The sequence below is a fragment of the Gordionus sp. m RMFG-2023 genome, chromosome 5 (assembly GCF_954871325.1).
Source record: "Gordionus sp. m RMFG-2023 chromosome 5, tfGorSpeb1-WG-v2, whole genome shotgun sequence".
Lineage (NCBI taxonomy): Eukaryota > Metazoa > Nematomorpha > Gordioida > Chordodea > Parachordodidae > Gordionus > Gordionus sp. m RMFG-2023.
In genome coordinates this window covers 31,111,125-31,172,072 of record NC_088779.1, presented here as the reverse complement: position 1 = coordinate 31,172,072, position 60,948 = coordinate 31,111,125, and the positions used below count along the sequence as shown (strand labels likewise).

Here is a 60,948-nt window from a genome sequence, read left to right as displayed (position 1 = left end):
TTATTATTGTATTCATAAAAAAATTAATACGATATTTAATTTATTCAAATTTATGTTTCTATCCATAAAAATCAAAGGTAAAAGCTTATATTACCGATGACAAATAATAATAACTAAATTGACGATGCATTTATAATAATGTATTTGATGGAGTCGTTGAATGCAAATCAGCTGGGCCAGCCATTTTGGTAACCCATATATTAATTATTCTCGTGTTAAAAACGACTATTAAATTGATAACATTGCTTCCTTATTATCTCGGTGATCGGGCAAATTTTAAATAAAGTTTGCCACAGGTGTAAGAATAAATATGTTGTCTCGTTTAAAATTTTTAATAATGATATGGGTAACCAAAATGGCGTACACAGCTGTTTTTTCCTTGATGCCACTTTTAATGAATACATCGTCTGTCATTGGTTATTACTTAAAATTCTCTCGACATTTTTGACCCTTTTAGAGGCTAATATGCGCAAAATTAATTTTAATTTTGTGATTCGTAACTGTTTTTCGGTGCTTGGACAATTTTATTTATTGATTTTTTTTTTATATGAAATTATGTCATTTAAATTTATAGTTAATATATCTTGTTCAATTTTATTTAGAAAACTTCGGGCCAGACTTTGAGTAAATTTTATAGAAAACTTTGGACCGGGCCGGGCTGGGCAAATTGTTTTAAAAAATTAGGGCAAAATTTCTTAACGGGGCCGATACGGACAGGTCTTTGCAAATTTCTTACTGATATATCTCTCCTTAAACATATGTTCAACAAATTGGATCGTAGAATTCCAATCGCTAATTTTCATAAATTTGTTTGATATTTTTAAAAAGTATTGGCTGCACTTTTAGACCCCCGATTTTTTAGAAAGATGAATGTACCGATTACTTATCTTAAAGGAAAATATTTTACTTCTCTTTAATTTAATGTAATGAATACCACCACAGCATTCATTGCCTTATACATGGAGATGGATCGAATTTGTAAAATGTGGAAGTGGTATGAACAACTCGGCTTAAATTATTTATAGAATTTAAAAAATAAATAAAAGTCATTTTTGAAGTAACGAGTAATGTTTTGCGTTGCTGTCACTCAAAAAAAAAAGAAACGCGTTACCGTTACTCGGTACCTTTAGAAGAGTTACACCACTATATATTACATATTTATTAATTAAGAAGCAAAATAAGGATAAGGAAAGGAGAACTAATAATTCTGAATTAGAATTTACCTAAAGATGGATCTCAAAACTCTAAAGCAGAGTGGGAGGGGGCAAAGTTATTCTAAATAATATGGAAAAAAAAAATCTTAGCCGCATCATTGATTTAAATGATCTTTTCTATTCGAGGATTAAAAGATTAAATTAAATATCCTAATTATGAAAATTCCACTAAAAAAAAAATACTAAAAATTACAGGTTCAACATGAAGCATATACAAACAAAAACTGTTCAAAAAATTATTTATATGGCAATATGAATCATCCGTTTTGATTTTCTTTAACTTGGAACATGATTTCATTGTGACGATAAAAAATTTGTGAGGGTCTTCCCTATAATTAAATATTATAATATTAAAGGTATAAATTCATGATCACAAACAAGATAAAAATTTTGTAATACCCTTGTTATTTCCTCCGCGTGCATTTTGTTAAAGTTTGTAAATGCCTTCTAAGTAACATCCCCACTTTAAAATCGATCCTTTGGTGCTTGTCTTGATGACGTTCATGGCGGGGTTAGCGCCGAACTTCATCGTTTTTACATACTAAAGTAAAGTTTGGACATTCGTGATGACCACAAAAGCTTGGCTGGTATTTTCCGCTAGGCCCTTATTATATGATTAATAAAATGAAAAATAAATATATATACTACATATACAAATAATAAATATTATAATATGTCACAATAATTAAACTGCAAATCTTATTTAGATGAATTTCGTTTAATTTTTAAAAGGACCTTAAATTATATCACCAATTTGTCTTAAAAATACTTTCCTTTAAATACGATTAACCAAACTCTAAATTATTATAAAAATTCCTAGATTTAATTTTAAACGTCTAAATAGGTAATAATTTGTGACGTCAGTCGAACCACAAAACACCCATTTATATCATCATATAGTATAGGGGAGACGTCAAAATGATCAGTTCAAAAAATAATTGTTGTATTTAAATTTATAAAATACCATATGATAGCCCAGACACCTATCTAGCTCTCATTGATAAATATTTAAAATATTTTGATACTTTTTTTTCTCAAGATTGATTTTAGTAACAGTAAATTGACTTGTAATAAACCACAAAAGGATGAATGGTAACTTGAAATTTACATCTTGAACCACAAATGCATAATTTTCAGCGGAATCTGTGCCTGAACGATATACTCTTCTGCATCAAAATTAATTTTAAGAGAATTCATGGATATCGTTCGCAGCTTTGTTATGAATGAGTGTAATAGGGTAAAATATTTAACTTTTCTAAAAGAGTTTTCTAAAATATTGGAGGTTGATGAAGGGATAGTCAAAAGATCTGTACGATCTTTAGTTACCCATTGCTTCTAGGCGATACATTCGATATCACTTGCATATAATATTTCACTTATCGTGGCCTTTAAATTACAAGATCCAGGGCATTGAACCACAATCATCAAAAAAGCATTTTGGTAATGCTGGATTACAAATAATTTTTGGCAATATTTCCTTATATGTAATCCTCTAAATTTTCATTCATTTAAAGTAATTTAGCGTGTATTTTTGAGCATTCATTTTGTATGTTTTTTGGATGAATGGAATAATCATATTGAATGGCACAATTCTTAGGACGAAGATCACAAAATTTAAAGAATCCAAATTTATTATTTGAATGAATATCTTTAAATTTAAGATATAGCTCTGGTAAATTAATTAAAATTAATCAAATTTTTTTAGACTTTAATTTTTCACCATTTTTTTTATTATAGAAACAAAATCCCCTTATTCCGAGGCATTACTAAATTCATTCATTGCCACTTTTCTTTATTAAACCTTTTGATTTTAAAGCCATAATGATTAAGATTTTTCTTACTGTCCAATTAGATAGTAATAATGTTAAAATCTATATTTATTTGTAATCGACAGCTCTCGGAAATTGATTTTTAAGGTATCAAGAATTTCATCGCATTTTTCATCATCTGATGAAGATAACGCTATAATTTTAGTCGTTAAAACTTTTTCTTTAGCGTTTACTTTTTATGGGTGATTCCTCTATTGATTGTGTAGATATATGAATGTTATCAACAACCTCTTCATTAATTATATGTGGGATAATCAATGTCTACATTATCATTTGAAGTATAAGAATATTTGTTATTTGTCAGAATGAAGAGCTTATTAACATATCTAAATTGATTGGTAATTTTTTTTAGGTCATCCAGGGTAGAATCTTTCTTAGAGTCTTGCGATAATATAATAGGCGTGTCTTTGTAAGTTTAAATGGGTTGCAACTTTTCGATATTTAGCGCCATCTATTTTTTCAATTTTTGGTAAATAGGTGTATTTCGGAAGAGACGATAGCGTCGTCAAGGTTTTGACATTTTGACATCGTATACACATTTATAAAAGGTGCCCAATTAAAATCAAATAAAAATTTCGAAAATAAACTCACTTTTTAGCTAAAAAAATACAGGTAAAGCAATATAGGTAAACCGGAAATTAAAGGCTCAAATAGGCGCAAATTTTTTTTTTACCTACAATATGATATATTATATATTTTCTTTAAAATATTTTTTAAGATATAAGCATTTTAAAAATTTTTGCAATTTCCAAAGTGGCTCTTTGCTTTACTTATGAACCCCCATATCTCTGGAACCAAGTGTGCTAGCGAGCTAAAATAATAGGATTTCTCATTTATTTTCGACCTATCCAAATAATTACAGAAATATTTTTGTACAATTTCAAAAGGGGTCCGCCGAAAATGTGCCTTTTTTGACCAATTCGACTGGAATGAAAAATATCCAGAAGCAATTCATGATATTTAATCGGTCAAAGCTGATCATTAAATCATCCGTAAAAGAGTTAAAATATCGAAAGGTTCGGTCCGACTCACCCGTATTTTTAGAGGTTCGATTCAAACCCGACAGATGAAATTTTAGACGGCGGTTCGGGCTTGATAACTAATAACGGTGAATACCGTTTCGAATTGAATCCCAGAAGATAAATGCGAGAAAAAATACAATAGCATTGGTATAGAGAATTTATGGAAGGGTCAAAAATTTTTTATATAATATTCTCAATGATTCACTGACGATGCATTCATAATAATTGCATTCGAAAGTGTCGCTTGAATACAAATCAGCTGGAGCCGCCATTTTGGTTAATTTATATGGTAATTATTCTTATGTTAAAATACTACTATTAAGATTGATAACTTTGCTTCCTTATCATCTCGATGATCAGGGCGATTCTTTAAAAAAGTTCGCGTCAGGACATAGGAATAAATTGGCCCTCTCGTTTTAAATTTTTTCAATAATTGATACGGGTAATCAAAAAGGCTTGCCCAGCTGTTTTCATCGACGTACATTTTTAAATTTAAATATTGAGCCGTTAAGCTATACCTTCGCAGAAAAATTAAAAATTCGCGTTATTTCGCGTAATTAAATTTTCGCAGAATAATTTGATAAAAAAAAAATAAATAATATATAAACAAGACGTAAGTAGCTGAGTAAATATTTGCGCCATATTTTTTTTTTACGCGCTAAAAAAAAAGTATTTTTTTTTCCGCCAAAATTTATTACCATTTATGAGAATTCGTAAAATCAATAAACAAAATTCTCAGGAAATCAATTTTTATTTTACGAAATTCTTAGTATTTAAATTATTTTTTTTTTTAAAATTTCTTGGAAAATCAAATTATTACTTTATTTCAAAGAAGAGGCAATTAGTTATGTATAAATACGGGTACAAAGTTAACGATAGATTATTTAATCACTTTCTTCAGCCAAAACTTTATTTGTCACCGAAAATCACTATTCCACGAAGATGTCTCTGAAGTTTATAACCTTCGCTATTTTAGCATTCCTCGGATTGAAGATCGTAGAAGCTCAAAGTAAACATAATATATAGCGCATTTTGAAAGTCAAAATAATTCGTACATTTCATTTTTATACAGACGATAAATGCGTAATAAAAGAAGGGATAGGTGAATCAAATACATGGAGAACTATAGCAAGCAGTAACAAAAATTTATCATGAATAATTCGCGAAAAATTAACATATTATTTATATCGTAAAAATATTAAGTATATCGGTTTGGAGCGAAGGATATTTTAACTATCAGCAACTGCAAAGGGACTGTGGAAGCTTATATTGCCCGTAATCGTCCAATAAGTAATTATCGTGATATCTATTTTTTTTTCTCTCCTTCTTTCTTCTCATCAATTCAAAAATAATTGACTCGATATTATTTTTAATAGCTATGCATTCTGTAAATGGCAAATCCGTCGTTATAAATAGCGGCTTAAATGTAGGAGACATGTTGGATTTCGGACCTGCTCAAACTCAAGGTAAAATTACGGAGAAAGGTAAAATTGGTGCAACGGTATGGTTTAAGATTGCTATAGATAACAGGAATAAAGATCTAATTTCGTTCAGTGTAAGTATCATTGTTTTCTTTTAATTTTCGAATAAAATTTTCTTCCTTTTTTTTTGTGGGGAAAAGGGAAGGGGGGGGGGGAATTAAATATATTTTGTCATTAATTTTAAAAAAACTGAAACTCTCGAATAGAACGGTTTTTTAATAAAAAAAATTAGCGGTAGGTTATAGCGTATGTGATGCGCTAAAATAACGGATTGACGAAAAGAAGAAGTTGTTTTTTTTTTAAAAAATGATAGTGCTTTAAAGATTTTGTTTTAACGATAGTTGAACAAAATTACAACGGGGTCAGTTTGCTCCTTTTAATCCTCCATTAGATCCAGGCGATAAAAAAATAAATAACGGGAGACAAGGTGAGGCTGATACGAAACATTAAATACGCTACAATATTTCCGGTTTCAAATATATTTATAAAACCTTTTTAGATTTTATTCCAGATGTTGAATTCTGTATCGAATAAACCGAAGTTATAAAAATGTAAAAAAATTTAATTTCCAATTCGGGCCTTTAGGAATATGCCTAACTTTTGAATAACAAAAAAAAAAAAAAATTCCAAAATGCACAATTTTAAAATAATCATCTCAAAAAATTAAACTATAACCCATTAGCTCTACAATAGCACTTTAAATATGGCGCAAGAGTTTAAAATTTTGAAGGGGGGTAAAAGATCTCTGCAAAAAGGATGAAGATACATCTGCCCTTTTTACCAGCTTATTACCATAAACCGGAAATGGATATAGAAACAAAACTTCCTTTGGACAAAAAATGAGGGATGCGAGCCCGATATTTTTCAAAAAAAACCGATCCGATATTTTTCAAAAAAAACCGATCCGATATTTTTCAAAAAAAACCGATCCAATATTTTTCAAAAAAACCGATCCGATATTTTTCAAAAAAAACCGATCCGATATTTTTCAAAAATAACCGATCCGATATTTTCATATACCATACACGAATCGAACTGCGTCAGCTTCATTGGAAGCCCCCCCCCCAAGTAGCCACCGTTAATAATTAAAAAAAAATTCTTTTATTAACTTAATTCCTTTTATTAAAATGTAAATTGTTTGTTTTTTTTTCCCCAATTTTATTTATTTTATTTTTTTTTAAAAATTAATACTTTTTGTCTGTTTAAAATAATATGAAAACAACCCTATATAAAAATTGATACAAATAAGATTTAGTTTAAATGTTCACAGATGAATTATCCGAAATTCAAAATGAACCAAAAATAATTTTAGGTACATAAAACATTTTAAGACATTTTTTAAAACAATGCGGGAGTGCTTCAAAACCTCACGCGGACTTCTCGTGGGTTTAAGATACGAGGATCCCTTAGTACCCCCCACACCCCTCTACTATCGTGACGCTACTGGGTCGGCTAAGTCAAAGAAATTGCAAATGCATCTTCCGGTTTTGATAATTGACCTAAATATAAAACATTTTCCATTTTTATAAATATTGAGGTTTTTATATAATATTATTTATATTTATATAAAACTTATAGGTAGGAAAGTCACCCTTCGTTCTCAACCTCTCCTTCAAGAAAGACTAACGAACAGAAGAATCATATTATTATATGATATACCAAATTAACCAACAGCGATTTTTTGTTCTTACATTCATTAATAACACATTGGAATTAATGTAAGGGAAAATGGGTGCTTAATATTACTAAAAGGGGAATTCATTTTATATATTTATAATACCAAATTAACCACAATTATATTTTTTTTGTTCTTATATTCATTAATAACATATTGGAATTAATAAAAGGTTACAAAAAAAATAGTGCGGTCGATTTGACGATTTCTAAAGAGAAATTTGTTTAGCCGATTATATAGCTTAACCTCTAAGTAGAATATGAGAAGAAAGAGGCCATATTTGATTTTGGTAACACGCCCACTAGAAACGAAAAAACTGTTGTAAGTGAAGAATTGTAGAAAAAAAAATATAGGATTGCCAAATCAAGAATATGGAGTTTTCGAAGAAAGGAAGAATTTATGAGGGTTCTCACTGGCACGGCACCTTAAGCCCTTCACAAATGGTTTATATTTTAACTACTAAGGGATTAAAATAAGATTATTTTTTTAAAAAAATATAGCCTTAATGTCCTTTTTCTCTGTATTCAGGGCTAGGAGTTTCACTTCGTTTTTGAAAAAAATAAAATAAAAATAAATAAGAAGTCGCCATTATGTGTATGAAAAAAAAATGTAACAAAAGCTTCATATAGATATTTGAAAAATAATTATAATGAAGCGACTGAAGGTTTCAGAATCATTTTATAAAATGATCACTTTAAAGTGATATAGTACTGATTATAACAATCACGAGAAATGGAAGTACTTAAGGGGTTAAAAATTTATGATATTATTGTGGTATCCTAGTTTTATGGCGAAGTTAATAAAGAAATGTTGAAAAATTTTTGCGATCTTATTTTATTTAAAATATTCGGTTTATCTTGATTTTTAAAGGTGTAGTAGTTTAGAAACCGTCACGAATATCGGTCCGGGTTCAAATTAACGGTCTCTGCTTCATATTCGGATTCAAACCGGTTTCGAATCCCGCGTTTCGAGCGCAAATAATGTATTTTAAATGGCCTCTTACAATGTAGTAAAATTACCGTTTGGCCTTAGCAACCATTTAAAAAAACGCAAATAGTTGGTTTATCAATACTTTGTTTTATTCTTCGCTTTGTAATATTATATTAAAATGTAATAATTAAATAACTTACTTATAATCCTAAAAAAAGGAATATTTAGAAATTAGAGAAATAAGATGGCAGACAAAAATAATAATTATCAAAGACATGTAATATTATGGGCCTAGGAACGCGTCTGCAGGTCCCTAATAAATGTCTTAATTTGGCTTTAGAAAAGGTACTCCATATTGTAGGCCCTATTATAAGGATTATTTATGTCATTATTTGCGAAACTTTTTGCAAGAAAGAAAATTTGGTTAATAGATTTTGACAAATGTATTACCATGAAATATTATATTTTGCTGATAAAGCACAAAATAGTTATACAATATGCACCCCATTATAGGTGCAGACTACAGGGGGTCAAAAATTTCTCTTGGCAAATCCTTGTGATTGTTATAAAATTTATTCCAGCTACATTCCCCTTGCATAATTTTCTCCAAAAAATGAATACACTAGCAATGATGTTATTATTATTACTAATAAACAATCATTTAAAAAATAAAATAATTATTATAAAAGAGCATTATAAAAAGATGTGTATATACAACCATTAATTTTTTTAGAAATATATCCTAAGCAAAGATATGCACAAAGCTTATAAGAACATTTATAGGATGGGAGAGGGCAAAAGTTTTTACAAAAAAAGTCCTGATTATTACCTATTTCATTTTTTTCAAATATAATAAGCAAAGTAAATAAGAGTTAAACTTTATTAAATTAAGATCTTAATTTGTTTTTAAGGTTTGATGATTCAAATTTTGCTAAAATATAATACTGAAAGTGATTAATGTTAAATCAAATAACTTATATCAACATTAAATTAGTAATTTAATCATATATAAATTTCCACTCATAATATAATTTTAAAAAAAATCTAAAATATTATTAAAATAACCTAATGATATGAAAACAAAGGTCAAATCAAATATTTTTTTCTTAGAAAATTTGTCATTAAATTTCCAAAATCTCCGTCATAGTGGTTTAGAGGAATAAAATCCTTTGAAAAACTGAGTTTTTGTGTGGAATGTTTAAAGAATAAAATATATTATCTTCAATATCATCCTCTACTAAGGTATAAATCTCCTTTTGAAACGAATCACAAAATACACTTCTATTATATTGAATAGTTTGATCAGGAATGAAGAGTATTTGGATTTTGCATTATTTTCAGAATAATTACAAGACACAGTGAATAATTATTCTCAGATTTTTATAAGGAATATTTTCATGCAAGTGAAAGTTTATTAGTGTGAAAATAAAAATGATTTGATGGAATGAAAACTGGTTTGAATTTTTATGATAGGAGTGGCAGCTGGAAAATTATTATTTGTTGAATTACCTATAAAGTAAATATCACTTTCATTTTCATGCAGATTGTATGATGCATTCTCACCATCTCAAATAATTTTAATGCATTCACATTTCAGAATTTCGGTAAAATCATATTCTATACAAATAAAAAAAAATAAGAAAATTTAATTTTGATAAATATTAATCCATTGATTAGTTAATAGGCATTTCATGAATTTATTTGTTACATTCCCTGCACTGTGTGTGATTTAAAAATTTTCACCTGAATGAAGGCATGCTTATTCCAAATGTGAATATTTATGAATAATACATCATACATGCATAGCCCTTGAGTTTTGGTTTTCAAATGTGTTTAATGAAAATATTGGATAATATCATTATCCTATCAAAAAAACAAATAAAATTTTAATCTATTGTGTGTTATAAGAAAAAGTCAATAAAATTTATATTGTGGAAAAAAATAATGATAATTTGTAAGTATTAATGGAATATTATGTGTGGTAGATTTACAGTATATCTAATTTTATCTTATATCGTATGAAAATCAAATAATTTTTATCTAATACTTAGAATGATATCTAAATAATTTATCAAAACTTATAACATGAAATTATATTAAACGAACATGTACGAAGTTGGTTTTTTGAAAAAAATGACGAACTGTGTTCCTTTTTATTTTTGACGAACTTTGAATGAGAACCCGTTCCTTTTTGTTGACGAAAGCGTTCGAACTTAACGTTCGTTAATTTTAAAATACACTATTTATTTTTATTTATATGAAAAATTTAATATTAATCCGATTTTTTTAAGAAAAAAAAGTCTTATTTTTTTTAATCAGCTGTTTTTCTTTCACATTTCAATTTTTTTAACATGCCATTATTGTAGTTCATTAATTTGAATATTATTGTTTATATTTCTCAAAATTCAAAAAGATGAATTAACATTACCATGGCCTAAATATGATAAATATTTTTACAGTAACATCCTATATTGAAGTTACGTATATTTTATTTTTTTAAAAAGATTTTAACATATATGAAGATCAATATCTTCTTTCTGCAATTACAGGATTATAGCTTCAATGGCTATGGATAAAACTTCCCCAGAATGAACCTTTAAAAAATAAACTTATAGTGCTATTAAAATATACATTGAAAACCCTAGAACAATGCAGAAACTGTTAATTTTGAGATATCATTTTTTTGATGAGGTAGTAGATAATGGATTGGAGGATAACTAATCTCAATTAAGCAAAGGTTAAAACAATAAATGTTTTTAATAAATTCCTGGCGTTAGTTGTTTACTAAGTATAAAACTACAATCCCCTCTTCTGCCCCTATAGAGAGCATTTTTAATAAAGCTAATGCCGTATTAACTGCCAAGCATTCCTGTCCATCATATGAAAATTTTCAAAAACAATTATTATTAAAAATTTAATAAAAAATTTTTTTGTGTTAAAAAATATAAGACATTTATTTATATTAAATTAAAATTTAAAAAAAAACCAATATGTGCATTAAATTAAAAAATTTTTTTTTTAAAAAAGTAGGAACATGTCACCATAGAGAGGAGGGAATGGTTGAAAAAGTGGATCGGACAATTTCCGGGAGAAATTAGCTGACGAATCTAGTATCCTTCATTGGGATTATAATCTGTCTCCCTTTTTTGCCTACGGTTTTAATAAAATTGAGGGTATTTCTGAACATTCCTTAAGGTTTTGGTGACTATTGATATGAAGATTATTTGCAAGGCCAGCGTATTTTGTTTAAAGGACTTCTGCCATTTCTTTTGCAGAAAATAAGAGGTTGGTTAATATTATATTCATAAAAAATGATTATGGTAATTAATTAAATCAAATTTTTGTTTATATCCGAAAAGAATCAAAGAACAAAAGCGTTAAATTCTTTCGATATTTATGATCTACTCAGTAGCTTAATACGTGCTAAATAAATTTTAATTTGCAGCTATATTTTGGTGCTTGGGAAATTTCATTTATCAATTCTTTTTTATATGATATTATGTCATTTAAATTTAAAGTAATATGTCTTGTTCAATTTTTTTTAGAAAACCTAAGGCCAAACTTGGGATTTTATAGTAAGCTTTAAGCCGGGCCGGGTTTCGGGCAAATTATTTTAAAAACATTTGGTGAGCAATCCGCTAAATTTCTTAACGGGTCGTTACGGACCTGGCCTGGCCAATCTCTCATTGATATATCTCTCTTTAAACATATGTTATAAATTGGATCTTAGAATTCAATCACTGATCTAAAAGATATTTAATTTTTTTTTGTATAAATTGTTTTATTTTTTAGAAGTTATTGGTTGCATTTTTAGACCCCCAGATTTCAAAAGATGAACATAGTGAATACTTACTTATCTTTAGAAAATCTATTTTACTTTGGTACCTAAGCAATATTGCCTTGCATGGAGAAGAATCAAATAAAATGCGGACGAGATTTTTAATCAAGTTGTACAAATTAAATAATATCAGCTCCTCGATATATCAATTTATTTGACAAAATGAAATTTTTTTAAAAAAAATACGAACAAGTTAGATCATACCAACATAAATTATATCTACTTTACTAAAAAAATTTAGTATCAAATATTGATGGATCTAAAAAATTATTGCTTCCAATCTGACGGTCAATTTCTTGGGTCGTTGATAGATAGAATAGATTATATAATACTAGTGATATAAACGTTACTTCAAAAATGAAACGCGTAAGTTATTCGTTACATCTGAAAAAAAAAGAACGTATAGGCTATTAAAAAAATGTAACTGAGTACTCGTTACTTAAAAAAAATTAAATAAAATTATGCGAAAAAATAATATCTAATAAGATACTTTTTATAATAATTTATCTTTTTTATCAGATAAACGAGAGTGCTTAGTGCTAAGCTAAGCACAACACTCTTTCTCCATGCTAAATACCGACTGGCGCGAAGGATGGGAGGGTTGTATTATTAAAATTTCCAATTGGGATGAATTTAAAAAATCAAACAATAACCCTTATTTGAAAAAAAAGTTTAGTTTATCATCAAAAGTGTCTTCATTAGACCTTCATCTTATATTTTTTTTAAAAAAAATAAATATTTATTAGAAAATAATCTGCACGGGGGTATTGTTTTTAAAGGAACCAAGTCTGCCTTTTCTTTGTCAAGGTCTTTTCTCAGACAGGAAGTAAGATCAGCTTCATTCCCAAGAGAAAAGGACAAAATACTACACATGGTCGTTCTCGATCCGGAAAATGCTTTTGATAGAATCTCAAGAAAACATATCTGGTAAGCGTTACGCCACAAAAAGGTTCCCAAAAATATATAAGAATAATACAGGATGTGTATAAGGGCCATACAATGGACCGTAGCACAACTGGTACTTCAGGAGGCTTCACAATAGCCGAAAGAGTCATCAAGGGTTGGCTCTCAGCCCCCTTCACTTTATAACAGTGATAAATGTATTATCACAGTCTATACCGCAAACAGTCCTGTGGAATATGATATTTGCAGATGATATTGTGTTACTTGCCGAATTGCAAGAATGAAATGAAAGAAGATAAGTGAGTTGGATAAATATCCTAGAAAATCAGGGACTAAAAGTAAACAGAGATAAGACGGATTGTATGGTGATAGGAGATGAAACACAGAGCATTTATATAAATTGAATATCGGCAATTGAAAGCTGTAAATATTTGGGCTCCACTGTACAAACAAACGGCACAATAGAGAAAGAGATAAAGAGTAAAATTAATCAAGGGTGGTTAAAGTGGAGATCTCTATCTGGAGTGCTCTTTGACAAAATAATCCCACACATAAAGGAAAAATTTACAGTTCCATAGTACAACCGACTATTCTATATAGTTCGGGAAAATGGTCAACCAAAGAATCATACGAGAGAAGTCTACGAACTATGTAGATGAGAATGCTGAGAATCATCGCGGGGTAGAAAGGATAAGGTGCGAAGTACAAAAAATACTAAGAATCAAGGTAGTGCCTATTAAGACTAACATAATGGTGAACAGATTTAGATGGTATGATCACACATTGAGAAGGCCTATAAACTATGTGTGTTGATAAAAGGCAAATTATAGCCGTTTAAAAAAGGCTATATCGATATTTTATCCATATAAATATTGTGAAAGTCTAGAGATTTTTTTCATGGATGGCACATAGGATTGAACATCTATTGTCCAAATCTCGGCTTAGGCTTCTTCCTGGCTAAAATGTTGAGTTAGCCGTTTTTAAAAATCGGCTCAAACAGAGCCGTTCAACAACACTAAAACTTTACAGGAAACAAGGGTAAGAGTTTGGAAGTGATGGGCAAATGTAAAAGAGGAAGGCCAAAACTTCAATAGGGCCATAATGTTAGAGCCAATGTGAAGAAATAGTAATTAGATAAAAGAGATAGCATGAATAAGGTAAAGTGGAGAGAGATATTGAAGGAGCTTACCACCAGAAAAGAGTGAAAGGTAAAAAGGAGAAAATAATTAAATTAAGGAGAATGGCCGCAGATTTTACGAGTCTTGTGATAAATCCAAATTATAGAGATTTTCAGAATGTGACAAATCTTCATAGACCAAAATTGTATGGCTTGCTATATGATTTTACAAGTTATAGAAGCTGTTCCTACGGCTTTTCGATTTTAGAGAGAGAAGGAAAAATGCATTTGGGAAATCTCATTCCCACGCAAACATTTATAATATTTAAAAAAAATGGCTTTAAATAATTTCATTTAATGCAATTCTGTGAGGCAAAAATAAAAAGATATACAGTTGAAGTTATTGTTCATAATTTATATTTTGATAATATTTTATTTCAATTTTTGAATATTATATTATCAGGAATAATTCATTCGCTATTCTAAATCAAATTGGTCGTGGTAAAACTGGATGTACTCATTTACCTAATTGAGTGGATTGCATCAATCGTTTACCATTCTCCTTAATGAGACTATATTAATTTTATGGAGTCGTAGAAAGAGTACCATCTTATTATAATAAGATATGCAATTCTTTCCTTAAAAATGGTTGCACAATTTGGAGGATGCTAATGTTTATTCTATAATTAAGGTTAAAATATATAAGTTGGGAACACAAATTTACACTTAAAAAGTGTAAACTCATACTTTGTACCCTTAGTTTTCTTCATTTGGGTAAAAAATATTTCTTAAGCCAAGTGAAAAAGTATAATTGACAGAAAAATAACATCCTTTGATTGATTCAATGTTAATTAAATTGACAATCTTGACTGAAAATTTTTTAAAAAATGAATAACCTTTTGCGTTAACGTTACTTAAAAAAAGAAAGGCGTTATTTTTACTCGTCGTACCGTTACTTCAAAAAATGGAAAATGTAACGACGATAATTTTGACGTTACTTTAAAGCACTATATAATACTTGTTAATTTTTAAGACGCAAAATAAAAATAACTAAGGAAAAGATGGAACTTAATATTCTGAATTATAATTTTCTTATAGATGGATTCTGCTTAGGGCTCTAGAGTAGGGGGGGGGCGAAGTTACACTTAATAATAAAATAGTAATTCATTATATGAAAAAATATTCTAGCCGTTTTATTGATTTAAATGTTCTTTTCTATCAAGGATAACAGATTAAATTAAATATCTTGATTATCATAATTTTTATTAAATTTCATAAATAATTATTTTTATAAAAAAATTATATATCTCCTACATTTTAGAATAATTTAATACTAAAAATTACAGGTCAACATAAAGCACTCACACATGTTTCAAAAGGATTATTTAAATTAAATTATGGCAATATGAAACATCCGTTTTGATCTCTTTAGCTTGGAACATGATTTCATTGTGACGATCGAATATTTGTGAGGGCCTTTAATTCAATATTTTAATATAAAGGTATATATAGCAGCGATACAAAATCGACACATATTTGGCAATTTTTTTTAAAAAAAGTAACTGAGTTATTTTATCTAGAAATATGCTACTCATGCCTGAAGATTTTGCTCATAGACGAAAGCTTAGGTAAATATGTTTCTGGAGAAAAAAATAACCATGAATTAGCTGTTTTTTTTTTAAAAAAATTGACTTCAAATGGAAGCAATTTTGTGACTTAATACATATAATATGTATATATAAGTATCAATAATTAAAAATTTTAACTTATTATAATAGGCCAAGTATGCTTTATCGGTAATATTTTGATTGTGCCTAACGAGAGCTTTGATCAAAGATTGCGCCTTCTCAGACCATGTCCAGGGTAAGGCGAACCCGGTAAACATCTTCACGTAGACTACATTGTCAGGGTATTTACCATAATGTAGCTATAGTAAATTGATAAAAATAAAGGTTCCTTCTATAACAAAAAATTTTCAAACTTGAGGATCTGACGGCAGGGGTGTGTCGGTGTTATCCTTATATTTCGATGGCAACGATAGCATTACTACAAGACTCTCGTTTAGCGGTTCCGTAATGGATATACCCTTAGACTTAGATAACATTTTCCTATTCTCTTCAACCATGATCGGCACTGTCATCGGAAAAGTAGCATCTTTGGAGAAAAAAAGAATTTATACCCAATATATTTACTGAGACAACTAAATATCAGATCGGTGGGAGATGAATTTCAACATAAGTGAAAAATGACGTAATAGAATATGACAGATGAATAAGAATAGAATAATTTAGCGTGGAGTGTTTTTACTAAAATAATTGAAGCCATTTCTAATAATTTTCAAGAAATTGTGTAATACCCTTGTTATTTCTTCCACGGGCATATTTGAAAAGTTTGTATATGCCTTCCAAATATCCCCACTTCAAAATGGATCCTTTGGTGGTTGTCTTGATGACGTTCATGGCGGGGTAGCGCCGAACTTCGTAATAATCGTTTTTACATATCAAAGTAAAGTTCTGACATTCGTGATGACCGCAAAAACTTGGCTGGTGTTCTCCGCTAGGTCTTTCCACAAATTATAAAATAAAATATATATTATACTACCAGAGACTCAAGTAATAATATTACGTGTCAAAATAATTGAACTGCTCATCTTATTTATATGAATTTCGTTTAATTTTTAAAAAGACCTATTAATTATACCACTAATTTGTCTAAAAAATGATATCTTCTAAATATGATTAACCTAACTCTACTTACTTACTTACTTTCTTTCTTTCTTTCTTTCTTTCTTTCTTTCTTTCTTTCTTTCTTTCTTTCTTTCTTTCTTTCTTTCTTTCTTTCTTTCTTTCTTTCTTTCTTTCTTTCTTTCTTTCTTTCTTTCTTTCTTTCAAACACCTATTTTACCTTATATACATTCATAAATATTTTATATATTTTAATACTTTTTTTCTCAAGATTGAATTTTTAGTCTAAAGTAAAATTTTTAGACCAACAAGCCCCAAACCCGGGGTTTGTAGATTCAAATTCAATTATATTTTAAAACTCCCATAGAAATAATTCATATTATTCTTACATTATTTTTTATGGACAATATTTAATTGTAATAAATATATACCATTTACATAAATCATTTCCATAACAAATAATTCATATAAAAATGACACAAAATATGACATTACATTACAAAGAATTATAAAAAAAGTGTATTTTGATAATTTTTTTCCTATTCTATTGCATCATTATATAGAATAGATTTAAATAAATAGTATTATAGTTTGTAGTCAATGAACACTTATTTTATATTATTTTATTATAAATATATCATAATAATATCATATTTGTAAAGCATAATATTAATTAATCCAACTAGCCCCGATTCTACGAGCCCCTTAGTTACTAGCCTAATTAATATACTAAACCATATATATTATAAATATTTATATATGATATATTAAGATTATGAAACTTTTTTGAAACGCGAAAAGAAGTGTGTTTTTAAATTTCCATATAAATGCCAACTTTAATATATCTAAACACTTCTAATTTGAAGGCCATCTAAATATTGTTGCGTAAAAATTTACCTATATTTTATCATAAAAAAAAGTTTAAAATAGCTGAGGGGATGTAAAATATTTATTTATATGATTACACTAATTAAATATGTAATTTTTTATACAAAACTAATATTTTTAATTTTAATGAATATATTATTTTTTTTGTATTTGCTTCTAAAGTAAATATGTCTTCTCAATCTTTTTTGCTAGACTAAAATAATCTTACAAATCATCAACTGCACTAGTGTTGCTAACTCGTTTTGAGCCGATACTTAAAAACGGCCAACTCACTATTTCATCCAAAACAATATTGCACAAGCTTGAAGATTATGTTTGTAGAAGGAACAAAGGTTTGGACATCTATTACAGAAAGCTCAAGGCTTTGGCAATATTTAGGCATTAAGGATGCTTTTTAAAGAGATGGAACTACTTTAAAAAATTGCGACTTCTAATCAAAAGAAGAAACGATCTAATCTCCGGATTAGTTTTACGTCGATGATGGTGTTCCTCACTGGTTCTAAGAAAAATTGCAGGAAGCATTCGAAATCTAGAGTGAGGGTCTTGTTCTAGGAATTCTCTCTCAAACCACTCCTTCCGCCCCCCCCCCTTACTTCCAACATTGCTTTTGCCTTTTTTCTCTAAAAATGATATCTAAGATTCATCATTTCGAAAATGTGAAAAAATATTATAAATTATAAATTTAATCGTATACTTTTTTTTTTATATTATTATAATTGCGAAATTTCAAAATTTCAAAATATAAATAAAGATAGAATTTTTAAAAATATAATAAAATAAAATAAGGAGATAATATAATTATGGTGAATGATTTATTAATTAATTTTTTATATAAAGATAAGTATATAGCTACCGATCGCTATCTAAAGAACTCAAGCTTTTTAAAAAAAACTTCTTTTAAACAGCAATGAATAATAATTAAATAGCCATTTTTTAATAAAATATAAAAAAATTTGATTTTTAAGCTTGTTTTTCTTACCCCAAAACATATGAATAATCATGTATGTCATCGTTCATTTCCTTAAAATATTTCATGATCGATCCGAAGAAAGGGATTTTTTGAGGCAGCATCGCCACAAAAAAATTCTCCGCTTTCTCATCTTCGGCTGAACTTCCGGCTTTGGAATCCAACATGTTGGAAGAAACGGTTTCGGATAGCAAATGTTTTATCGAGCTGATATTGAATAAGTCAGGCGAGAAAACCTGACCCAAAAGGTTGTTATTAACGATGCCAAAAAGATAGCAGAAAATTATGAGAAGTTCCATGAATCAAGTTGCAGATTAAAAAAGAAATTTTAAATATATGTTTGTTTTAAATTAAATTTAAAATTTTAAAAAAATTTTAAATTTTATAGAAACAAAATTATTTTTTTAATGAAAATGACCAATTATAAAAACTAGATTTAAATGACATACATAAGGATCTTTAGTTTTAAGGGCTTTTATTTCTCAATTTATTTTTTTTAACGAAGAATAATTTCTTTATATTATTTTATTATGTGTTTATAAAATATGTAACGCAAACGCTTAATACATTTATTTTTAACTTTTTCCAAAAAAAATTTTTTTTTTTTAAATATATTATAAAAACCATAAAATTTTTAGTTTTTTTTAGAGGATCCCACTATGGGAAGAGAACAGGTGTCATATTCTTTTTTTATATAGGGTTAAGATTTTTAAAAGAAGGGAAGAATATTGAGAAGGTAAAATGGTCATTTAATTCACTTCCCCCCCCCCTCTCTAAATACTTCACTGGAAGAGAGAGATATAAATTATTCTACATTGTGTTGGAATCCATTAGAATCTGCTAACTGTTTAAATATAAGTGGAACCCAAGCATTCGGACTTATTTTTTTTTAAGGTTGGGCATGATTCGTGAAAAACTTTGTCACACCAAGCCATTCCAATCTAATCTTATCCAATCTTAGTAAAAAAAAAATTTTCATCAAATTTGGCCCCTAAGCTTGTTTTAAATGGCTTTCTAAAAAATACATCCCCTCTCCCATCAACTAAAGCTTCTTGACTACTAGCTTGACCATTCATTTGTGTTTTTTTTTTCAAATTCAAGAATTATCTTTCATCAGAAAATTGAAATATGTTTGCCATTTATCGAGGCATAGTATATATAGTAGGGAGTAATGATCAGAGTTGTTAAAAGATACTTTTTAAATGAGTGTAGATACAGATACATTAATCCCAAAAACGTATAGGGATACATTTTGCCAAAATGTATCTAGAAGCAGATACATTTTATTTTGTTATAGTGTTGTCAAAAGGCTCCTTTTTGAGCGGAATTTAACATACGGCCAACTTCAATATTTCATACAGAATACTGTTACGCAAGCCTGAAGATATTGTTTGTAGAAGGAACAAAGGTTCGGACATCTATTAGCAAAATATCAGGGTTTAGGCAATATTTTCCTGGCTAAAATATTGAGTTGAGTATTTAGCATAATTTAGCATTCACTAGCTGTATTTTATAATGAGAGGATAATCCTCTATTTAAGATTCTATCGTTAAAATTCAAATTTCTGGAAAATAATGATTGCAAGATTTATTGAGTTGAGTATTTAGCATAATTCAGCATTCACTAGCTGTATTTTATAATGAGAGGATAATCCTCTATTTAAGATTCTATCGTTAAAATTCAATGATTGTTAGATTTATTGAGTTGAGTATTTAGCATAATTTAGCATTCACTAGCTGTATTTTATAATGAGAGGATAATCCTCTATTTAAGATTCTATCGTTAAAATTCAAATTTCTGGGAAATAATGATTGCAAGATTTATTGAGTTGATTATTTAGCATAATTCAGCATTCACTAGCTGTATTTGATAATGAGAGGATAATCCTCTATTTAAGATTCTATCGTTAAAATTCAAATTTCTGGAAAATAATGATTGCTAGATTTTAATAATACATATATACAAAATACGTAATTATTAAATTATTGTAAAAAAATTTTTGATCTTAGTATAATAAAATATTCTTAAAAAACTTTCATCATTGATGTAACCACGTTTAAAGCCATACAATTTTTTCTATCGGATCTCTTGGACGGCATAATGGTTGTTATTATATTTAACGAATGTAAATTTTGTTGTAATTGGTTAAAGTCCCGACTGTCATTTTTTTTTAAAAAAAATTATTCAAAATTTGTTGAGTGACAAGATCAATATATCAATATTTATATCAACTAAAGGGTGCCCCCCCCCCAAAAAAAAAATATGATATATATAATTCTTTGATTTCTTTTACGATTTGTTCTAAAAATATTGATCTAAAAAGTTTTGATGATAAAATAAACTGTAATATAAAATTTATCATATGGTATCGTCATCCATTTTGCATAAAATAAAATTGATCCTATTTGTCCTTTGTGATGAGATAAACTCGGATATATTATCAAATGAATTTAAATAAATCATAAATGGTAGAAATATAATTAATATCAAAATGTATCTGTAAATAGATACAGATATCTCAAAAATAGCATCTTAGATTCAGATATAGGTTGATTTTATTAAAGGTGTATAGATAAGGTTACCTCATTATTGTATCTAGACACTTTAACAACACCGGTATTGATATATAGGATTGAACGTTTTTGATTTTTTTTCGCGTGTTTTTTATAAAATATTGAATAGCGTCGTATAATTTTTTCCAGTAGCTAGATGACTGCATATACCCCCCCCCCGGCTGGAATACAGATCTTGGTTCAAAGATAAAAGAGAACAGCAGGTAGTCCTGTGCTAGGGGGTGGTATAATATATAGAATATCGGAGACGATGCGTGATTCGGTTAGTGTTGTTAAACGGCTAACTCAATACTTCCTCCGGAAAAATATTACCCAAGTCTGAAGATTTTTCTCATTAGAAGGAACAAAGATCTAGACATATATTATTAGAATCTTGAGGCTTTATGGCAAGTGTTTCCTGTTACTTGAATTCACCATGCACAAAACCTTATTTCCTTGCGTATACTTAGTTTAACTTTGATGTTATGTAGAGCTCTGCAAATTTAATTTTTCTTTATCCGCACCCAATCCGATTATTTTAGCCTTCTAAGAACTGGATTTTCCAGAATTTTTTATATATTTCACGTAGTTCATTTTTCAGTTCAGTGATATTTACAAAAAAAAAATTTTAACAGGGTTTTAAACCCGGCACACAATTCTCACAATCTTTAATCCATCTGAGATCCCATTTTCGCAACTCTATTTTGAAAATAATCAATTTCTCACTTAGCCTCATTCGCTCAAACTTTATCATTTTTTCTTTCTTTCTATAATAAAAAAATAAAAAATCGCACATCGTGGAGATATTATAATTTTAGAGTCAACACTTCTCCCATGCGTTTGTCTTATATATGTCGTATTGGCAAAATTGTTTGAAATTTACAATTTTGGGTACTCAATACATGCTGAAATACAATTCCTGGCAATTCAGATTTTTTTAAAATTTAAATAGCCGCCCTTAGTAAATGATCAATAATTGATAGATCTAGAAATTCCCCATGAATTCCATATCCCAACACGACGTTTTCCGACCTAACACCCGAAAAATGTAAAAAAGCAACCAGCTTCACTCTATTCTCAAGTCTATCGTAGAAATAAAATGGCGATGCAGTTTGCGTATAATTGTTATTTCACGATTTTATTTTGATTTGTCGTAATAATTAAAAATGTATAATTTGAAATGATGTAATTTGCACGTAAAATATAAAATAAAGATTTAATTTTATCGAATTGTAACGAAGTTGATCATGAACCAATAATAATATTACAAAAAAATTACAATTTTTAAATCACTATGTATGTGTGGTCTTCGTCGACAATTTCGACAAAAAATCTAAATGTATTTAAACCGCAAACCAATTCATTCTTAAGTATCAAATTTTTGCATAGATGACACAAGGTATAACTATTCTACTCTTAATTAATGCTCTAGTTCTATTAAATTTATAAAAGGCTACAGTCAGAGTCGAGTCTCATATTTCAAAATATAATTTTCAAAAAAATAGATTAACGATATGATTTGAAGGAAGGAAGGAAGGAAGGAAGGAAGGAAGGAAGGAAGGAAGGAAGGAAGGAAGGAAGGAAGGAAGGAAGGAAGGAAGGAAGGGGAAGGAAGGAAGGAAGGAAGGAAGGAATGGGAAGGCAGGAAGGAAAAGAGAAGGGCAGGAGCTAATATTAAATACGCACTATTATTGATATAGGTTTCAAAGTTAATTCTTCAAAAAGTTTGGCTCGATTTACGCTTTTAAAGTGTAACGTCATAGTTTTCTTTTGTTTATAACCTGGGTTTTATTTTTCGTGATTCGCAAAAACGTTATTGAGGGAATTATTGAGTGTTCGTTAAATACAAAATATTAACCATTAAACTGAGACATTTTAGTTCTTCTATACCATTACAGGCAGGCATGATACACTTTTTACACTTTTTTTGCTTATTTTTTTGCTAATTTCCCACCACTGTCTACTAAACGGATTAAAATAAAGCTCTAAACATTCATAAAATCTTGAGAATTAATGTTCTCAATCACTTTTTAATCTTTTCCAAAATTTTGTTACTAATTATATGCGTGAACCATTGGAAAGATTTTTAGAATTAGGGCTTTCAAATTGTGTTTAGCTAACTTTAATGGAGATGATATAGAGATATCGCGTATACTACGTATTTTTTTTAAAAAAATACAAAATAAAAATAATCACGATAAAATTGAAAATATCGGATAGGAGTGATTTAGCCGAAAATCTGGCGACAAAATATATTTTATCTATGTCTACTCACAACAGAATGTTTCATTCATTGGGCTATAGTGATTTTTAATTTCTGTACATTTAAGTTTAAGGTTAAGGAAAAAATCAGTTATTAACAGTTAAAACCAACAGAAGAAACGATACTATTTCGCAAAGAAAGTATGAAGATCAAGCCTCATAGCGGGGTTAGCAAACACCTTCACGGGGCTTCCTAAACCTCTACTTTTTTTAAGGGCTAATAATGAATTGGAATACGTTTTTATTTATTAATAATGATTAGTATATAGAATATTTTAAAATTAAAGCTAATTTTATATATAAAAAAATTGAAACTTAATTTTGAGTTAATACAACAAACATTTTGGAATACAAAAATAAGGATAAGGAAAGATTATTACTTAGCTTAGCATAAATCCATATATATATACATACACAAGCCATAAAATTTTCTTTTCCAAGATTATGTAATATTTTTTTTTTCATATTAACGCCCATAATTTACATATATGGTTTAACAAGCTACTCACTAGCTCAAAATTTACTATTAAATAACATCTAGACTAATAAATATATCAAATCTATATTTATATGTTACATGTAAGAACCTATTATTTAAGCAAATTATTGTACAGTTTGGATTTTTTAGAAAAATATTTACCTTGAACTTTTAAATTTAATATAATTCAAGCGCGTATTCCCTCACATTTCATCGCTTCACGCTGCTTTCCCGAACCCAATTCCCCCCAAAAAATTGAATTTTGGGAAAAAATTTACTAAAAGTTATATATATTTTTTAAAAAAAAATAAAATAATATACGTAAAAACCCAGAATTATTTTTATATAAATATAATATATAGCCAAAGACTTAAAATAATTAGACCTAAAGACCTCCAATAAAATTCATGGCGGAAAAATTTCAGCCAAATAATGCCCATCCCCCTATTGAGCAATCCTGGATTCATGCTTATATGTTAGTTTTTCCATATATTATTTTATAAATATTTTTAAATGACTTCAGAATTGTCCGAGATGAATTAAATTTCCGTCAAAATCAAATGTTAAAATTTAAAAAAATTAACATATTGACGTTAATATAAATATTTTTTTAAAAATACATTAAATTTGTAAAATGATCTGTTAGACATTGATTTGTATACCACTAGAAAAATTTGAAGAATTTGATTTTTTTTATTATTACTTATTATACTAACATAGATATTAAAATACAAATGACTTTAACATATGATTGATATTTATTGAAATAATTTTTTGGTATTATAATATATACAATGTAACAAACATTGGCACTAGGATGATATTTTTCAAAAAAAAAAATAATGTATTTTTATATAAAATATTACAAATTGATAAATGACTTCTTGATTTGGTTGAAAATAAATGCTTTTGAAGATAGATTCTATTGGTTACAACTCATTTCCCCAGCTGTATCAGTTAACTTTGTTTTAAAGAAAATACGGGTACTGTGTAGAAGACGTAGAACATGTAAGGCAGCATCTTCTGTCCTTGTACTCCGGTCTGTGACATAAATGCATTTCTTTAACTGCGCGACAATAATTGGACAGATCACGGCATTCATCGGGAGATTTCACTGTATAAAAAAAAAATTCCCGCCAAATATAATTTCGTTTTATAGAACTAAAGATCTAAGTAATTTTTTTAAAACTTATAGAACGTCGCGGTCTAAATTTTATAATCAATTTTTGTTTCTTAATTTAAGATAATTGATAGTAATAGCCATTATTTATAAAGTTGTTCTTATGTTAACAAATTCTTAAATATTATCATGATCAAAGAATATTAGATAAATTTGTATTAGTATTGCCTTCGGGACATGGGACGATATTTTCGCAGGACATGACAGTTTCGGGCCTAGGTTTGTCGATGCAATGGCTACCCGCGGATTTAGTGCTGTTGTACCAAACGCAGTGCAATACCCGTGTTTTGATTCCTACGTATCCACAGGTTTTTGAACACTATTATTTTAAAATATGTGTTCAATTTTCTGATGTTGCCTTTATTCCCTTACAATAAAATCCTAGATTATACATACCTTAAAAATATGATCATCGATCAGTCCCCTATACAATAAAGTTACTTTTTTAAAAAAATATATATATCTGTTAGATACAGTGCTGTAAACATTTCTTTAAAAAAAATGGAACGCGTTCGTTTTAACGCGTCATAGACAAAAATCGAACGCGTTCACGTTCATGAACGTTGTTCATGTTTCGTTGTTCTTTCTAAAACTTTATCAAAAAAAAAAAAAATTAATTAATTTCTATGTTCGAATAAATTCGGGTCGAGTTGGGCCGGGTCGGAAAATTTTATCGAAAGTAAATATCCGGCATGGCTTAAAGATTTATAGGCGGATATACCGATCCCTAAATGACATTGTCTTCTTAGTTCACAACATTGGTTCAACAATTGTTCAAAAATGTGCTTCGCTATTTGCACGTGACTAAATTGAATAGAACCCAACCGTTTAAGGTATTGCGCAGTCGTATTACAACTAAATTCTATATACCTGACTCCAGGTTGAAGCTATCCATTCAGCTTTGCATCTCTCATTAAAGCATTCTTTCCTCATAACAGGTCTTTCAATCATTCTACAGCCGGAGGAGTCATACGCAGAACGAGGGGCATAGGAACCGTTGGAATAAGCGCAAAATACTTTTCGCTCTTGTACCGCAATATTAAAATTTTCGCAAGGAGATTCTTTACACTTGATATGCGTGTAATGAATATATGAATTTTAAAAATGAACTTTGTAATATAGTTTAGGATTAAATAATTAATAAGCTCAACCTAACCCTAACCTTGTGGATGATTGGTTATTCCATATCTCTACTTAATCCTAACCTAGTTGATGATTGGAGACTCCATATCTATACACCTTAACCTCGTCGATGATTGGTTGTACGATATTAGTCGTTCCCCCCGGAGATTGAACAAAGGAAAAGAATTATGGTAAAATATAATTGGCTCAATGGCTTAATACCCGAAGATTCATAATATTTCCCTAATAAACTCTTTGTTGTATCTCTGGCTGAATCATATTTAAAAAAAGAAAAGAAAAAAAATTGAATTATAAAAATTTGGATCCTGACCTCTTGCCAAAGACCATATCTCCAGATTGGACATTCTTCGCTACCGCAACGCCTAAACTTTGGAGGCTTAACTAAGCCAGCCTTTTGGCAATACTCATCGCTAATTATTTTGTACAGGGAATCTTCCTCGAAGCGATTATCCCTATTGACGCGAGATATAATGTTATTATCATTATCGATATCCAAAGGGTCAATCCTATTATCGTGCTCACCATATTCGTTTTTTCTTATCACGTGTGAGCTACCATCTTCGCTCATCTTACGATTCAGTTCCTTCCGTCTTTTGGCAAACATTTGAACGTCACTAGTTAATCCGTCATCGCCGTGCACCATAATTGATGGTTCCTTTTCGATGACTAATTTACGATGACAGAGACTGACCTGAATCTGTATTCCGCGGGAACCGCATGATTGGGAACATTTAGTCCACCCGTAACTTTGCCAATATAAGTGGGAAGGGCTCAATTCGTCGTACGCGTTTGAGTTGACGTCAAGACCTTTTACGTCGTCTCCCGATCTATCGGCTGCTGTACTGTTATTTTTCGCGGGCAATATTATTTTCGAGAGTGTCAATATCGCAGAATTTTTAGAGGCAGTGCTCGATGTACTTACAATGATATTATTGTTTAGCAAATTTGTAAGTGGGATCTTTGGCACAAATATTGTTGGTGTGGATCTCGAATTCGCGGTGGAATATGCTAGATTGTCGTAATAACTCTCCTCTTCATACATGCTTCTGTATTCAGTGGCCTCCGTTAGATTTGCTTTGCCACCTTTAGCGAATGTTAGGAGTTCAGGGTACTCGATAAATTTAGGATAAGTAGTCACGTGGGAATCGGAAGACGTCGTAAATTTGTAAGTGGTGGAAATGTCCCTTTCTAATTGATTTATCATTTCTGAGCTCTTGCGATCTGTTAAGAGGCTTGGCTCATCCTTGTATTCGTTCCAAAACTCTGACAGATACTTTAGATATACATATATTAATTAGCGTGTAATTTAAATGGCGCGATAAAATATCTAAGTATTTAACATCCATTTTTAATATAAATATAGGCCTCATGTTTTTACTTAAGATATCTATATTAGAAATTTAGGCTTCTGAAGATAGTAATTATCTTAAGGACAGTGGATTTTAATTTTAAAAAGCAGCACCTAGACGCATTCCGATTAAATTATTTATTACCCTGTCATCTCTGTAATCCGATTCGTCCAATTCCTCATCTTCCGAAATCGCCTCGTCATTTTGCGGTTTATTCCTGATACCGTCTCGGGATTTATTCGTTTTGTTGGCCTTGATCACCTTAACCACTACCGTTTTTTTGATATCCGCTATTTTACATACGTAACGGCCCCTGTCTCTCAGTTTAACCGACCTGATTTTGAGCACGCCGAATTTCGAGATGGACACCCTGGGAACTTTGGAGCCCAATTTTATATTCTTCAATCTCATCTGCCATTTAGCCGTCATATTCTTTCTATCCTTGTACCATATCACGGGTTCGAGCGATCTGTCAAGTCTAGATTTGCATTTCAATTTGAGAAAGATTCCTAGAGGAATAATATAAAAAAAAACATTAAATAAATTAATCATTCTTTTTGGGTTTAACCTACCTCTAGGAACTAGCAATTCGCCTCTTGGAGATTTTAATCTAACCGTCATCTTATCGAATTTGGGTTTGGTTTTGTTGACAGCCCCGACAAATTTTTTGGGACTTTTGACGGCATTAATTTGGGATGCCGCCGTTTGAGAAATTTTGTCGCCAGGAACTAGCAGGCTTACATATTGAAAAGCACTGTCTCTTTCGAACTTTCTCTCGTTTGGCGATTGCTCATCATTTATAGCGCCATTATTACCACCCTCAATATCATCTTCTTCGTTTTCCTCGTCTTCTTCGTCGAGATCGTTATCGTCCTGTTTATCGGAATCACCGGAAGTTGTCACATTAGAATCGACTTTTTCTTTACGCAACGCACCGACTATGGTACCTCTTAAAGGCGTTGCAGTAGGAGTAACCTTTTCAAGATACTTCTTAAAAATCTTGTCGTAGGACTTTCCGTTCGAGGCGATTAGGGGTATAAGTGTGAGGGGATTAAAATCTAGCGTCTTAGGTACCATGTTCTTACTGTAACTATTCTTGAAAAGGGGAGAATTCTTCATATAATCGCAGTAGGCCTCTTCTTCTGGAATAAGTTCAGCCTTACATTCTCTTATGGAATCCGGCTTTTTGGATGTAATAAGACATTCACCCTCGTCCGCCATGTACGTTATGTGTCCTTTCGCCGTAACCTGCTGACAATAAACCGGCCTTTTCCTGAATCCCTCAGTACATGTCTTAGTGCACTTGTGATTAGTTATAAATTATTATTTTATTATATAATATTTATAAATACGGTGTGGTTTAGCAATTTTAAAAAAAATAATGACGTGATTATACATATTTCCTCTAGGGGTTTATGGTTTATCTTTTTCATTCATTTTTTTTTTCTTAAAATGGAACTTTACTTGAGACCAATTTCCCACAGCCCAAAATGGGGGACAATCAATAGCATTGCAGGTCATCTTGGATTCTGGTCTAGGTTCTGGACACATTTCCGGCGGAACCACATAGATATTGTCCTTTCCGTTGGCAGTTTGATGCAAACACCTTACACTTCTAATGCTTATCCCACCTCCGCATGTGTGAGAACATTCGGAAAAAGTTGATATTTCCCATCTATCAATTTCGATTTAATAAGATATTTAGAAATTTGGATTGATTTGAATAATGAAATCAGCTGTTATCAATTATCCGAAAAAAGAAATTGTTTTAAAATAGATTTGAATTGGGCAAAATTATAATCAGCTGAGCATTTATTAAGATGATTTAATAAGCTGAGAAATTAAAGGTACCTGGGTGGGCATGCGTGTTCATTACAAGTCCTCTGAAAAGGCGGGGGTCTGCGAGTCGAATCGCAGTTGTCATCGGATGACACCTGCCCATCTTTTTCTCGAACGCATAATATTATGGAGTCCTGTATTCCTATAGGTTTTTTTTTAAATTATGTTTAAATTTATGCGGGCAAGCATAAAATTTTTTTACCCCCCAAACATTTGGCAGAACATGTCGCGAAACCCCTGTACTTCCATAAGAAGACATCTTTCGGTGGTTCTGGCTCTGCGATTTTCGTTGCCTGCGCACTTTCCATAGGAGCATTTAGCAGAAGCTTATTGCTAGGATCTCTGGCTTCCGCTCCTTCACTGCATTTCCTTAGGTCGCAGTTCTCTTGCGATGGTGGTTTAAACACTCCTAATAAGGAATTGTTCAATATAAATATAAAATATTTTTTAAAAAAATTAAACCCCCTAACCCCCACCCCACTTTTACTCATATATATATATATTGCTAAAAATTAAGATCTTCCTTTCGATAGATTTTGACAGGCTTCATTAGAATTATTATTTTTTTCCTTCTCACTCATTAAAAACTTAGACTTCTTAATTTAGTGCGATGGAGTGTTTGTTAGACGCCTCATAGCTAACTCAACATTTCAGTCAGAAAAAATAGTGCCTAAGCCTCGAGATCTCGAAAGAAAGAAAGAAAGGAAGAAAGAAAGAAAGAAAGAAAGAAAGAAAGAAAGAAAGAAAGAAAGAAAGAAAGAAAGAAAGAAAGAAAGAAAGAAGGAAGGCCAATGCGATGTAATAAACCTCTACATTGGTCTTCGGGGACTTCTACCATTATTTGCGTGTAAGGGTAATACACTTTACATTTAACAGTTCTAGTGCGCCTGCTCCCTAGCATTCCACATGGTTTACTACATTCGCTCCAATCAGAGACAACGTATCTATCATATATTTTTTTTAAATTTAGTAGTAGTATAAAAATTAAATAATTAAATAATATTTCGATAAAAAAAAAAGGTTATTGAACCTGAAATCCGGTCTAAACAAATATAACAAGCTTTTACGGATACAGTTACAATTTAAACCAATCAAATTTATTGGCGGAAGACGGACATATTTTTTATTTAATTTGAGACATGACGTCATTGTTTGTCGCGAACACACATATTTGATTTTATATTTAAAAAAAAAATACTTTAGAATAAATTTAAAAAAATTTTGACATTTATTTCTTAAAATGAATTTAAATTTTAAGTTAAGGGCTGTGAACCCAAATTAGGGTCTTAGGGTTCAGGAATTCTAAACTCTATTTAGCAGAAGATATAAATTCATATAGCGGGAACTTAATCGGAGGCGAATTTTTAATCACCCTGGGTCCATATGACCCCGGGTTCGAGGGGGGTTGCCCAATCTGTCCCTGTTTGGTCCGTGGTCTCAAAAATGTCTGACTAAACAAAATGTTCCGAAATAACTTTGATGCGTGCGAACCATGTGATTGTTTAGCATTGTCAGCATTCAAAGATTGTTTATGAGGATCGTCAATTCCATTTTCTACGATATTTTTCAATATGCCGTTGTTTTCGATCAATTCGTTGTGCCGATCAATTTTGCTCTTAATATCCAAACTATCGAGCTTATAAATGGCGGAGTTTAGCTCTGAATTCGGTTCATCTTTGGCCAGAGAATTGTAGCTATGGGTAGTGGAAACACCTGTTTTATGAAGAATTTTATTAAAGATTGTATAATTAACAGTTAACGGGTTGGGGCGGGGGGGGGCTAAAAATAAACCGGACCGAGCCCTACATAGATTTTATTTTCCCTGATCAAGATTATTAAAAAAATAAAGAAATTTTGAAAATTCGTGTCGAATCGTAAGGTCATTTCAACAATATGTCCTAAAATAAAGCTGGATATTATGATATACGTGCAGAGGTTGTAATATCTTGATTGGGATCGGGGCATGCACCGACAAAGCATCTTTCCACGTGTTTAGGCCTCTCTTCATCTTTGCAATCGGTACTAAATCTTCCGTTAGTTCCTATGCATCGAAGTTCTAAGGTTCTTACACCATAACCACATGTAACTGAACACTGAAAAATAATATTTAAGTTCTAGATTAATCCTATTTTTTTTTTACATTTTAAATTTAAATGCCTATTCACATATATATATATTCTTTAAAAAACATTGCGGAAGATAAAATATAGATAGTCATCGTTACTTGAGACCATCGCCCGGACTTCCAATAGGAACACTTCTTGACTGGACACTGTCTTGTAGTTCCGGGAGCGGGACTCGCGCAATATTTGGCGTTAATATCAATCAAACTGTTATTTTTTAGTTCCTGACCACAGTAGACTCGGCGACTTTGTTTAAAAATACCACATTTATCGGGGCATTTTGACCAATCATCGCTGTACCATCTTTGGTAGAAAAAATGAATCATATTATTTTTGTTAAATCATATTATAAGGGTATCACGTATTATTAGTTATAGCGAATAGAATTTAGTATTGTTTTCACGTGACTAGTGATGCTATCTGAACGATTTTTATAATATCTGAATCAGGTTTCAGCTCATTTCCGCCTGGAAAGTAATCTAAATTATGCCCGCCCATTACTTTAAAAAACTTTATCAACCCGTCCGCCACCCGCTCAACGTTGAAAATTATTTTTTTTAAAAAAACCCGACCATGCCCATTTCGAAGTATGAGCAGGCGTAAGCGGTACAGACCTCTAGATCTGAACGCTTATTAAAATGGTTCAATTCAGTTTTATTTGGGAAATATGAACATTAGAAATATTTTTTTTCTAATAAAGCAGCAAATATAAATCCGCTGGCTCGTTTTGAGGCGGCTTTTTAAAACCGCTAATTCAATATGCCCTAAGCCTCGAGATTTCGCTGATAGATTGTCTAGACCTCTGTACCATCTGTTAGCAAAATCTTCAGGTCTACGTAGGCTCGAATCGAGCCTTTTAGGCCGCATTCCTAGTGGACCCGATCCGACAGGAATTAACAGCTGGTCGATTTTTAAAATCGGTTTATGAGAATCAATTTTTCTTTATTAAAACCAATATTTCTTACGTTATTATCATGTTAATGTTATTTTAAAAAAAAATTGATCTCATAAACATATTTTAAGAATCGATCAGCTGTTAAATCGTGTCGGGATCCACTAGGAATGCGGCCTTGACAACATTAAATCCACGAGGGCCTATTAACGTTTTTTTTTGGTGGCGTGTGTTTATATTATAGTTAAAATTTGAATAATATAATCTATTTTTGCAAGAGATCTTAGGGGAAATGAAGAGTGTATAGAAATGGATATATAGATTTTTTAAAAAAGAAATTGAATAAAATATAAAAAAATTGTATCTGTATTAACTTAGGAGGGCAATGGTGTTCGGAACACGTTCTGATCTTGGGTGCAGGCCGAGATCTGGGTTCGCAGAAAAAGTTAGGAACGATCTTAGCGGGCTCCAGCATTTTGCAAAATGAAGACGTCATTTGATAGCCTTGAATGAGGAGGGGAAGGGGGTGGTTACGAGGATACAATTTATAAAAATAATTAACAACCAATACCTAGACTAGCGATGCATTTCATAATAATGCATAGAAATCGTCGCTGAATGCAAAATCAGCTGGACTCGCCATGTTGGTAACCCATATAGTAATTATTCTCATGTTAAAAACTACTATTAAAATTTATAACTCAGTTCCTTATTATCTCTATGATCAGGCAATTCCTTAATAAAAGTTTGCCTCAGACATAGGAAATAAGTAAATGATATGGGTAATCAAAAATGGCGTCCCCAGCTGTTTTCATTGAAGCGCACTTTTTTAATGAACGCATCGTTACAATATAACGATTGACAACACATCAAATTTATCTGTAGAATATCCAAGAAATATTTTTTAAACCTCCAGCGCAGGAAGCTGAACAGGCAGAAAAATCGGTTTCCTCCCAATAATATTGAGCATGATTGCACTTGGAATTATCGCCACCGCATACGCCGCACGAGTCAACCTTTTTAGAGGAACCTAATTTCATATCGCATCCAACTAACTACGTCATTTTTCGTTTTGTTATTAAATTTTATATATATATTCAGGAGCGAAGGAATCAATGGGTAACTATAGTATATTCGAATTCGTTTAAACGTTTTTATTTTAGAAAAGTTGTGTGAATATCTTCTGGAAGTCGATTAAAAGGCCGCCATAAAGGGCGGGAGTTGTTCCGTCTAAAGATTTAAATCCATTTATCCTTCCTTCCCCCCAAAAAGCTCAGAATTTATGTATAGTGTTAGGAACTTTGTTTCTATATATCTTGTGTAGGGGGGGGGAGGGCAATTCTCTAATTCCCAGGCATGATACCCATATTTCTTTCCTATCTTGTAGACGTTGTCCAAGCCTCACTATACAGAATCGATCAGAGATTATGGGTCCTAGCTGACCAATAAATAAATTCTTCTAATCTTGGGCCACTCCCTTCAAGCCATCTACTTCAAGATAAACAAATAAAGTAAACTCTTTACACAAAATTTATCCATAAATATAAACTATCTTTTACTTATAATAATTTTAATAAATGTTGGCAAAATTTATAGTTTTTTCCTTGTGGGGTTATTTTAATTTTCTTTTTTAATTGGAGGTCAATAATTCGCCGATAAAAAAAAAATATATCATTTTTTTAATATGAAATTTATTTTTTAAAAAATATTTACGATCCTTTTGGCGGAATTTTTTTTTTTTTAAAAAAAATATAATTATATTATATTTTCGAACAGAAAAAAAAAACCCCGCCAAAAAAATATAAAGTAATTATTCTAGATCGCACTCATGAAATATTGATTATTATAATTGCTTTATAAAGATTCTAATTTGTAGCGCAGTTTTCCAGCAATAAGCAGCATTGCTTAATATCTATATGGCTACCAGGGGATCTTTATTAGAAGAAGCCCTCCGAGAAAAATTCTATACAGCTGAATCTTTTGTTGTGCCTTTGGTCTTTAGGGAAAAAAAATCATATTAACGAATCTTACTCTGCATTTTCCGTTGATGCAGACATCGAGGGTGTCATTGGTGCACCTAGAACCGTCTAGAACTTTCGACGAAAACACGACAACGAACTCGTGACCTTTGGCCTGACATGTTAGGGAACACGGATTTTGTAGGTTGGGAAATGGAATCCAATTGAAAAATTGGTTTCTGTATGGAATCTTATCGAAGCTTTGGCATTGCAGATATCTAAAATCGGACTTCATCTCTTTACATGGCTTACAATAATTATAATTTCATTTTAAGTGTTTTAATGTATATTTAAATGTTACGCGGGAGAATTTATTAAGTTAGATGGAACAATTTATAGGGAGTAGGATTAAAGGTTAGAGAGCTATGGGTTTTAGGATTATTTAAAAGGTTCGGGAGGTATGGGGGTTAAGGGGGGTTTGGATTGGTTGTTAATAACCTGTCAAACTTAACAGATTATGTGATTACAAATGAAATATAAAAAAACTGTTGTAAAAAATTAAGCAATATCATTAACCATAGTCAACTTAACTCTTAAAAGTTCGGTCAATCTTATATTATTACTTTAGTATTGCAAAGCTTGTAATCCACCATATATCTTTGGCAAGCATTGGATTCGATCTCGTTTGTATCGCAATTTCGGAGCCTGTAGGAAACCCCGATTCCGCAAGGAAAGGAACAGGGGCTCCAGCCGCCCAACATGTTTTCAGTAGTTTTAGCGTTGATTCCGTGCTTTCTCTTGCGATTGACGGCGTACCCGTTATTCGAAGGCGATAATGATGGGATTATATTGGCATTTTTGGTTGAGAGGGGATGTTCCTTCAAGTAGTTTAGGGTCAAATTTAGCAATTTTTCCTCTAACTCAAACTCCAACTCCGAAATATTTTCCTGTTCTGTTTTGTCATAATATGACAAGGATTGATTAGATAGTGATAGGCGTTCATCGACTAAATCTTTCTGCTGTTTGCAAAAATAAAAGAAGAAAAGGTTTATATGTATTATTTATTATAAAAACTGCTATAATAAGGGTCGGCTGAGTATTATAATGTTCTATATCCACGTTTCAGCAAAATTTTATTTTTTTAATTAGCGAATTCTTCCGCAATATTATAAATGTTAAAAATATGATTGAGAATAATCCCTTTTTGCATTACTACATTGGTGATATCTTATTTTTAAAATATAAGATAATACCTTTTTTATTAAATGCTCTACTGAATATTTTTTTTTAAAAAATGGAGATAGATCACTATAATACTCAGCCGATAATTTATAAGAAGCGAACGAAGCTCCTCTTCCCCAAAACTAGTGCCGTTAATCGACCCGATTAGCCGGGTTTTAAAAAACGACTTACTCAATATTCTAGTGAGAAAAATATCGCCCTAAACCTCTAGAATTTTACTTAGGAGATGTCCAAACCATTGTTGCTATCTATGAACCAAAATCTTTAGGCTCGCGTAATTATTTTTTCTGGATAAAATTGAGTTAGCATCAGAGCCGTTTAACGACACCACTTTAAACCAAAATACCTAAATTTCTAATATACTGGTGAAGGTCACTAGGGAGGTAGGACACTCAGGGACTCTAGCCCCCTGAATAATTAGAAAGAGCCCCACTGATAATGTTTATAAGGGCGATTCTCATAATTACGACGGATTTGGATGTATAATATGATAGTAGAAGCAAGCCAAGCTCCCTTAGAGTTTCTAATATTGGCGAAATATGAGGAATATGTCAAGTTAGTTTTTCATTATTTACACCAAGGGAAAAATAAAATTATTTCCGTTTTCAAATTTAAATAATAATCTAATAATTTTTTTATATTTTTTTAATAATAATGGGAAGTGAAAGTAAAAGTATATATTATTCAAAAGCATAAATAAATAATCATAATATAAAATTAATTATCGTAAACTGTTTCTTTAAATTGTATATTGTTAATGTTACGAGATTATTTAGGTTATGTAATTCCCAAAACTTAATAACTCAATATATAAAAATAATATAAATATAAATATAAACCTCAGTTGAAAAACATTGATTTTAACCCACTATCCTTGATAATTTTATATTATTTATCCGATTAATTTCCTTATAATATATATTAATAAATATATTTGTGTATATATTGCTTTAACAATATCTTTAAAAGAATAGTCAAAGAGGTGGAAGGCTAGTTATATATAGAAATATAATTTAAATCAAAAGATGTTGAGGACATTTATACATTATATATGGGAGAATATATATATATATTCACAATTGCGTGCGTTCTTATACGAATCATGACGAAATAAATATATTAAGTTTTTGAGGATCAATGTAGGTAAATTATATTGTTGTCTAATGGGGTGGAATAAAGAAGTCAGAAATGTCTCCTTGCACATAATATAGCATGGCCAATCCTGAGAATTTCGGGACAATTTTAGTCATAAAAATATTTCGAATTTTACTCTTAAAATTTATATTTAATTTTATATAGATATGTTGTTTCGTATGAATTAAAAGGCAAATATTATTACACAAAGATTCTTGGGTTGAATTGGTTTCTAAAAAATTCGTTAGAGTAAATGGTTTTTTTGCTGGAATTCATTTCGTGTTCAAATTTAAAAAAAAAAAAATCTTCGCTAAAGAAAGAATGAAAGAATGAAAGAAAGAAAGAAAGAAAGAAAGAAAGAAAGAAAGAAAGAAAGAAAGAAAGAAAGAAAGAAAGAAAGAAAGAAAGAATGAAAGAATGAAAGAAAGAAAGAAAGAAAGAAAGAAAGAAAGAAAGAAAGAAAGAAAGAAAGAAAGAAAGAAAGAAAGAAAGAAAGAAAGAAAGAAAGAAAGAAAGAAAGAAAGAAAGTATATTAAATAGGTTGCATCTTTATCAGCGAGTAGCGTTGTTAAACTGCTAGATTTGAAAACCCGGTTTTTAAAAACCGGCTAATTGTCTAAGCCTCGAGATTTTTCGCTAATAGATGTCCCAAGAGCAAAATCTTTAAGCTCGATTGAGTTTAGCCGTTTTTAAAAACCGGCACTCGGCGAGAGATCAATTCCGAATATAAACCCTTAAATCTCCTCTCGATGTCAGAAGATTTAAAGAATAAAACTAAAACAAATATAAACAGAAATCAATTACAAGATATTCACGTAAATTATAGGTTATCAATTAAAGGTTCGAATTTCATTTATTTATTTGATTAATGTCTAGAAAGATTGCGAGGAAATAACTCGGATAATCTATTCGTTTTATATTTCTAATAAATCAAGTTAAATTCTTCTATCTTTACAAAAAATATGCTAATTTTATTAAACCTAATTATATATATAATTTTATACATTTTTATTTTTTTTAAAAAAAATAATATATATTAAAATCGTGATAATATACTAATTATTCTTTCAAAAATTTGTTAAATTGTGATTTTTAAGTTTGAAAATATAGGTGTTACCTCATTTTAAAATTTTCATTTTATCATTTTAAAATATTTATTAAATGATTATTTAAACCGAAAGAAAGAAAGAAAGAAAGAAAGAAAGAAAGAAAGAAAGAAAGAAAGAAAGAAAGAAAGAAAGAAAGAAGAGAAGAGAAGAGAAGAGAAGAGAAGAGAAGAGAGAGAGAAGAGAAGAGAAGAGAAGAGAAGAGAAGAGAGAATCGAAAGAAAATAAAATAAAAATCATTTTATAGTGATTTTTTTTACATAAATAATAATATTTGATATAGAAAATGTAAACTTACAATTATTTAAAAACAAATAATTTTATGTCTATTATATATAAATAATATTATATATTATTGGTTCGTTTATCTTTTACTTGTGATCATCTTCAAAATAAAAAAATTCTTATTTTTATTTTATTAATTTATTACATTAAATATTGAATATGTATTTTTTATATATTTTTATATTATAATGATTTATTAATAAATGTATAAAATAATATAATAAAATGATGTATATTTGTTATAATAAATTTAATTAATAATTAAATTTTTATATTATTTTTTATGCCAAAAATTATTTATAAAATTTTTGCTAAATTTTTTATTTTTTGTTGTTTTAGCCCTGGGAGAAGGGGGACCAGTAATTTTGCTAAATAATGACAAATTCGCCCCCAAAAGTTTTTTCTTTTCTTTCTTTCTCTCTTTCTTTCTTTCTTTCTTTCTTTCTTTCTTTCTTTCTTTCTTTCTTTCTTTCTTTCTTTCTTTCTTTCTTTCTTTCTTTCTTTCTTTCTTTCTTTCTTTCTTTCTTTCTTTCTTTCTTTCTTTCTTTCTTTCTTTCTTTTCTTATACTTTTATAATAATTTTAAAAAATCAAAAAAATTACAAAAATATGATAATTAATAACACATAAAAAATCAAATAAACATGTTATTTGTATAATTCTTTCTTTCTTTTTTATTGAGCATGAATTTTTTGGCTAGGACTACGACATTAAAAAAGTAAGGGGAAAAATAAAATGAATAAATGTGACATAATTCCCTAGTGGAGCATTCTGGATATCATTGGCTCTTTTTATTTTTATGAATATTACTTTTTTACATTAATGGTTTAAATTCATATGTATTTTTTTTTAAAAAAGAGAATAATTTATCATGTTACTTTTTTTTTATTTTAAAATGTTTTGTATTTGGCATTTAGTTTTAATTGTATCGCCACCGATCAAAAGAAGCTCCCGATTGGTCAATTTAAAAAAGAAAATAAATGTGAGAAGATTTTTTTTTTTGAAATTGTGGCCAATCAATTTGTAGTTATTTTTTGTTGGGGTGAATGTCTGGGGAGATTGTATAAGAGGGGGGGGGTAGTGATATGAGGAGATTTAATCTCTAATAGAACTGGCTAGGATGATAAAAACGGTTTTACGCGAATATTACGGGAAAAAAACTAAAATCCACGGTAAAGGGTATTGGGAACTTAATGCTTATAACAGAGCAAATAGTAGGGGGAAACCGGGGCACGTTGTGTACATGGGACCGTTAGTCCACTCCAATTGGAATTTGAGTTGCTGGTTAAAGGCGAACCACTAATAAAGCTTAAAACACTGCCATATTATAAACAAAAAAAAGTATAGCTTTTATAAAAATATATATTAGAATTTTAAAGTATCCCATACCTTTAGGATTCAGAAGATGTTCCATTTATCCAGATTAGTGTAAATATTATTAAATTTATTAACGTTGGAACGAAAAGTGTCCGAACCCCCGCCCCTATATATTAATAGTATTTTTCAGAAACATGGTTCTGAAGGATATAAGCTCTCATCTAATGAGACCTAGAAAAACGGGGCTTAAGATGGTCATGAAACATAAAGTGAAAATGGTCTTACTCAAAGGCTACGGTTAGCTAGTTAATTTATGGGGAATATGTGTGGTGGGAGAGGGAATTATCTAATAACTTAACATAAATTATTTAAGAAACGACGAATCAATTAATCTATTTATTTATCATTACACTATACACTTATTTATATTATTTTGTCAATTATTTTTGGTTTTTTTCTGAATACGATTTTAATTGCCTTAATTTACATTATTGATTTGATCTTTGTAACCCTTAAAATTTTTTTTTAAAAATTTTTTCTTTAAAAAATAAATTAATTACAAATTCGTGAAACTTATAATACACACACACAAAACAAAACAAAAATTTTCATCATTTATAAACGAGAATATATTTTTTTTTGGGAGAAATTTTTAAATATTTATACAATCTTAAATTTCGATAATTATGTTAAGAAGAGCTTTGCTTTTTAACAGTGTTTTTTAGTCAAATAAATTAATAATTTTTTTTTTCTTTATATCCTTATAAAGGAGTAAAAAAAAATTCACTTTTGAGAGTCAAATATAAATCATCGTTTTAACATATATTGTTTAATATTTTTACAATCCAGATAAAAAAAATTTTAAGTCTAGTTATAAACCCCCCCTCCCCTTTCTAAGAATTTTACTTAGGACCCTTCAACAAATAAAAATTAGTTCGACCCCCCCCCCCTCACCCCAATTTTATTTAAATTACGATAGTGTGGTCATAACTTCATACTCCCGCTAATTTCGATGAATCCTTGCGCCATGTACTCCCACCGCCAAACAGGAGTTAGAAGTAATTGCCCGGTCGACCAGAATGATTGTATGAAATTTTTGTTCTTCTTTTTCAAAGAAAGAAAGAAAGAAAGAAAGAAAGAAAGAAAGAAAGAAAGAAAGAAAGAAAGAAAGAAAGAAAGAAAGAAAGAAAAAAGTAAATCATGAGGGTTCGTAAAAGCCAAGATAAAAGTTGATGCGAACAAAATAACTAAAAAAAACTTTTAGCCAAGCATTTCAATTTTTCTTTGTGTTGGTTTGATCAGATGGTCAACGGACGTTAGAAACATTAATGATGAGAGGAGGACCAAAGTTAAAGATTAATTTTACCCCAGATATCAGATTCTATCTTATAATAGGTGAATATTTATAATGTTAACGAATTTTGTTTATACTATGTGTAGTGTTTGTCGGTTAAAATTTATCCAATTTTAAATTAAGATTATTATTATAACCAAATTAAATGTTACTCAAACCTTAAGATTGTCATTAATAGATGTCCAAAAACGTTAATGACTAATATTTTCCAGCCTTTTGACAATACTAACTATGGCCTTTTGTTAGTGTATTTATACTTATAATCATGTTTAAAAAAAAAAAATATGACTACGCATAAAATAGATGGAGTTAAAGATTTTTATTATCTATTGTAGAATTTGTTATCGATTGATTTCTGATTTTATTGGAAAAAAAAATCTTCTATTTTATACCTTTATTTAAATTTCTTTTATATTGCTATAATAATATGAAATATTTTGGTAAAATATTAAAAACTGCATTCATTTTATCACATTTACATAATTGTAACAATGATAAAAATTATCATTGGACGCTACGCTAATTAAGATAATTTCACAATCGCCTTCAAGTCGATTATATATAAAAAAATTTTAATGTTATTATTATTCAATTTATTTTTCATGTTAAATTATTTTGACAATGCTTTGCTAAAAAAAACCAAATTAAGTACACACACACACACCAGAAATGTTTTAATCCATAATATATATACATAACCCAAGGTATGACGCAGAAAATTTGAAGAGTTACAAAAAAAGGAACTGTTATGCCCAAAAGTAGTGGATCGGATTCTCGTGAGGACTTCACAGCGGACCATGGGGCACATGAATCCAGGTTCTTCTCTTCTCTTCTCTTCTCTTCTCTTCTCTTCTCTTCTCTTCTCTTCTCTTCTCTTCTCTTCTCTTCTCTTCTCTTCTGAGAGCTTAGAATTATATACTATAATAAATAATTGCAGATATATACATTGTAGGTTTTGCAAATGGTAAAATTTTTAGGTCCTGGTCCTGTTGGAGCGGGCCCCTTCAAATTTGTGCCCGGTCTAACCCGATTTCAATTTTTTGTAGTCAGGGTCGCATTACCCGACCCGACGAATAACCGATGATGATGAGGATACGAATTTCTTATTTTGAGCAGTAAACTAGGAAACAAAGAAAAAGAATTAGTATTTATCAGAGTTGTTAAAGGATCTAGATACAGGTATCTAGATACAAAAATGTGGTATCGGTATCTAGATAGATTTTTGATTAAAATATCTGTATCTAGATATTATTTTAGACGATGTATCCGTATCTAGATCCCATTTAAAAAGTATCTTTTAACAACTCTGGTATTTATGAATTGAATTCATTTATAGTTAGCGGGTCATTTAAATCAAGTAAATTTGTAAGCGAAAATGATTATTATTTTAACAAAATAAGACTTCAATTCTCTCTTATAGCGTCCTGGGGCATCTTAGCCGGCTCGGCTCGTTAACTTTTTAGACCCTACTCAGAACCGGGCTGCAGGGGGAGGGGAGGGGGGGTTTGAGGATCTCTAATATACATCAGGTCCAAAAAATATTTTATATTACGTAGACTCGTATACTCAAAAAATTTGCTTTTTATTGCGAAAAATGTAAAAAAAAAAATAAATATTTGTTCGATTAATTTTTGTCTGGAGTTATTACTAATAAGATTAAGTATATAACTTATGATATATCTAATGAAGGTTTGAACCTACCCCCATGTGTTAGTTTTTATATCATAAGATTATCTATTGTTTTTTTTATATCAATTTTATCCGACTGAGGACTTTGGGGTAGATCAGGCCGGGTTAGGTAGGACCATTTATATCGTTGTTATATAAAAAAAAAAAATTTTTGTTATTAAAATTTGAAAAATTTTGAGAATTTCCTATAACTCTATAATGATCCTCATGGGTGGTCCAATGTACCCCGTTATTTGGTCTCACGTGCCCTTGATTTTTATAAAAATTAAATTTAGGGCATAGATTTTATAAGAATTTTTTTTTATAATAAAACCGGTCCGCTATGCCCTGGTATGTCTTATATGAATTATTAAATTTTGCCATAATATTTGATACCAAAAATTCTAAAGAAAAAATTTTATATTTTTTGATGAACATTCCGATAATATAAAGGTAATTAATTAATAGAAAGAAAGAAAAAATGATTGAATAAGGAAAGAAATTATAAAATTCGAATATTACTTTATTTTATCTTTTAAACCGCGCCCATAAAAAGTAAAGATTATTATATATATAAATATCGAAAATATAAAAACGTTTTTAATAAAGTATTCGAGGATCTAAGGAAAAGATTTTAGGGAATAAGATCCCTAAGAAGACGAAAAAAGTTGGGAGTTGCGAGATAAAGAAGATATTTTAAAAATTAGTTACGGAAAGAACTGATCACCCTCTTCCGCCGAATAATCTCCCGATCCTCGCTTCCTAATCTTGTATTCCGTTCTACATTCTCCCTTTCGTCCATATTTTATAGTGTTGTTAAACGGTTAGATTTAGCCAATTTTAAGTTGAGAATTCAGCCTAAGTCTCGAGATTTCGCTAATAGATGCTTAATCCTTTCTGGCATCTACGAGCTAAATTTCCAGACCTTTCATAATGTTTTTTTGGCTAAATTGGGTTAATCTCCTTATTAAAAAATGAAGGCCGTTTAACAAAACTAATATTTTTCTAGAAATTTCTTTTCCATATTTCTTTCTTTTTTTATTTGTCTTTAATTTTAGTTTTTAAAAAAATACCCGTTAAAACCTATTATGAATCCTTTTTTTTTAATAATAATATATGAAAACTTAGAAAATATACACTCACTCAAATAAATAATTATATACAGAAATTCAGTTTAAAAAATATATTTATTTAAAATCAAATTTAAAAATAATGTATATATACATATATAAGATTGAAAGAATGAAAGAAAGAAAGAAAGAAGAAGAGAAGAGAAGAGAAGAGAAGAGAAGAGAAGAGAAGAGAAGAGAAGAGAAGAGAAGAGAAGAGAAGAGAAGAGAAGAGAAGAGAAGAGAAGAGAGAGAGAGAGAGAGAGAGAGAGAGAGAGAGAGAAGAGAAGAGAAGAGAAGAGAAGAAAATACATATATATTTTTTTTACTTTTTCGACTATGGAAATATCCTGAAGCCAAGTCAATTCGATAAAAACGGTTATAAAGATGATGATTCCAATATGATAAAATCGCTGAAAGAAATTCATCCTTCTAAAGATTCACTTTTGGATCATTTCACAGGAGGTTGAAGTTATTATTTTTTTTTATTCTTAAACACTTTTTTTTTATATTTAAAATAAATATTAATTTAATTTTTAAAATATATTTTAAATATTAATATTTATAAATATATTAATAACTTCCTATTCATGTAATGTTAAAAAAAACCCCCCATGATATTTCTCAAATCAATTTATTTTTTAATAAAAATATATTTTTATATACTTATTTGTTGATATTTAAAAAAATAAAAAATTGGAAAATATTATTTAATTGATCGATAAATCATTATAAAATGAAAATAATTCCAACAAAAAAATATCCTATTGACATATTTATGTTAAAAATTATCCTCACTTTCTTTCTTTCTTTCTTTCTTTCTTTCTTTCTTTCTTTCTTTCTTTCTTTCTTTCTTTCTTTCTTTCTTTCTTTCTTTCTTTCTTTCTTTCTTTCTTTCTTTCTTTCTTTCTTTCTTTCTTATTATTTCATTCAGTTCATTTTGGAAAGACATTTCTTTAAATAAAAAAATCCAATTTGTCACATAAGAGGAAGGAGGGGTGGCGCCAGATATTATCTTCTTCGTGGAATTGTAAATCCGTTTTCATACTTATATATATTTTTTTTATTAAACAAATATCATATGGGATCAAAATCCGAAAATCTTTAGTAGGAATTGGCGCCATTTTTTTGAGATAAATTATTTCAAGAAGTTTAAAATACAATGTTATATCTAGAAAAAATATTTTAAGATATCTTATTTCAAACCCATTTTAAGAGAGTTTCATATTAAAAAATAAAAGGAAGAAAAACAAGGAAAAATATGTAATGGTTTATCTCAAATTTTTATTGGTTAATCACCTTCAAGTGTCTATAGAATTCATTTGGTTTTCATCACTGTAATAATAAAATTTTGATCAATCATCAAATAATTTGTCATTACATGAAAAAATGAAATTAGAAATTTAATTATATTATTACATAATATTGTTAATTTTAGGTTTCTCTCCCGAAAATTCTTTTCTATTTTATATTCCCATTATATTATAAATATATTTATATATTGCAGTTTTCATAAGAATGAGCTAAAATTGATCATATATTTTATAATTAAAATCTTATTAAAAAACTATGTTCACGAAAATTGTTACAAATATAATAATGAAAAATCTGAAAATTCATAAGATTTATTAAAAGAATTTTTTAATTTTTTCTAGGCCACTCCACTTGTTAAAAAAGATTTTTCATAATATATTTATATATTAAATTTTTTTTTAATAAAGATATAATAAATGTAATATATATATATTTATTTATAATACTAATGAAATATGAAATTCCCAAGGATTAATGATTTTTCCTCTTTTTATTTATTGGCAAAAATAACCATTAATAATAAATAAACATCAGTGGCAAGGGTTTATAGCTATTGTGAAGTGTTAGATTATTACAGAACTGAAATATTGGTAATGATTATCGCTTAGAATGGCTCCTTCTCACTGGCAAAAAAGTAGAGAGGAGAGGAGAGGAGAGGAGAGGAGAGGAGAGGAGAAGAGAGGAGAAGAGAGAGGAGAGGAGAGGAGAGGAGAGGAGAGGAGAGGAGGAGAGGAGGAGAGGAGAGGAGAGGAGAGGAGAGAGGAGAGAGGAGAGGAGAGGAGAGGAGAGGAGAGGAGAGAGGAGAGGAGAGGAGAGGAGAGGAGAGGAGAGGAGAGGAGAGGAGAGAAGAGAGAGAGAGAGAGAGAAGAGAAGAGGAGAGGAGAGGGAGAGGAGAGGAGAAGAGAAGGAGAAGAGGAAGGAGAAGAAGAAGAAGAGGAAGAAGAAGAGAAGAGAAGAAGAGAAGAAGAAGAAGAAGAGAAGAAGAAGAGAGAGAGAAGAAGAGAAGAGAAGAAAGAGATAGAAGGAAGAAAAAAGAGAAGAGAAGAGAAGGAGTGAGTGAGAAATCTCGAGAGCTAAAGTAATATTTTGTTTCTTTAAAAATCATTGTTATATTTTTTTTGAATATTCAATAATAAGAATTTTTGTTTGTCAATAAATATGGAACTCTTATACGATATCAGAGACCTGCAAGTCCCCGGCCCAGCTCACAGGTTTCACGGGTCTGCCTTTTTTTAAAAAACCCAGGCCAGGCCATAAAATATTTTATAATAAAATCCGGGCCGGACCTTACAAATATTAGCCTTTGATCTGATATATATATATATTTTTTATTTTATCTTGTGCATTAGGGATTTTGCCAAAAAATTTGCGAAATTTATAAAATATATAAATTATGCGTGAGCTTATTTTCATTAGCAAAGACCTCTTCCAGATCATCTATGGGTCTATGCCAGGGAATATTAGATCTGCTTTTAACAAGTTAAACTCATTCCAATGATTTTTCCGGTCTAGGCTTGCATCTAAAGATGAGAAGAAAAAAATATCTATATTTAATTAGTTTCATCTTTTGCTTTTCTATTATCAATAGAAGAAAATTAGATCCCCCTGTATCTATATATAAATTCCTAACAATTATTTTTTTTTTTGATAAATCTTTAAAACCAAAGTTTGTTAGATGCCAAGATAGTGAAATTACTAAAAATTTAACACGGGTATTGAGACTGTAATGATTACTTTTTATTTAGGAATAAAATATTTAGTTTCTGACTTCTGACATTTATACCCCCCCCCCCCAGCCTTTCCACCATATTAAAAAATTTATAAAAATTATTCTTATTTTAATGAAGATATTTTTTTGGCTCGTTTTAAACTATCCCTTTTAATGACCAGGTGGAAATATTAACGCAATTAAAATTTGGCCATTAGCTTTTTATACATATACAATATTTGAATATAAAAGATTCTATACCATTTATTTTTGGGATTCAAATTTCATATTCCATATTGTATAAATTAAAATATGTATATTTTTTTAAAAAAACACTTCTATTACGATACGATAATTTAGGGAAATATAATTTTTAAAAAAACGCTACAAAAACTGAAGTTAGAATTAGAAATACAAATTCCCCTCCCCCCAACACCTAATTATATTTTAAATTGTATTTTTTTTTGCTAAATTCTGATAATAATTGATGATTCTAATTTTTCCGCCTACGTTATTTTTTAAAACTTAAGTTCCGCTTGACCGATGTCCTCAAGAAAAGTTCGCGATAGGTTTATAAAAACAATAATTCGTTTATTTTAAGTATTTATTTATATTTTTGTCTTGTGGCAATAACAATCGGACTCGAATTATATCTATTGTGGAAAGGGAAGAGGAAAATATTTCAACTACTTAAAGAACCAAAGGGTTACTGAAATTGATCTGACCCTCAGGCCATCTGATGATAATTTAAGTCCCAGAATATTTAGCATTTGGACTCTTGCATACAGTGTCGTCACTAGTCTTTACAATCTCGGGGGAGAGGGGGGGGGGGCTCTTCAAATTTTTTAGGGGGTCGAACCCCTGAGTTCCTCTCCACCCTCTAGTGACGCTTACTTACGGTTAATGACTCAATGCTGCACATACCTCGCATTATATCCCTTGATCATATAAAAAATCTCTATTGTGGGAATTTCAATTCAATTCTATTTTAGACTACGAAAATAATAAATATTTCTTTAAGAAATAAAGAAAAATATATTTATTTTAAAGTATATATTTATTTATAATACATATTTTAATCATTCCAAAAAAAATCAGGATAATAAAAAATTTGATATTCGATATATCATTACGAAAAAAATAATCTCCTTATATCATTATTTAAGCCTTTTTTTTTCTTATACCGTTATATTTACAATTACATATATTATATTGAATATATGTAATATGTTTCTCATTTTTTTTAAAGAAAATGTTACTTACAATATTTTAAGTATACAATATATTATAAAAGTATATGTAATTGGTATACCAATTGGGAATTATTATTTTTTTTAAAAAACTTTTAAATAAGATAGGAAGGGTTAACTAACGATGGTTTATATAATAATATTAATAATTACATAGTTAATGATATTGATATGGTATATTATAGTTAATATAATATTTTTAAACTAATTTTGTTTCAAAAGTCTTAAGTAGATATGATTCAGCTTTCTGCCCATAGCAAAACCGGTTAACTAAAAAATTTTAATACATTATCAAAACTGATACAGCTACAAAATTCTAAGAAAAATCCTGGTCGATATCTTCTTTTTTTTAATATCGTTACATTTCCGTTACAAATTTTGTCAATTTTTTTTTCGGTGATAGAAATCAAAATTTTCACGATATATCTCACCTAACAATATAATAAACAATTTTACGAGAATAGGCTATTTAAAAAAAATGTCTAGTAGTGTTGTTTAAAATGGCTAAATTTAAGCCGATTTTTTAAAAACGCCTTAATTCAATATTTTATCCAGAAAAATCTTGCGCCAGCATGGAAGAAGTCGATCGTAGTGGGCAAAAAGTTTGGACATCTATTAGCCAGAATCTAGAGTCTTAGACGATTTATTTTTCAGGCTAATGTCTCGAGTTAGCGGTTTTTACAAAACCGGCTTAAAGCGAGCAATTCTAGTCTGTAAGTGCGAAAATAATCGAATAGTTCAAGATTTCACTTAACTATATATTTTTTGTCATATTATAAGTGACGGCACATGAAACAAAAAAAGTAACTGTTATTATTTGCCCTTCGCTTGAATATTAAATAAGTAAAATTAAACATCATTTTTTTTAAAAAAAAAAGTGATTTAAAAACAGAAATTTAAGATTTTTTTAAAAAAAATCGTAAATTGTAACGATTTTTTAATGTTGAGTAACTTATCGTGATGCTACTCTCTTCAGAATCTTTACATGATGTTCGATCCAGTCTCTATATTGATTGATATGTGTCTTAAAGTATCATTTTAAGATTTGCTTTCTATCAAAATTTTTGCCTGAATAAAAAATGTCCCTAATAACAAGTCTAAATGATCACAGTATATTATTATACAATTATATCTTTTATTCGATGATTATTTAATAGAATCGAAGGTTAATCTCTGGATAAGAGTTCTATATTATCAAGGTGTCCAAATGTCTAAAATAAAAAATTTTAAATTGGGTAAGAGAGAGACATTCTTCAGCTGTTAGTATTATAAGTTGTTTTATAAGTGATAGAAGATATTTCCCGAAAGTTCTATTATCACACCTAATTTCTCTCTCTATGTCCACCACTTTCATTTCATTTCAGTTGTTTAGGACCCTAACAAAAAATATACTTAAAAAGATAGGAAAAAATCATTTTTGTTTTATCGGAAAATCTCTTTCCAAAGAAGAACAAAATTATTCTGGTTGATGATAAATTTTACGAGAAAACCAATTTTTTTCATTAACTTAGGAAAGATTACAGAATAATTTTGCAAAAAAAAAAGAAAAAAAAAGAATGAAACAAAGAATATAATTGAAAAGAAAAGAATATTAAAGATTTAGAAATGAAACGAATTGGAAAAAAAAAATATAATAATAATAATAATTAATATTATATTACATTTTTTGTATAGTTTTTTTTTTTTTTAAATTTATAACTTTATAGAAGTTATCAGGTTTTTATAAAAAATTTAAATGTAATATGTATCAATTTGATATGGAAATTCATATTCAATTTTTCTAATGTCCAATGTAACGAAATACGATATATTTATATATCTATTTTTTAATTTAAAAGAAACGTGATGTATATTATCTATATTTTTATTAATTATTATTTTTAGTAATTTATTTTTGTCAAATCAATTAATTTTTTTTTGTCCCAGCATAATAATATGATTTTTAATTGTTTTTTTTTTCAAAAAATTTTAAAAGTCAATTTATTTTAAAAAAATATATATATTTTTTATACTTTTATAATTATAAATATGTTATTGAGATCTTGGGAGTTTACGATTTATTTTTATTGTTTTACGAATCTATATATTAAAAATAGCTACAAAAATAAATTTGAGGTAGTGATGACAAATAATATGTATGTAACTTAAAAATTGAATGTAAAATATTAGTGAAATATGATGCGTAAACTATGATACGCTTATATGTATAATTTGATAGACCACCTACTATTCAAAAACCGAATTTGGATAGTGAATTATTCGTAAAAACGACTCTTTTTTATCGAATAAAATAATTCGCTATTCGTAGTTTTATCGATAACAAGAATTAGTAGAAAGATACCTACAAAATAATCTCTAGATAACACATTTTTATTAATCCGGATACAGTATCTTGTATCTGGATACCTCAACAACTTTGATCGGACTTTTTTTTTAGTTTATAATTTACATTTTAAATTAAATTTATAAAAACAAAAATAATAAGTAAATTAAAAATCAGATTCCAAGATACATGGGGGGGGGGGCAAAAAAAATTCACCTCCCTCCCCCCAGGCCCACATACCCACTCAATGCCTCTTACACATAATTTTATGTCCCAGCGTGTTTTAAGGTAAATTTTTTTTATTTTTTCTTAAATTTATGATTTGTCGTTAAAAATTTAGTTATATAATATATAGGAAGACTTATTAATAAAAATATAAAGTAGACATTAATAAAAAAAAAATTAATTTTATTAAATGGACGACAAACATAAAAAAAAGCCATTTATAAATCTAATAACACAATATAATTTTATTATTTTACTTATATGAAGATTAAAGATTTTTTAAAAAAAGACTATTCTAATCCAATAGTAGATACAATGTCGAGATGTAACAATCTTGTCAATTATGTGTGATAATCAATTTGTCCAAAAAAAAGACTATTATAATATCTCTTATAAATATTAATTTTATATATATATATTATAACTAGGTTTAATTTAGAGCAATTATTTTTTATAAAATATAGGTATATAAAAATTGAATAAAGGGGGAAAAATTATAGAAATTATTATTATAATATATTAACAATTATTGGCTATTACTATTTTAATCTTTTTTTCATGACAAATTAAATATACCATTTAAAAAGAAAAAATAAGGTTTAATTGTTAATCATAATATGACTTTGATTTTGAATTTATATAATGACAATGACATTTTTAATTTTCTTCTAACTTTTAAATATCACTTAATTATAATGGATATATATATGTATGTATAAGACAAAGTTTAAGTTTTATATTTTTTTATTAATTCAAAGTTAAGGCAACTTAATAAGAATAAATCACCAGAGATCCACTTAACATCTCCTTTCAATCTTTCTTTCTTTCTTTCTTTCTTTCTTTCTTTCTTTCTTTCTTTCTTTCTAATATTCCCTTTTCTTGATTACTTACAATTATTTATCTTTACTAGTAAATTACCCATATTATCGATAGATGAAATAAGTATATGTAACTTTATTTTGTAAAGATACAAAAAAGTAAAAAAAAGGCTTGTAATAATAACAAAATTTACTTTAATATATATTGTATCTTCTATTAGAAATAAAGCAAAAAAAAGTATACAAAGTTATAACATCATAGACTGCAATTCGGCTTATAAATTGATGTGCTATTAGAAGGGTTGTTTAAAAAGGTTAAAACTGATAAATTCAGTTCGAATTTTAGCATAGGGGAAATATTTCTGGAAACCAGCAGTTAATCTAGGGCTGAATTTAAATCGATTATTTGAGGCTGACATAGTCTGAAACTCTAAATATTTATGTGCAGGGTTCTAACTGATAGTTACAGCATAACATAGGGATACTCAGGATTTTTCCGTAAGAGGAGGAAAACACTATTAAGCCTATTTTTCCGCACGAATTTTATTGGAAGTCTGAAGTCTTTAGGCCCACTTTTTTTGTAGTAGACCTTTGGCTCCATTATATTTCCATGGAAAATAATTTTGGGGTTTTAATTTTTTTTACTTATTTTTCGTTCAAATAATTGTTTATATACCATATATCGAGCATAGTTATATTTTGTAGGGAAGGAAATTTTGTTGAAGGAGAGAGGGATTTTTATTTGCTTTATTGAACGGAACAGACAAATCTCTAATAAGGGGGGGGGGGGGGTAGAAAATTTCCCACTTCTTTGGTTACCCCTTATGCAGTATAATAATGTTTGTTGGAAGATAATGAATATGATAAGTTAATATAGAATGGATTATATAAATTAAAGGTCTAAAGTTAGCGGGTTTTGCAATTTTTAAAACCGCTCGCCCGCCCGAACGCCGGCTTTTCCGCCTAATGTTTAAAAAATTATGTTAATCGCTGGTTTGATGACTCTTCACTTATTTATTTATTTATTTTATAAAGGGTGTATTTTTAATTTTTAAACATGTGTTATGTAAATAAAATTATTATTTTTAATACGATGTTCTGCTCATTCCGTTCGATAAATATTCATTACAGGAAGTATGGACAAACTGGGCAGGCTGGCTAAAACTCCGGTCATTAAAGACCTATAATATATATTGTAAAAAAAAATAATATCAAAATTGAAAGAAACAGGTCATCGCGGAAGATAACGTATTTATATTTTATAATTTAAAAAAAAAAAAGATATTCCTGGATTTGAAAAAAAAAAAATATGATAAATAGTTATTATTTTTTTTTGTTAGTGTTAGAACACGAAATCCTATTATAAATTATGTATATACTTTAGATCTTAGATAGTATGTTTATATATAACATATGGTTTACTTGGAGTTACTAGGAGTTTGAATTTAAAAAAAAAACAACTTTAAAATGATGGAATGGCTTAAGAATTATATAAACATTCATCATTTTAAAACTATATGAAGGTAATAAACGTTATATACCTTTTATATTATTCATAGAATAACATATTTTTTTAGGAGATCTTATAGAATTGAAAATCCTTTCTTTTTTTTTTAATTTCAAGAGAAGGTGCAACCGAACCCAAAAAAAGTCCCATTCCGACCCCGGAGGGGGGGTGGGTTTGGACAGCCTTGCGGATTACTAATTTCCTACTAAGATAATTATTTAATTTTTTTCGAAAAATGCTCCTTTGTCAGATAATAACTTGTATTACCTTAGACAATATGCGGGAAGAAATATCTTACAAAATTATTATAAAATTTATAGGGTGGGATTATTCTTTACTCGCTGCTTGGAATGTGGAACGCGATCAATTTCTAGAAAAATCTATTTTCTTGCTTCAAATTTGAAGCAAAAAAAAACCGCGCGAAATAAATGAAGGTGCGAAGAAACAGCTAAATCATATGTTTTTTATAAATTTTTTTAAAATCGGATTTTATATCAAACTCTTACATATACAAACAGGGCCCCGCTATGATCTTTAGCGGACCGACTCAAAGATGGAATTTGATTCATCTAACCCACCCCCCCCCCCTCAATTAACCGAAGGTTTTAAAAGAATTATAAGAATAACGCAAACTAAAAAAATGTAAAATTTGCTCTATAAGAATTTGAATATATCAATAAGTATAAAAATATAAATTATTTGTATAATTAAATAATCGAATTAGGGTGGGGGGGGGGGGTAATCTTGAGCCTATAACATTTATACTTTATATAACTAAAATTACTTTCAAAAATTGGTAAGAAACAAAATTTAACGGTTCGCCCGACACTCTGTTTAACCCCCCCCCTATCCGCCTCACCTCTACCGTTTAAACTGGGGATACATACAAGTTTGTACCAATATATTTTTAAAAAAATATCAAAGAATTCATCAAAAAATAAAATAATTATATAATTTATAATATAATAATATATTTAAATATATATTTTTTTTAAATATATTCTTTTTACCTTTTCAAGAATAAAAGTATAACTTTTTTCGACATCGGCTTTCTAAATTATACCAAGTTATAAGTTATGCAATTTTTTTATTTCGCGAAGTACATACAATTTTATATTTTTTGAAATAATTAAGTTCCACATTGTCATAATTATATATTTTCTATAAAATGAAAGTTTTCTCGTCTTCTTTTATACAAAGGTCGGTGGTTTCATCCTTTTAAATTGTCATTTTTTTAAAATAATTTTTTTTCTAAATAAATATTTATTTATTTTTTGACAAAATATTTTTCGAGGGTAAATTAATTTTTTTTTTTTCAATTTTAAAAAATATAAAATAAATTTATTTTAATTCAAGAATTTATAGGTATATTTAAAACAAATTTCTCAGTTTTATTTTTATTTTTTTATTTTTTTTTTTTATAAAAACAAATAAAACTTTTTAATAAAAAATTTAAATTTACTTTCAGAAAAAGTGACTTTGCATAAACTTTTATTTTTAGTTTTTCAATTAATTGAAAAAGAATTAAAATTTAATTTATTGGAAAAAAATAAAGAAATTTCAAAATTTAAATCATTTTTTAATATAAAATTTAAAAATATAAAAATGATTTTTGGTTAGACTTTTTTTAAATAAAAAATATAAAAATATTTTTCCCACAAAATTTCAATAAAAAAATATAAAATTATATAATTTAAATATTTATTAAGTAAATATATAATTTAATGAAAATTATTATATATAAAAAAAAATAGCCACCATGTTTTAACTGTGTAATAAGTTATAAGATAGTGTTATAATATAATATGTTATTATCAACAAGTGATTGATTATATGTATATAGTAAGAAGTTCATAATAAATCGTATCCATATATCATCACGCAAAATCACTTTACAAAAGTAGATGGCTATACTTAAATAAATAAATAAAAAATTCATTTTTTTCTTCTTCCTTCTCTTCTCTTCTCTTCTTTTCTTTTTATTTTTAATTTTTTTTAAAAAATCTTATTTGTCAAACTTCAACTGTACAATTTCTTGAAAAGTATATATATTTTTTTATAAAAAAAATTGTTAATTCAAATTGTAATTATATAGTTGCAATATTTTTTTCTTTGCTACACACGATAGCAATTATGTTCCTTAACGATTATATAGATAAAAGAAAATGGTAGGTATATACTTAATTTCTTCTTTCTTTTCTTTATTCTTTCTTTTCTATTTTATTCTTTCTTTTCTTCTTATTCTTTTTTAAAAAATTAGGTTCATTTTTTTTTTGAATAATTCCAAGAAAAGAAAGAAATAATAGGTTTCTATGACATATAAATAGTTCCTAGAATGACGATGGGTTCATTAAAAGTGTTACATCAATGAAAAACAGCTGGGAACGCCATTTTGATTACCCTATTATTATTAAAAAAATATTTAAACGAGTGGAGTAATTTATTTCCTATGTCTGACGCAAACTTTATTAAAGAATTGTGCCTTATCATCGAGCGAGATTATACAGGAAGCAAAGTTATATGAGAATAATTACTACATGCGTCACCAAAATGACTGGTCCAGCTGATTTGCATTCAACCCACGCTTTCACAAATGAAATTATTATGAATGCGATTGTCGGTCTAGGTATTATTATTGTATGTCATTTGGTTTTATCAAATTTTTATTTTTTATAAAGGTTAGTCAACAGGCATAATTAAAAATTAATACGTAATTACTGCATATTTCGCTTGCTGAAATAGTAAAGAGAAGTGGTCTGTTTATATTCAAAAAAAAATATATTAATAAAATTATTAGTTTTTTATAATAAGTTACAAAAAATATTTGGCATTGAACTTGCCACACGAATATTATCGTGAAATACAATTTTATATTTAAAAAATAAAATTAACGATTAAAAATAAATTAATATTTTATTTTTTATGACAATTTAATTATATATATTTTTTTAGAAATATTTATATATTTTTTTTAACACTTAAGCGATAGAAATATAATTATTACTTTTACTTTACCTTTTTAATAATTATAACTTTATTCGATGTGTATGTAATTTAGTTTTAGTCCAAAGTGTGACACTTAATATCGATTGCATTGTGTCCTTATCGGAGAAGGTCAAATGTCTCCATTCGTCCAGTCAGTTGTTGTTAAACTTTTATATCGATAGCCTGACCTAAGTTTTAAAAAATATTAGATACTGGAAGGAGAGGGGGGGGCGGGCTCTAGTTACGCGTCTGCTGTATATAAACGAATACCAGGTATTTATAATCTCTAAATTGTACCTTTCGGATATGATTGCCAATTTCATAATTATTTTGTCAAATGTTTCTCGTTCCCCTCTTTTAAACCATCTATCGGATAGATTAGCCGTAAAAGGCAATAACTAATCACTAATTAAAGGCTCGGTCAGTGTCGTTAAACGGTTCGATTTAAGCCGAATCATAAAAACGGCTGACTCAATATTTTAGCCAGAAAAATAAGGTCAAACACGTCGAGATTTCGTTAATAGATGTTGGGACCTTTGTGCCGGAGCAAGAATCTTAAGGCTTGCACAATATTTTTCCTAATAGAATATGAGTTAGCCATTTTTAAAAACTGGTTCATAACGAGCCGGTTAACAACACTAGGCCGGCCGGGTATTTGTTTCAGAATCGGTGTTTTAACTTGCTTCATTTCGCGCTTCTTGTAACTCGGTTTTCTTTTTGTTGGCAAAATGGCAGGCCCTTTAAAATATTAGCCTCGAATCAGATGTTTAGTTCTATCTAAATTTTCCTATTCTGACTTAATGATGCCAATTTTTGTCTTTTTAACTACTGTCAAAGAAAAGGAATTGGATAGAATTAGGCATTTAAACATCGATAAAAATTTTAGGAATAAAGGCTCTTCTATTTTTTTTTTCTTCTTTATACTGGCTACTGGCACTAATAAATCACGAGACATTGGCATGGACTTTTTAGTCTCTTCGATAGTTCAGCCAACGTTAACGAAGATGATATAAGGATTTTATGCCTAATTTAACAAAAGGAAAAATAAAAATAACGGAAAATCGAAAATACCTAATCAGAATTCTTCGATAGGCTGGTCCTTGTAACACTCTTCACCCCTCTTGAACAAATCTTGTTGAACCACCATTACACTTGTTATATAATTATAACTATTGTTTACAATAGATTAACACTATATATAATTTTATTATTTTTATGTTTGTTGCATTTATGATTGGAACAAGGTTAAAATTATGCCCATGGCATTGAAAAGACCGAAGAATTGAAAAAAAAAACCAAATTCATATACCGAAATTAATAAAGATCAAAACAGACTATTAAAGTAATAATCAGAATGTTATATATCAATAACGGTGGTGTTGTATGGACAAGAAAAAATGTTTCATTTATTATAAATTTTATCTAAAACTAAAATAAATATAAAATAAGGAATATATATATGTATTATAAAAATTTAAACGAAATACATGGTTAAAGGCTAACATAGCAATTTAAGTTAAACAAATTTAATAAGTCAATCTCGATTAACATTCCCCTTCTTCTGAAAAACCTCCCATAAATTATCTGAGCTGTCATAAAAAGCTTGTCGTCCAAATGATTTATCATTTTGATTGTCATGTTGTTGCATAAGTCGTCTTAATCGTTGGCTTGTTTAAATCGTAAGCCTGATATCCTTATCGTAATTTATAAATCGTGAATTTGTCATGTAGCTTGCTTATAGTACTCAGTGGTTATTTTTATCAATTTTTCAAAAATGTTATTATCATTATAATTATCAAATAGGATGTTGGAATATATGAATAATCAGAGAATTGATCAAATTTGGATGTACGATAAATCAACAAGATTGTTAGATAATATTTTTTGCGTTTTTATTTTTATTTTGCGTGTTCCAATTTATTTTTTTCGCGTTTTAGTATTTAATTTAATTTTTCGTGTTTTAGTATTTAATTTATTTTTACATATTTTAAGTTATTTAATCTTTTAGATAAACAGGTTTTTGTCTACTTCGTATCGGTCTAGGAATCGGTGTTACAAAAATTCATTAGTTTTAATATTTTTGTCCACACTTCCGTCCTTCTTAGTAGAGTCGTAGTATGCAAATCTTTCTTAATTGGTCCAGGTGTTTCCTTGTAATACCTTTTTCTGTATAAACTTGGAACATAGTGTCACTTTCCTTCAAATTGATTGTCTCTTTGTCCCATGTGTCATTCCCTTGTACTTTATACCAAACAAAATCTCCTAAGTTAAAGGTTCTATTTCGTGGGAAAGTAACGTGTTCTCCTTCTCCTCCAACGGTTTTAATAAGTCCCATTTAACTCTAATATCACGATTGAGCATTCTTTCAGAAGGTGTGACTCCTGTAGTATCAAAGAAGGACAGAAGTGTGGACAAAAATATTAAAACTAATGATAAAAATATTGACTAGACAGATACGAAGTATGCAAAAACCTGTTTATCTAAAAGATTATATAACTTAAAATATTAAAATATGTAAAAATAAATTAAATACTAAAGCACGAAAAATTAAATTAAACACTAAAACGCGAAAAAAATAAATTGGAAAACGCAAAATAAAAATGCTAAAAATATATAAAAAATAAATATAAAATAAGGTAAAAACAATTTAAACGAAATACATGGTTAAAGGCTAACATTGTTTAAAATAAAAGCAATTTAAGTTAAACAAATTTAAAAAGTCACTCTCGGTTAACACAGACAAAATAACAATGTATAATTTTCTTACAAGTCTAGAAAATAGATTAATCGATACTTTTAAAGGATCAAGTTTTGATCTTTCCAAAAAAATATGGATCGATATTTTTTTCAAACGATCTGAGGAAAATTTAATCCCCACTTTATTGGTAGTGCCAATTTATTATCTAATATTGTTAGAATTTGTAACCAACAGTAAACTGATTTACAATTTGTGGTGCTTCAATTGTTTCTTTCTAAAATTTACATGAAATAACTCAATGAATTTATTCATTTTGCATATAACTCATTGTACCCATTCCCCCTCTTTTAATCTAAAATCCCGTTTGAACTCTAATATAGCAAAATATTTGGCATCATTTCTTTAAAATAATTTCCATAATATATGTTTTTTAATTATCAAAAATTTCAGTATCGCTGTTGAGATAAAGTAGGCTACATTGATTACTAAAATGATGATGGAAAATAAATAAATAGGAGGTTAGAATATTTGAGCAAGGTTAGTTGAAAATGTAAATATAAATAGTAGGTTCACCTTAGATATGTATAAGGTATTTATTGGTTATTTTTAATTTATTTGATAACTCTTAAGAATTATTTAACCCTTGACTGGTATGGAATACTATGGCACCGCAACAATTCCAAATTCTTATAATTACATAAAAAAAACCTGTCTATATTTTGACTTGATTTTTTTTAATAGACTCCTATTTTATAATAAACAATGTTTCGGCAAAGTTTCACATATTTTTATTGAATGATTTATAAGATATAAACATCTTTCTGAGGTAAAAACGTCAATTTTATTCTAATTAAATAAAAATAAATATTATATGAAAACAAAAATATACTAATATTTAATTAATTAAATAAAAAATTTAATTGCAATATTTAAGGCTCTTTTGCTACTTTATTTTTGTCTTTCTTTACAAATTTTCCTAAGGTTAGTCTAAAATATCAAAGTATTCGCCCTCTACTCATGTTATTTAGACAGGATGTTATGGTAGTTGAGCAAAAGTAAAAGAGTGACTGATACAAGGCAAAAAATGAGTAATTGCCTAGATTATTTTGAAAGGTCAGTTTGTATCATGAATTATTTAGATAAATTTTTTCAGAATATTCTAAAGTAGGAGCTTTTTTTTAAAGAATTGATAAGAATAGGAATTGGCTGTTTATACTATTCAAGTGTATCGAAGATGAAATAATATTTAATATATTGGTGAAGCCTTTTTATAACTTTGCTCAAGTTCGTAAAAATAAACTATTTGTGCTTCCACCCCCCCCCCCTCTCCTTTCATGCCTTCCAGCCATTTTTGCCAGACAGTTGTGTATTGTGCTGATTTAAAAAAATTTTTTTTATTAATCATTGATTATTTTTTTTGAATTTGGTGACAATAATAAATTTTAAAACCTAGTAAAACCAAGCTTACTGGTCTAAAAAACAATTATGCTCCCTATTTCTATTGGTAAATCAAAAAGGAAAATAATACAAGACAAATTATACTTTTTTTGTTTATTATATATATATATTTTTTTAAAAAAAAATATTGAATAAAAATGTGTAATTGCAATAGATTTTATGGAAGTTTGATCAAGTATATTTCATTTATTTTAAAGTAGCTTCCGACATGCAGGAGATCTAGCAACCACCTGATTATGCCTCTTATATATATATTTTAAAAAAGTAAACAATATAATAACAAACTTTGAGTGATTATATACATAAAACTCATAATTGAACAAATGTCATGTATAAATTTTTTATAAATCAAATACATATATAATCTATTCAGAATTTTGCTGTATAATCATATTTTCTGATTTTTTATAAGGTGGATATAACAATCCTAGTAAAGTGCAGTCAGCTTCAAGAAGAGTAGTATCTTTAGAAGAGCCCAAAAAACGTGAACTTAATTCTAAATCATTAATTCTTAACCGAACTTTAGTTCCTTTAGTATAATATCTAAAAACAATAATTAGTAAAATTAGATTATATAATTCACATACTCAGGATCCCTTCTAGGCCTTTGACATACACAGTGAAATTTAAACCCAAAATCTATGTAAATATCATCATTTACAACATGAAATACTTCCCCAACTACAATTTTTCCCTCTGGATCACCCAATTGCATAAATTTTGAATTTCTTAAAAGATCTTCAAACTTCAATTCATCTTTCTTTTTTTCTAAAGCGACAGGTTTTTCTTTAGGTAATTTTTCAAACTTTTTGTATGATTCTAAGAAAGATGATTTAACACTAGTTGAACAATTGACATTAAGAGGCTTATATTTAAAGAAAATATTTTTATAGCTGCATAATTTGAACATTTAGCATTCGCACATGTAAGATTTATGAATGAAAGCGTGATTATATTGCTTATTATAAACATTGACTAGAAAATGCAAATGGATTATAAACAATGATTATATTTGTAAGCCTAATAAATATATATTTATAATGTAACTTTATTAATATTTTTAAAACGCATTTCTATTATATATATAAAAATATACTCTAATTTATAATTTGTTAAAATAAAAT

General features: G+C 28.7%; 3 protein-coding genes across 4 annotated transcripts; 1 reads left to right on the top strand and 2 right to left on the bottom strand.

Annotated features, from left to right (window-relative positions):
* The first annotated feature begins 4,908 nt into the window (after nucleotides 1-4,908).
* On the top strand, nucleotides 4,909-7,330 carry LOC135929947 (uncharacterized). 2 transcript variants are annotated; one of them, XM_065466703.1, is made up of 6 exons: nucleotides 4,909-4,926; nucleotides 4,967-5,074; nucleotides 5,138-5,200; nucleotides 5,269-5,355; nucleotides 5,442-5,620; nucleotides 7,125-7,330. In XM_065466703.1, exons 2-6 carry the CDS (start codon nucleotides 5,008-5,010, stop codon nucleotides 7,170-7,172), a joined length of 444 nt encoding a protein of 147 aa, XP_065322775.1. In that variant the 5' UTR covers nucleotides 4,909-4,926; nucleotides 4,967-5,007; the 3' UTR covers nucleotides 7,173-7,330. The 2 variants fall into 2 exon arrangements, with proteins under 2 accessions (XP_065322775.1, XP_065322774.1); XM_065466702.1 differs by having other exon boundaries at nucleotides 4,921-5,074.
* A 7,995-nt stretch (nucleotides 7,331-15,325) lies between these two features.
* Nucleotides 15,326-18,968, bottom strand: LOC135929871 (heme-binding protein 2-like). The gene is made up of 5 exons (XM_065466605.1): nucleotides 18,561-18,968; nucleotides 16,366-16,571; nucleotides 15,991-16,163; nucleotides 15,776-15,936; nucleotides 15,326-15,485 (listed from the first exon to the last, which is right to left on the bottom strand). The coding sequence occupies exons 1-5, from the start codon at nucleotides 18,845-18,847 to the stop codon at nucleotides 15,395-15,397; spliced, it is 918 nt and encodes a 305-aa protein (XP_065322677.1). The 5' UTR covers nucleotides 18,848-18,968; the 3' UTR covers nucleotides 15,326-15,394.
* A 5,659-nt stretch (nucleotides 18,969-24,627) lies between these two features.
* On the bottom strand, nucleotides 24,628-44,010 carry LOC135929611 (uncharacterized). Its single transcript, XM_065466275.1, has 19 exons — nucleotides 43,868-44,010; nucleotides 34,948-35,343; nucleotides 34,398-34,631; nucleotides 33,277-33,421; nucleotides 32,741-32,870; nucleotides 31,576-31,777; nucleotides 31,279-31,444; nucleotides 30,827-31,064; nucleotides 30,382-30,411; nucleotides 30,159-30,295; nucleotides 29,554-29,760; nucleotides 29,364-29,493; nucleotides 28,977-29,187; nucleotides 28,085-28,814; nucleotides 27,657-28,021; nucleotides 26,474-27,436; nucleotides 25,891-26,088; nucleotides 25,189-25,339; nucleotides 24,628-24,954 (listed from the first exon to the last, which is right to left on the bottom strand). Exons 1-19 carry the CDS (start codon nucleotides 43,964-43,966, stop codon nucleotides 24,809-24,811), a joined length of 4,878 nt encoding a protein of 1,625 aa, XP_065322347.1. The 5' UTR covers nucleotides 43,967-44,010; the 3' UTR covers nucleotides 24,628-24,808.
* Between the last annotated feature and the right edge of the window lie 16,938 nt (nucleotides 44,011-60,948).

Coding starts and splice junctions, on each gene's coding strand:
- LOC135929947 (XM_065466703.1), top strand. CDS start 5,008: ATGTCTCTGAAGTTTATAACCTTCGCTATTTTAGCATTCCTCGGATTG. Junction 5,201..5,268: donor ATGGAGAACTATAGCAAGCA/GTAACAAAAATT, acceptor AAAAATATTAAG/TATATCGGTTTGGAGCGAAG. Junction 5,621..7,124: donor AAGATCTAATTTCGTTCAGT/GTAAGTATCATT, acceptor TAAAACTTATAG/GTAGGAAAGTCACCCTTCGT.
- LOC135929871 (XM_065466605.1), bottom strand. CDS start 18,847: ATGGAACTTCTCATAATTTTCTGCTATCTTTTTGGCATCGTTAATAAC. Junction 16,164..16,365: donor CCGTGGAAGAAATAACAAGG/GTATTACACAAT, acceptor TTTTCTCCAAAG/ATGCTACTTTTCCGATGACA. Junction 15,937..15,990: donor CCCTGCCGTCAGATCCTCAA/GTTTGAAAATTT, acceptor AATTTACTATAG/CTACATTATGGTAAATACCC.
- LOC135929611 (XM_065466275.1), bottom strand. CDS start 43,966: ATGAATTTCTTTCAGCGATTTTATCATATTGGAATCATCATCTTTATA. Junction 35,344..43,867: donor ATATTTCCATAGTCGAAAAA/GTAAAAAAAATA, acceptor TTTTGCAAACAG/CAGAAAGATTTAGTCGATGA. Junction 28,022..28,084: donor CGAATTGCTAGTTCCTAGAG/GTAGGTTAAACC, acceptor TTATTCCTCTAG/GAATCTTTCTCAAATTGAAA.